The 70,175-nt window shown below is 45.1% G+C and overlaps 3 protein-coding genes and 1 pseudogene across 8 annotated transcripts in view; 2 read left to right on the top strand and 2 right to left on the bottom strand.

The window, feature by feature from the left end:
- LOC120873272 (cytochrome P450 2B4-like) overlaps positions 1-492 on the top strand; it is a 13,948-nt gene extending 13,456 nt beyond the window's left edge. Inside the window, 1 exon segment of the mRNA XM_040254085.1 lies at positions 230-492. Within this exon segment, the coding sequence (XP_040110019.1) occupies positions 230-492 (263 nt within the window).
- A 5,534-nt stretch (positions 493-6,026) lies between these two features.
- On the top strand, positions 6,027-8,596 carry ERICH4 (glutamate rich 4). The gene is made up of 2 exons (XM_040252850.1): positions 6,027-6,241; positions 7,921-8,596. The coding sequence occupies exons 1-2, from the start codon at positions 6,068-6,070 to the stop codon at positions 8,140-8,142; spliced, it is 396 nt and encodes a 131-aa protein (XP_040108784.1). The 5' UTR covers positions 6,027-6,067; the 3' UTR covers positions 8,143-8,596.
- A 10,078-nt stretch (positions 8,597-18,674) lies between these two features.
- LOC120873270 lies at positions 18,675-20,925 on the bottom strand (annotated as a pseudogene).
- A 10,497-nt stretch (positions 20,926-31,422) lies between these two features.
- LOC120872441 lies at positions 31,423-45,917 on the bottom strand. Of its 6 annotated transcripts, none has more exons than XR_005723242.1 (8): positions 39,396-41,571; positions 39,193-39,283; positions 38,586-38,670; positions 38,263-38,389; positions 37,788-37,942; positions 37,366-37,499; positions 34,917-35,266; positions 31,423-31,980 (listed from the first exon to the last, which is right to left on the bottom strand). XR_005723242.1 is itself a non-coding variant. In XM_040252813.1 (8 exons), the coding sequence occupies exons 1-6, from the start codon at positions 45,876-45,878 to the stop codon at positions 37,806-37,808; spliced, it is 714 nt and encodes a 237-aa protein (XP_040108747.1). In that variant the 5' UTR covers positions 45,879-45,917; the 3' UTR covers positions 35,159-35,266; positions 37,366-37,499; positions 37,788-37,805. The 6 variants fall into 6 exon arrangements, 2 of the variants coding, with proteins under 2 accessions (XP_040108747.1, XP_040108748.1); XR_005723243.1 differs by lacking the exon at positions 31,423-31,980 and adding an exon at positions 45,798-45,917 and having other exon boundaries at positions 35,159-35,266; positions 39,396-39,622; XM_040252813.1 differs by lacking the exons at positions 31,423-31,980; positions 38,263-38,389 and adding exons at positions 43,553-43,645; positions 45,798-45,917 and having other exon boundaries at positions 35,159-35,266; positions 39,396-39,622.
- Between the last annotated feature and the right edge of the window lie 24,258 nt (positions 45,918-70,175).

Below are 70,175 nucleotides of genomic sequence, written 5' to 3'. Positions count from 1 at the left end.
GGAAATGGCAACCCACTCCAGTACTCTTCCCTGGAAAATCCCATGGATGGAGGACTGTGGGGTTGTGAAGAGTTGGACACAACTTAGCAACTAACCATCAGCAACTTAGAATCAGAAGTACTTGGCATGTAAATCTATGTAAATGAGCATGCAAATATCCTTAGATTTTTGAGGTGGGGCAACCAAGTGCTCTGCAGGGCTCCCCTCATTGACACCCTCTCCCTTACACCTGCAGGAAAATGCCTCTGTCTAGGTGAGAGTTTGGCCCGCTCCCAGCCCTTCCTCGTCTTTACCTCCTTGCTGCAGAACTTCTCCTTGGGGTCTCACAAGGCCCCTGAGGACATTGACCTTACCCCAAGGGTGAATGGGCTGGGGAGACTGCCCCCTGTGTTCCAGGTCAGCTTCCTGCCCTGCAGGGGAGGGGGGAGGCAAGAAGAGGCTCAGATCCCCTCTGAGTCCTTGCATGCAGCCCCTCTCTCTGTCCAGAATTAACACGTGCAGGCTCCTCACTTCCGTGCTCACTCTCTCCTGTGGAAAGTCCCTTCTGTCGTCTCCCCATCATCCAGCCTGACCACAAGGGGAGCCCCGCATCTATCTTTAAAGTAGGCTCAGGGAAGGGAAAGATTGAATAGATGGTGATCTGAGATTTCAAGGTAAGGGACAGAGGCAGAATTTCAAGACTAGTGATATGTTGGCAATTTCAGTTTGGAGTTCAAGGCTACATCTCAAGGGAAAATTCGTTACGAAGTCTTGTGGATAGAATTACTCATTCATTCATTCTACAAATATTTACTGAGTCCCTACCATGTGGCAGGCACTGTTCAGAGTTGTGAGATTACCATGGAACCAAGGAATGGAATGGAGCCAACATTCCAGTCAGTGAGAGGATGGTTAAGAAACAAATGAATAAGCAAGATAACTGCAGAGAGTGTTTGATAAGAGGCAAATAAAAACAAGCCATATAATAGGGAGTGACTGAGGCACAGGGCCATCGATAAAGACCTCTGTGAAGTGGTGACTTTTAAGTGGAGGTGAGGGATGAGAGTGCTGCACTCAATATGCCAGCAAATTTGGAAAACTCAGCAGTGGCCACAGGACTGGAAAAGGTCAGTTTTCATTCCAATCCCAAAGAAAGGCAATGCCAAAGAATGCTCAAACTACCGCACAATTGCACTCATCTCACATGCTAGTAAAGTAATGCTCAAAATTCTCCAAGCCAGGCTTTAGCAGTACATAAACCATGAAGTTCCAGATGTTCAAGCTGGTTTTCGAAAAGGCAGAGGAACCAGAGATCAAATTGCCAACATCCGCTGGATCATTGAAAAAGCAAGAGAGTTCCAGAAAAACATCTATTTCTGCTTTATTGACTATGCCAAAGCCTTTGACTGTGTGGATCACAATAAACTGTGGAAAATTCTGAAAGAGATGGGACTACCAGACCACCTGACCTGCCTCTTGAGAAACCTATATTCAGGTCAGGAAGCAACAGTTCGAACTGGACATGGAACAACAGACTGGTTCCAAATAGGAAAAGGAGTCCGTCAAGGCTGTATATTGTCACCCTGCTTATTTAACTTCTATGCAGAGTACATCATGAGAAACGCTGGGCTGGAAGAAACACAAGCTGGAATCAAGATTGCCAGGAGAAATATCAATAACCTGAGATATGCAGATGACACCACCCTTATGGCAGAAAGTGAAGAGGAACTAAAAAGCCTCTTGATGAAAGTGAAAGAGGAGAGTGAAAAGATTGGCTTAAAGCTCAACATTCAGAAAACAAAGATCATGGCATCCGGTCCCATCACTTCATGAGAAATAGATGGAGAAACAGTGGAAACAGTGTCAGACTTTATTTTTTGGGGGCTCCAACATCACTGTAGATGGTGACTGCAGCCATGAAATTAAAAGACGCTTACTCCTTGGAAGAAAAGTTATGATCAAACTAGATAGCAAATTCAAAAGCAGAGACATTACTTTGCCGACAAAGGTCTTTCTAGTCAAAGCTATGGTTTTTCCAGTAGTCATGTATGGATGTGAGAGTTGGACTGCGAAGAAAGCTGAGTGCTGAAGAATTGATGCTTTTGAACTGTGGTGTTGGAGAAGACTCTTGAGAGTCCCTTGGACTGCAAGGAGATCCAACCAATCCATTCTAAAGGAGATCAGCCCTGGGATTTCTTTGGAAGAAATGATGCTAAAGCTGAAGCTCCAGTACTTTGGCCACCTCATGCAAAGAGTCAACTCTTTGGAAAAGACTCTGATGCTGGGAAGGATTGGGGGCAGGAGGAGAAGGGGACGACAGAGGATGAGATGGCTGGATGGCATCACCAACTCGATGGACGTGAGTTTGAGTGAACTCTGAGAGTTGGTGATGGACAGGGAGGCCTGGTGTGCTGGGATTCATGGGGTCGCAAAGAGTCGGACATGACTGAGTGACTGAACTGAACTGAATTGAGGGATGAGAAGGAAACAGCCATTCAAGGGCCTGGGGGACATGTTTCAGGCAGAGGTAACAGCCAGTTCAAAGGCCCAGAGCTGGGACCAGCTTGCACAGAGGTGTGGGAGACTGGGTTAGAGAAGTGGGCAAGAAATTGATTGTGCTTTATTCCATTTGCACAGGCATGCCATGGTCTGATTTATATTTTCTTTTTGAAGATTCTATTTATTTGTTCATTTATTCATGACTCTGGTGGGTCTTTGTTGCTGCACCCAGGCTTTGCTTTCTCTAGTTGTGACAAGCGAGGAGCTCCTCTGTCGTGGTGTGCAGGCTTGTTGAGGTGTCTTGTCTTGTTGTGGAGCTCAGGCTCTAGATTGTGCACGCTCAGTAGTTGTGGCACAGGGACTTAGTTGCCCCAAGGCATGTGGGATCATCCGAGACCAGGGCTCAAACCTGTGTCCTCTGCATTGGCAGGTGGACTCTTAACCACTGGACCACCTGGGAAATCCTAACAGATCTTAGATGCTGACTATGGATGGTGATTGCAGCCATGAAATTAAAAGACACTAGCTTTTTGGTAGAAAAGCTATGGAAGAGTATTGGAGTGGGGTGCCATTGCCTTTTCCTGACAAACCTAGACAGCATATTAAAAAGTAGAGACGTCACTTTGCCGACAAAGGTCTGTCTAGTCAAAGCTATTGTTTTCCCAGTAGTCATGTACGAATGTGAGAGTTGGACCATAAAGAAAGCTGAGAGCCTAAGAATTGATGCTTTTGAATTGTGGTGCTGGAGAAGACTCTTGAGAGTCCCTTGGGCAGCAAGGAGATCCAACCAGTCAATCCTAAAGGAAATCAACCCTAAACATTCATTGAAAGGACTGATGCTGAAGTTCCAATACTTTGGCCACCTGATGTGAAGAGCCAACTCATTGGAAAAGACCCTGATGCTGGGAAAGATTAAAGGTAAAAGAGAAAATCCCATGGATGGAGGAGCCTGGTGGGCTGCAGTCCATGGGGTCGCAAAGAGTCAGACATGACTGAGCGACTTCCCTTTCACTTTTCACTTTCATGCATTGGAGAAGGAAATGGCAACCGACTCCAGTGTTCTTGCCTGGAGAATCCCAGGGACAGGGGAGCCTGGTGGGCTGCTGTCTCTGGGGTCACACAGAGTCGGACACAACTGAAGTGACTTAGCAGCAGCAGCAGCAGCAGAGCATGAGATACAACTGATAAATTATGGTGGCGGTTTTGCTGTTTAGTCGATAAGTTGTGTCCAGCTCTGTTGCAACTCCATGGACTGCATGTAGCCCACCAGGCTCCTCTGTCCAAGGGATTTTCCAGGCAAGAATACTGGAGTGGGTTGCCATTCCCTGCTCCAGGGGATCCTCCCTACCCAGAGATTGAACCCACATCTCCTGCATTGCCAGGCAGATTCTTTACTGCTGAGCCACCAGGGAAGCCCCTCCAAAAAAAAAAAAAAATTGTGGTAGATCTATCCAATAGAATTCTGTGTCAATCAGGATCCCAGCAGAAAAGTAAGTCACACACAAGTAAGATAATAGAGCATCTAATAATAGCACTATTTACAAAGTGAGGGGCATCCAATGAGGGATGGTGAAACACCTGTAAACTAGCCACAGAGAGGCTCCATTACACCCTTATCCTTGAAGGGTCAAAGGGAGAGAGGAGTCCCCGGAACCCCGTGAAACCTATGGGTACAAAAGGCCAACAGGAGTCACGGCCAAAACAAGTTGCACCACCAAACTCATCAGTGGGGAAGAGGGAAACAAAATCCTCTCCTAAGGAAAGGACCAGTGGGAGGGAAGAAAATATTTTGAAAATAATACAATCTACCACAGACGAGACTTCCAGCAACTCTCCTACCACCATATGGATAATACCAGACAACAAAAGAGACAAAGAGAGCAGAGAGATTGAGAAAACCAGAGTCCCGCTCCAGTATTCTTGCCTGGAGAATCCCAAGGACAGAGGAGCCTGGCAGGCTACTGTCCATGGGATCGCAAGAGTTGGACAGGACTTAGCGACTAAACTACTACTGCTGCTAGAGACATCATCACAATAAGAAAGGCTGAGCTGAAGAATTGATACCTTCAGACTGTGATGCTGCAGAAGACTTGAGAGTCCTTTGAACAGCAGGGAGATCAAACCAGTCAAACCTAAAGGAAATCAACCCTAAATATTCATTGGAAGGACTGATGCTGAGGCTGAAGCTCCAATGCTTTGGCCACCTGATTTGAAGAACTGACTCATTGGAAAAGACTCTGATGCTGGGAAAGATTGAAGGCAGGAGGAGAAGGGGATGACAGAGGATGACATGGTTGGATGGCATCACTGACTTGATGGACATGAGTTGAGCAAACTCTGGGAGATGGTCAAGGAGAGGGAAGCCTGGCGTGCTGCAGTCCATAGGATCACAAAGAGTTGGACATGACTGAGCAGCTGACCAACAACAAAGACATCATTTAAAGCCTGAATCCAGCATGTGGCCTGCCCCAGAGCTCCGAAAAATAGATTCCCACTTCTGCCTAAATGAATTTGAGTTAATTTCCATTGCTTACAGCAGTAGAACTACATCTTTGGAGGGAAAGGCTTAGTCAAGCTCTGTTACACTCTCCCATCAGTCGTGAGCACTGACTCAACTCCCATTGGTTGAAAATCTCAACCAGTGAACTCTCCCAAAGGAATCAACAGTCTCCACTAAGAGACAGAGACCAATTGCATCATAGCTTCCTAACATTTTAATAGGACAATTTGAAAATATAAAGAAAAGTTGAAGATATGTACAGTAAGTCACTGCCTCGGTTCTGTAACTGGCATTAGGAAATGTTAGTTGCTCAGCCATGTCCACCTCTTTGTGACCCCCATGGACTTTAGCCCATCCGGCTTCTCTGTCCATGGAATTTTCCAGGCAAGAATAGTGGAGTGGGTTGCCATTCCCTTTTCCAGGGTATCTCCCCAACCCAGGGATTGATCACCAACTCAATGGATATGAGTTTCAGCAAACTCCCGGAAGTAGTAGAGGACCGAGGAGCCTGGTGTGCTGCAGTTCATGGAGAGGCCTCAATTGCTAGTGATAACGTCTGTGGACAGGTCCAGGGTTGGCAGAAGTGCTGGTCTGCCTGGGCCAGCAGCCTGAACACCAAGGAACTCCGGCTGTCAGGCACAGGTTCTGGGAAGCCCTGCAAGGGCCAGAGCGGAGAAGACGGTCAAGGATCAAACCAGGGGAAGATAGAGGCAAGTGGAGGAGAGGGCTGCAGGGGGGCGTTGGGGAGGAGAAGTGGGAGGAACCCAGGAGGGGCGGGGCAAGAAGAGGCGGGGCAGCCGCTCACCCGTGAGGGGTCCATCTGAGAAGAGGCAGGGATGGGTGGAGTTTGACCTCCGGCCAGAGGGGCTGAGGTTGGATCCCTGTGAGCAGACCTGATGTTACACTTCAATTAAAACACACACACACACACACGAAGCTGCTGATTCTCTGTGGAGAACGGACTTTGTGATGCCAGGGGGTGCTCCTCCCTCCACTGCCATTTCCCCTCCCCCCGCCCCCAGCTACCCAGGGGCTAGGTCACTCTGGACCTTGCTACTTCCTGTTACTGGCTGCCGCAGTTCAGAGGCTATGGAGCTCTGGAAGCAGCTGAGGCAGGCTGGACTGGTGCCCCCGGGGCTGGGCCCACCCCCGCGGGCCCTGAGGGGAGTCCCCCCAGTGGAGAAGGTGGGTCAGACCCTCGCGTCCCCAGGGGCTGGCGCTGGAGGTGCCAGGGAGAGTCTGCTGTGGATCTGGGAGGAGCTGGTGAGTGAGGGGTTCGGAGGAATCAGAGATGGGGGAGTGGGGAGTGGATAAATGAATGGGGATGAATGAAAATAAAAGGTGCCAGAGACTGAACGACAGAAAGTGAGAGACAGGAATAGAGAAATAGAGGCATAGACAGATACAGACAGGGTGAGATGGAGACAGACAGAGACACAGAACGACCCGAAGAGTAAGAGTAATAGAGCCAGAGACCCAGAGAGAGAGAGACAAGAGAAGGAAAGCAGAGACTGAGAACCAAAGACAGGCTCGTATTAAATCTGAAAGACAGAGATGGACAAAGTCAAAGGCAGGGGCAGAGAAATAGAGACAGACAGAAAGACAGAGAGGGAGACAGCCAAGCAGAGACAGAGAGATGGAGACGGATAACAAGAGGGGGAGACCTAATAAGAGAGACGGAGACTAAGACTCAAGGCACAGGGAGAACCAGAGAGGTGGAGAAAGCGGGGGGGCAGTGAAATGGAGAGACCAAGGCAGTGGGAGACAGGACAGAAGCAGGCTAACAGAGTCTAGGGACACAGTGAGGGGTCCACCCGCATGCTGTAGGCCAGGACTGTTAAAGAAAAAGTAATTGGAGCCCTGTAGGCTGCAGTCCATGGGATCGCTAAGAGTCAGGCATGACTGAGCGACTTCACCTTCACTCTTCACTTTCATGCATTGGAGAAGGAAATGGCAACCCACTCCAGTATTCTTGCCTGGAGAATCCCAGGGACAGAGGAGCCTAGTGGGCTGCTGTCTATGGGGTCACACAGAGTTGGACACGACTGAATCGACTTAGCAGCAGCAGCAGCAGCTAAAGATGGCAAGGCTGTAGGTATAAAGACCCGCTGTAATGGGATTTTGTAGTAGAGGAGAGAGATTGGGCTGAACCTTGAATATAGCACGGGCAATTGGGAATTGACAGCCAAGGAGCTGGGTCAGGGGATAGAACATCCCTAAGAGGCTGGGGTGTCCCTGGAGGTCTAGTAGTCAAGCCTCAGAGAGGTTCCAATGCAAGGGATTTGGGTTCGATCCCTGGTGGGGTCACTAAGATCCCACATGCCAAGTGGCACAGCCAAAAGGGGGAAAAAAAAGAAAAATTCCTAAAAGTCAACCTCAGGGGTAAGGAGAGAGTCTGGCTAAACTGATCTAGCAGGATTCTTGCTGAAGGCAGGCCAGGGTGATCAGCCATTACCTGGGGGATGGAGGAGTGGGGAGGACGAGGAATCTGATCAGATATGGAAGAGGGTGTTGTTAGTCTCTTAGTCACGTCCAACTCTTCATGACCCCATGAACTGTAGCCTGCCAGGCTCCTCTGTCTATGGAATTCTCCAGGCCAGAATACTGGAGTGGGTTGCCTTTCCCTTCTCCAGGGAATCTTCCTGACCCAGAAATTGAACTGGGGTCTCCTGCATTGCAAGCAGATTCTTTACCGTCTGAGCCACCAGGGAAGCCCAAAACATACAAGGAGGGGGATTCTTGGTAAAACTGGATTTTACTGATACAAAGAAGAATTGATGGGCCCCGGAAAATGTTCAGGACCCTGACTAAAGTTTGGTTAGGCAAAGAATCTGTGTTGGGACTTGAGCCGGGAGCTGCTCCCACCCAGGTTTCCAGGCAGAGGCACATTAACCCTTTGCTGTCTGGAGTGGCATGGCCATGACTGCCCCTTCCCACCCCAGGGGAACCTCCGCCGAGTGGATGTCCAGCTACTGGGCCAGCTGTGCAGCCTGGGACTGGAGATGGGGGCACTGCGGGAGGAACTGGTGGCCTTCCTGGAAGAGGAGGCAGAGGAGAACACCGAGGAAGAGGAGGAGGACAGAGAGCTGAAAGGGAAACTGGAGGGAGCCTACAGTCCAGTCCCCGGCCACCACCGCCCCCCTGACTTTGAGATGACTATCTGAGGCCCTGCCAGTGTGCTTCCAATGGACACGTGAATGATACGCAAATTTATGTAAGAAGACAGGGGAAGGGAGAGATTTGCAGGTCTAACTGACCTGCAGATGTCCAATTTGGTACGGTCATGTGCTCCTTGAGCAAGTCCTTTCTCTGAAAGTGTCTGAGATGAGATTGAGGGGTGGGTCCCTGAATGGTGGGTGTGTTTCTAGATGCTGTGGGAGGTTTGCAGAGAAACTCATGGTGTCTTTGCAAATATGATGGCGATGTGTACAGGTGGCTAATAAGCACTTGGAGAGTGGCTAGCTCTAACTGAGGTCTGCTGTAAGTGTAACATATACGCTAAATTTCCAAGCTAGATTTGATAAAAAGAATATTCAGTATTTCGATCATTGTAAAAGTTAATTATATTTTGAAATGATAATATTTGGGGTATGTTGGGATAAATAAAAATATGACTAAAGCTAATTTCACCTGTTTATTTGTAAATTTCTTTTACTGTGGTAACAGACCCATAACACACGTTACCCTTTTACCCATTTTTAAAGGGTCAGACACAACTTAGTGACTGAATCACCACCAAAGGGGAGGTCAGGGTGCCTTTCTCCTAGCTGTTGTTTTTGTGTTTGTATTTTTTTTTAATAATATTTATTTATTTATTTTTGGCTGGGCTGGGTCTTCCTTACCGCGTGGGCTTTTCTCTAGCTGTAGCGAGCAGGGGCTCCTCTCTAGCTGCGGTGTACAGGGTTCTCTCATGTTGAAGCACGGACTCTCACGCAGGTGCTTCGGTAGTTTCAGCGTGTGGGCTCAGTAGCTGGTGTTCCTGGGCTCTGGAACACAGGCTGAATAGTTGTGGTGAACGGGCTGAGTGACTCTGTAGCATGTGGGATCCTCCCAGATGAGGGATCGAACCCGTGTCTCCTGCTTTGGCAGGCAGATTCTTTACCACTGAGCCACCAGGGAAGCCATGTGTGTGTATTTTTTAATTGAATTGATTTTTTTTGGCTGCGCTGGGTCTTCGTGGTTGCACGGGCTTTTCTCTAGTTGCGGAGAGCAGGGGCTCCTCTCTAGCTGTGGTGCACGGACTGACTGCGGTGGCTCTCCTTGACGCAGAGCGCCGGCTTCAGGGCACACGGGCCTCAGCAGCTGGGGCTCCCAGGCTCTCGAGCACAGGCTGAGTAGCAGTGGCGCACGGGCTTAGTTGCTCCGAGGCACATGGGATCTTCCCAGACCAGGAATCCGAACCTGTGTCTCCAGCACTGGCAGGTGGATTCTTAACCGCTGAGCCACCAGGGAAGCCCCCATTTTAACCATATTTTAAAGTTTACCATTCAGTAGTGTGAAATACATTCACGTTGTGGTGTGAATGTGTTTTCATCTTGCAAAACTGAAAATGCACCCAACCACCCTTCTGCTTTGTGTCTCTATGAATTTGCCTACTCTACAAACCTCATGTAAATAGGATCACACGGTATGTATCTTTTCCTGACTGGTTTGTTCATCCATGTTGCAACATGTATCAGAGTTTCCTTTCTCTTTGAGGCTGAATAATATTTCATTGTATGAACAACCACATTTTGTTTATTTGTCAATGGGCACTTGGGTCATTTCTACCTTTTGGCGATGGTGAACAGCATTGCTCTGAACAAGGGTGTACAAATATCTGTCCAAGTCCCTGCTTTCTTTCTTTTAAAATATATACATATATATATATATATATTTAGTTAAGTGAGAAGTGCTGCGCTGTTGGTTATGCCATTTGCATCCACACGCCCATGACCACGATCCCCATCCCTGTGACCAAAGAACAGGGGCTCCAACTTTCTATCTCCGTGCCAACACTTGTTTTTTTTTTTAATATTTAATTATTCTTTTGTTATTTTATTATTTTTATTTTTTGGCTGTGCCCCGAGGCTTGTGGTACCTTAGTTCCCAATCAGGGATAAAACATATGCCCTCTGCGTTGGAAGTGCAGAGTCTTAACCACTGGAGCACCAGAGAAGTCCCTTGCCAACACTTGTTATTTTCTTTTTTTTCACGATAGCCATCCTAGTGTGTGTGAGGTGGTATCTCATTGTGGGTTTATTTTGCATTTCCCTAATGATTGGGCTTTCCTGGTGGCTCAGTCAGTAAAGACTCTGCCTGCAATGCGGGAGACCTAGGTTCTATCCCAGGAAAAGCCGCTGGAGGAGAGCATGGCAACCCACTCCAGGATTCTCGCCCGGAGGATCCCCATGGACAGAGGAGCCTGACGGGCCGCAGTCAGTCCCTAATGATTAATGATGTTGAGCATCTTTTCTTGTGCTAATTCACCCATTTCTTATTTACATTTAAAAATATGACTGCTAGAAAACTTGAAATTACATAAGTGGCTCCCACCGTATTTCTCTTGCGCCGGACTATTTCAGATGTTTGAAAATGGAGTGTGGATGTGAGCAGATGAGCCGCGAGGGTTCATCCGAGTTCCCCGACGCGATGCAAATGCGTCACAGCGCCACCTGCAGGAGATGGGCAGGTATCTGCAGATTGCTGCCGAAGAGAAGTAGGGCTGCTTCTGTTAACTCCTGCCTAAGTCCACATTCTTAGAAGAGATGCCCAGGGAGACAGCTCTCCGAAGGGGGCGATTTGGGAAGGAATGCTTACTATTCAAGAACAGCAAGGGGACTTCCCTGGTGGTCCAGTGGTTAAGAATCCGCCTTGCAACGCAGGGGACTCGAGTTCAATCCTTGGTCGGGGAACTAAGATCCCACGTGCCAAGGAGCACCTAAACCCACGCGCTGCAACTATGGAGCCTGCGTGCCACAACTAGAAAGTCTGTGCGCAGCAATGAAAGATCCTGAATGATGCAATGGAGACCCAACACAACCAAATAAAAAATCAATATTAAAAAAAAAAAAAGAACAGCATGTCCGGTAGCCCCTGATGTCTGGGTGGGAGTTGCTCTGGGCCATGTCCTGGGTCATAGAAGTAACATCTATGGGGGAGTCCCCTTCATCAAACACTCAGGGAGTTTGGGTGGGTATGGGCAGCAGCCCCTCTTCTGGTACTGGCCTCAATGCCACACTTACTGAGCTACATCCAAGTTTGCCCTTCCACGTGCTCAGCCCAGCGAGGTGTGTTAAGGGGCACACCTTAACACATAGAAATAGCCCAGAGGAGCAGGGCTGGGATGGAGGGAGGCACAGACAGAGGGGTCAGGGCCGGGATAGGGGAGCACAGACTCTCACATCTGGCAGCATCTCACTTCTCTGGGAATATCCTCTCTCCCAACTAGAAGGATAGTAACTCTCCTTGCTTTTTCACTTGATGCCAGCCCTGGATGCCTGCTGTTGTACTGTACTACTGCACTTTTCAAGGCTCTATCCTGTAAGATTAAAAATATTTTCTTCATGTTTTGTGTTTGTTTTCTATTTGTTAGTTGTGTGGAAAGTATTATAGACCTATTACAGTCCAGTGCTATTTAGCCAATTATGTTAGTTTGGTACCTGGGCTAAATTTGTTGGGATTATGAACAAATTAGATATATAAATATGCTCTTGGAATGGGACTTGTTTGCATGTAAGGAACTTACTGTACTGAAATTGATCACTTATTTATTTATTATTATTTTTTGCTGCACTGCATGGCTTGCAGGATCTTAATTCCCTCAGCAGGGATTGAACCTGGGCCCTTGGCAGAAAAAGTGCAGAGTCCTAACCACTGGACTGTCAGGGAATTCCCTGAATCAGTAATTTAAAAACTTCCAACAAACAAAAGTCTACATTTAGAGAAGAGCTAATACCTACCCTTCTGAAACTATTCCCAAAAATTGCAGCGGGAGGAATGCTTCTAAACACATTCTGTGAGGCCAGCATCATACTGATACCACAACCAGAAAGAGACATCACACACACAAAAAGATAGTTACAGGTCAATATCACTGATGCACACAGATGCAAAAATCTGCAACAAATAGTAGCAAACAGAATCCAACGATACATTCAAAGTATCTTACATCATGGTCAAGTGAGATTTATCCCAGAGATGCAACGATTTTTCAATATCTGCAAATCAGTCAATAAGAATAAAAGCCATATGATCATCTCAAGAGATGCATAAAAAGCTTTTGATAAAAATTTTCAACATAATGAAGGTTGTATTTAACTTCCCTGGTGGTACAGTGGATAACAATCTGTCTGCTGATGCAGGGGACACAGTTTTGATCCCTGGTTCGAGGAGATTCCACATGTCTCGGGCAACTAACGCATGGAAGGCATTAAGGCCACCAATTTGGGACATAATATTGTTTTCCTTCTCCTTTGGGTCCTATCCAGAGCAATTTCCTTCTGATAATTTGACTTCTGTGAAGGCTGTCTGGCTGTGGCCAGTGAGTGCAGTCTGAGAGCCTGAACTTGTGTTCAGAGGGAGGTGAGGGTCACAGAACAGGACAGGCCAGCAGGAGGTCACCTAGGGACTGTGAAGGACGTGGCTCATGCAGGCTAGCTCAGCTGCCCTTGAAATCACCTGTTTTCTTTGGGTTATAATATTGCTTTATTTTGAGATGCTGCAGGGTTTCTGTGGCATTGGGCTTTGTTTGAAAATTCAAAGAGTCCTCCAATGGCAAGCTTGACTGTGCCAAAAAATAATCAGTGAAAACCTAAGTGCTTGAGATATTCTGAAAGCAAGTCACGGATGTCCCTGGCTTGTATCATTCTCTAGCCCAGGGGTCCCCAAGCTCCGGCTCATGTAGACTGATATCTCCTACAGATCAGCAGCAGCATTAGATTAGAAATAAAGTGCACAATAAATGTAATGTGTTTGAATCATCCAGAAACCATCCCCCCAAACTCTGACCCATGGAAAAATTGTTGTTGTTCAGTTGCTCAGTGGTGTGCGACTCTGCTACCCCATGAACTGCAGCAAGCCAGGCTCCCCTGTTTAAAAATAGGAAAACCAGGAGCTATTTTTCTATTGCTCTAGAGGCGTGGCCTTGCTCCTAGGACTCTGTACTTCTTTTTTCTTATTAGGTCCTACCAGAGGCTCCATAAAGCATCTTTCAAGGAGGTACAGATGTAATAATGTACCCTCCTTCTGGAGGGTGGTCCAGCATACCTGGAGTACTGGAGACCTGAGAGATCAGAGACACGGATAGTGCCTGAGGCCATGAAACTCTCATGCTTCATTGTCTTCTTCTTTGCTTGTTTTAAAATTTTATTTATTTGGTTGCCTTGGGTCTTAGTTGCGGGATTTGGGATCTAGTTCCCTGATGCAGGATCGAACCTGGGCCACCTGCATTGGGCGCTCAGAATCTCAACCACTGGCCGACCAGGGAAGTCCCTGTTTGTTTGTTTGTTTGTTAATTTTTATTTTAAAATTTATTCTTGGCTTTGCTGGGTCTTTGTTGCTGTGCACGGGCTTTCTAATTGCAGCACGTGGGGGCTTCTCTTCACTGCAGTGCTCCGGCTTCTCACTGTTGGGGAGCACGAGCTCTAGAGGATGAGTTTCAGTGGTTGTGGCACATGGGCTTAGTTGTTCCTGGGCATGTGGGATCTTCTCAGACCAGGGATCGAACCCGTGTTTCCATGCGTTTAAAGATTCCTAATCAGTGGACAACCAGGGAAGCCCTCCACTCACATTTCTGACCCAGTTGCTACAAATTCAGAATCTCATGACTTCCTCAGATTGGGTATTTTGCTAGAATAACTCATGAACTCAGGAAAATACTCTGCTTATGATTAGTATTATTATAACAAGTTGGAAGCAGCAAAAGGGAGAGCTCTAGGTCAAAGACAGGGTAGGTTCCACATGCAAGCTCCCCCATGTCCTCTCCCCATGGAGGCAGGACATATCATCCTCAGCCATGATGAAGCAAGCTCATCGGATCATTGGTGTTCAGACTGTTCATTCGAGTTTTATCACATCAGCAAGTGTGACTGAATCACGGGCCGTGATATTGAACTCAATGTCTACCCCTACTTCCATCCCTAGATGACAGGCTGGCCCAAAGCTTCATCTCCTAACTGCAAGGTTGGTCATTGGGATGACTGGGCCCCCAAGCTGAGCCATAGTGTTGGCATGAACTCTGAAGGGGTCCAGGAACTCCTGAACACCGAGGACAGTCCTATAACTTGGGAAATTACAGGACCAGGGGCAACGACTTGACAAGTTATTTATTAGACTGCACTGTTACTGGCAGTCCCCATGTTGACCTTCACACATGCTCAGTCACTCAGCCCTGTCCAACTCTTTGAGACCCCATGGACTGTAGTCCACCAGGCTCCTCTGTCCATGGAATTTCCCAGGCCAGAATACTGGAGTGGGTTGTCCTTTCCTTCCCCATGGGTTCTTCTCGATGCAGGGATTGAACCCATGTCTCCTGCATTTCCTGCATTGGAAGGCAAATTCTTTACCATTGAGCCACCCGGGAAGTCCCCTGCCATGCTGACACACTCCCTGTGTTCAGATTTGTAGTCCATTATCACATGACTCCTTAGATCCTAGCTCAGAAGTAGGCTGCTTTTGGTCCTGGTTGTACATATTAGCCACATTCTGCATATTGAAAAGCAGAGACATTACTTTGCCAACAAAGGTCTGTCTAGTCAAGGCTATGGCTTTTCCTGTGGTCACGTATGGATATGAGAGTTGGACTGTGAAGAAGGCTGAGCGCCGAAGAATTGATGCGTTTGAACTGTGGTGTTGGAGAAGACTCTTGAGAGTCCCTTGGACTGCAAGGAGATCCAACCAGTCCATTCTGAAGGAGATCAGCCCTGGGGTTTCTTTGGAGGGAATGATGCTGAAGCTGAAACTCCAGTACTTTGGACACCTCATGCGAAGAGTTGACTCACTGGAAAAGACTCTGATGCTGGGAGGGATTGGGGGCAGGAGGAGAAGGGGACGACCGAGGATGAGATGGCTGGATGGCATCACTGACTCGATGGACGTGAGTCTGAGTGAACTCCGGGAGTTGGTGATAGACAGGGAGGCCTGGCGTGCTGTGACTCATGGGGTCACAAAGAGTCAGACACGACTGAGTGACTGAACTGAACTGAACTGATGGGTCCTTTGAAATTTATCCCCTTTTCTCCCTTTTGCCACACTAATAATTTCTATTTGGGGATTTTGAGATTTGGTGACCAAAGGAGGCTGGGGACAGTCTTGTGAGGAAGCTGTTGTCTTTTTTTAAAAAAAAATACATCTATTTTTCTGTGTATTTTGCTGAGTTGTGCAGTTTGCAGGAATTTAGTTCTGCAACCAGGGATTGAACCTGGTCCTCAGCAATGTAAGTGCTGTGTCCTGACCACTGGAACCCTAGAAATTCCTGAAACTGAGTAGAACTGAGGCAAGAGGTAGATACCCTCTCTTCCTCCACCCCAACCCCAGGGTAAAGTGACTGGAGATTTATTCCCTTTGAACCAAAGCTCCAAGATGAGAATAGCAGGACAATTAAGGGAGGAGGCGGGGCCCTTCCCAGACCACATATTTCTCATTCTCAAAGTTGGGAGACCTCCCTGACCTCACATGTACAAAAAGCCTCCTTGGAGGTCAAACGGGAGTATTGTTAACTAAGGCCAGGTTACCCACAGGTCACTTCAGTAGAATCCATCAGGGCTAAGAGATGCGTGTACACATATGGGAGGATCCTGAGATATAGCAAATATGGACTGTGAACCAGGCAAGTCAAAATGCTTGGCCAAAGAAAACTCAGAAGAAATGCCCCATGAAAGTAATTCAAACTGCCATGAGGGTACAACCCTCACACATCACACAATTGCACTCATCTTCCCTGTGGCTCAGATGGTAAAGCGTCTTCCCGCAATGCAGGAGACCCAGGTTCGGTCCCTGGGTCAGGAAGGTCCCCTGGAGAAGGAAATGGCAACCCACTCCAGTACTCTTGCCTAAAAAACTCCATCGACTGTCGCCTGAGGAGCCTGGTAGGCGACAGTCAATGGAGTCGCAAAGAGTCCGACACGGCTGAGCGACTTCACTTCACGCTAGCAAAGTAATGCTCAAAATTCTCCAAGCCAGGCTTCAGCAGTATGTGAACCGTGAACTTTTTGATGTACAAGCTGGATTTTAAAAAGGCAGAGGAACCAGAGATCAAATTGCCAACATCCGTTGGATCATTGAAAAAAACTAGAGAGTTCCAGAAAAACATCTACTTCTGTTTTGCCAAAAGCCTTTGACTGTGTGGATCACAACAAAAATTCTTCAAGAGATAGGGATACTAGACCACCTGATCTGCTTCTTGAAAAATCTATATGCAGGTCAGGAAGCAACAGTTAGAACTGGATATGGAACAACAGACTGGTTCCAAATAGGGAAAGGAGTATGTCAAGGCTGTATATTGTTATCCTGCTTATTTAACTTAGATGAAGAGTACATCATGAGAAATGCTGGGCTAGATGAAGCACAAGCTAGAATCAAGATCGCTGGGAGAAATATCAATAACCTCAGATATGCAGATGACACCACCTTTATGGCAAAAAGCAAAGAAGAACTAAAGAGCCTCTTGAAAGTGAAAGAGAAGAGTGAAAAAAGTTGGCTTAAAATGCAAGATTCAGAAAACTAAGATCATGGCATCTGGTCCCATCACTTCATGGCAAATAGATGGGGGAAACAGTGGAAACAGTGACAGACTTTATTTTTGAGGGCTCCAAAATCACTGCAAATGGTGACTGCAGCCATGAGATTAAAGGGAGTGTGCTCCTTGGAAGAAAAGCTATAGCCAACCTAGATAGCACATTACTTTGCTAACAAAGGTCCATTTTGTCAAGGCTACAGTTTTTCCAGTAGTCATGTGTGGATGTTGAGAGTTGGACTATTAAGAAAGCTGAGTGCTGAAGAATTGATGCTTCTGAACTGTGGTGTTGGAGAAGACTCTTGAGAGTCCCTTGGACTGCAAGGAGATCCAACCAGTCCATCCTAAAGGAAATGAATCCTGAATATTATTGGAAGGGCTGATGTTGAAGCTGAAACTCCAATACTTTGACCACCTTAGGTGACTAACTGACTCATTGGAAAAGACCCTAATGCTGGGAAAGATTGAAGGTGGAAGGAGAAGGGGATGACAGAGGGTGAGATGGTTGGATGGCTTCACTGACTCAATGGACACGAGTTTGAGTAAACTCTGGGAGTTGGTGATGGACAAGGAGGCCTCGCGTGCTGCAGTCCATGGGGTCCAAAAGAGTCGGACACGACTGAGCAACTGAACTGAACTGAAGTGAGGGTGCAACACAGGGACTCTCCTTCTGAGTCTGCCCATGTGTCCATCCACAAGTACTATGCTTTTTCCTCTTAATAAATACTCTACCTGCTTTACTACTTTCCGTTTTGGTGGGAATTCTTTTCTGCAGACCTGAAGGGCCAGGGCTCTTGTCACTGACCACAGGTCTAGTGGCTAGGATCTGGTGCTTTCACTGCTGTGACTTGGCCTCAGTCTCTGGGATCTCAGTCTGTTGAAGCTCCACTTCAAGCCATTGGAGGCTGAGGCCACCCGAGATCAGAACAAAGGAGGAATCAAAGAGAGCCTCATATATTCAACTCTTAGATTCTTTGAGTTGAAAAATAAGAGTCAATAGAGGAGGCACAGGCAGTGAGCCTTGTCCCAGCAAACAAAGGTACAAAGGTGGTCTTGCAAATTAAGGAGGATTGCAAATCCATTTCTTTAAAAAAAGTTCTCAACAGGGAATATATAAAATACTTAAGTTTGAAATGAAATTATAAGACGCTTGCTCTTTGGAAGAAAGGCTATGACCCTAGACAGTGTATTAAAAAGCAGAGACATCACTTTGCTGACAAAGGTCTATATAGTCAAAGCTATGGTTTTTCCAGTAGTTATGTACAGATGTGAGAGTTGGACCATAAAGAAGGTTGACTGCCAAAGAGTTGATGCTTTTGAACTGTGGTGTTGGAAAAGACTCTTGAGAATCTCTTGGAAAGCAAGGAGATCAAACCAGTCAATCCTAAAGAAAATCAGTCCTGAATATTCATTGGAAGGACTAATGCTGAACCTAAAGCTCCAATACTGTGGCCACCTGATTCAAAGAACTGACTCATTGGAAAAGACCCTGATGCTGGGAAAGACTGAAGGCGGGAGGAGGTGGGGATGACAGAGGATGAGATGGTTGGATGGCATCACTGATTCAATGGACATAAATTTGAGCCAACTCCAGGAGATAAGTGAAGGACAGAGAAGCCTGGCGTACTGCAGTCCACGAGTTCAGAAAGAGTTGGACACAACCGAACAACAAACGTTTCAAAAGCCAGAATATTTCCAAACCCTTGGTTCTTTACCTTGGATTGTCCCGAGAGAGTATTTCAAGGTAAGTTTTCAAGGATTCATCTTTTGCAAACATATCCAAATATATTCCCCATGAGCAGTCCTGTTTTGCCGATGAATAGCGAGCAATATTCTTGGATTAGAGGTCCTATTTCCACTTGAATGCAGTTTCTTCTCTTCTGGCAACAAAACCATTTGCAGAGATTTGGAAATCATGAGCTTCCTAGGAGGGAGAGGGTGTATTTTGCCAAAAGCTTTACTTTTGTTTTAGTCTTGAAGGATCTGTTAACAAGAGAAATCATTCATTACACACACACACACACACACACACACACACACACTAAACAATTTCAATATTTAATAGTGGGTTATGTGACAATTTCAATATACGGTCATTAAACAAACAAACAAACAAAAAATAATAGAGAGATGTAACCACAAGAGAGAGATTTACACCACCAAATTGGGCCAAAACCTACATCTAGACTTGAACAGCTCTGGGAAGCCCCAAATAACAGCAATTTGGAGTCCCAGTTGGGAAAAAGGTCCCAGGTGGTGCATCCACCCCACAGGTGAGCCTTCATATTGCAGCTCTGGGGGCTCCCACTTATAATCCCAGGCCACAAATTGATGTGCAAACGTGCAGCTCTGGTTTTTCTTTAACTTTTAATGCTGTTTGTTTCACCTTGTAAGTCACAAGATTCCTTAGACCCCGGGGGACTGGCCAGGTCTCCAGGGGCTTAAGACATTCCCAAGACTCACTCCCTTTCTTATCTAACTTATTGGTAACAATTGGTATGCTTGTGGCAGGCATGTAGTTCAGGCAGGGTTCAGGCAAAGGCCAGAAGCTGGTCAGAGGCTTGCTCCCCTACTTCTGAAACCTGAACAAGACTACCTCCATTTTAATTTTCCTAACAAGGTGATTCTTGTTCATTTGAAAATAGCCTTTCAGATTAGCTGGTTGATTACAGTCCCCTTTCGAGACCTGGTGTGGACTGTTGATGATGATGGGGCTGGGTTTGTGTGGGGGTCATAGCTGAGCTGAGCCAGCAGCGGGGACCTGGACCATGTCCTGGGACACATCTCCAGGGATGTGGCCTGTCCACTTGGAGAGAGAGTCCAGATCCACAGGCGTGATGACCTGGGCTGTGGATCACTCGATCTTGGACTGGGAAATGCTGCTGGGCTTGCTGACGAAGTCCTTGTCCCACAGGTCAGTACTGCTCCAGGTGGCGGCGAGGAGGTCAAGGATGAGCTAGAGGGTGCTCCAGGGTGCAGCACCACCTGCTGTTAGTACAGAGGCAGGCACTTGTCCTTGCCCACCTCCACGCACAGGGCGTACATCACCTGCATGGCCTCGCTCCACTTGGTGAGGTAGTTGTGGTAGCTGCCGAGGTTGAAGCTGGCAATGGTGATGTGGCAGGTGACCATGGAGTACGTGGTGGCCCAACTGTCCTGCCCCACCGGCAGGGAGGAGGTGCAACAGGTAGACGGAAAACTTGAGTGTGGAGGGGTATTTGTTGCAGAGGATGCTGACCGGCTTGCCGTGCTTGGCTTTCACCTCCAGGCTGAAGGCCTGCATGCCCACATCCAGCACCTCATCAGTCATGCCCACCTCGTCCACCTGTAGCTTCTCCTGGCTGGACTTGTGTTGAGGTCCTTTAATGGACTGGAACCTGGTGGTCCAGAGTCGACGATAAGAAAGAGAGAGAGAAAGAGGCTGAGATTCCTTGGTTTATGCAGAAAACCAATAAAGCTCTTGACATAGAGCTTGCACTGCTACACGTAGGCACCAGGAGACCTCTCAAGGGGGTGAAGGCACAATGTGCCTTCTCGAGAAGGTCTTAGAAGCCCAGGCAAGAAAGTGAGCTCAGCGGGCTTCTGCGCTCCAAAGAATTAGCCTGAGAGAGAGAGAAAGAGAGAGAGAAAGAAAGAAACAGGGACCCGAGCTCTGACGGAGCAAAGTTGTTTTATTCAACACAGTGTGGGTATATATACAGTCTTATAAGGTAGCTATTTTCAGCAAAGATAAAAATCAAAAGTCCAGACTTACAAATTATCACAAGGCAATCCATATCAAAGACAGAGGGTTGTAAATAATCACTTTTACCGTATGGTTCATAAAAAGGAAGAGGGTCGTAAATAGTTACTTATCACCATATGGAAAAAACTATCGAAGGAAATTCATGCATTCCTCAGTCCTGGGAGCGGTTTGCCAACTCCTCTTAATTTCTGAATATTCAGGAATTAATAAGGGACAGAGGATTCACGACAGATCCAAAACAGCACACAGGAAGCCTCCTGTAAAATGCTTCCTGACAGACTTGGACCAGGCCTGGGGCATGGCCAGCACATGGGGGGTGATGTGGGTCTCCTTGCAGCACTGCATCTTGGGGTGGGCATCCAGCATGGCACACAACAGCATGGTGTCCCTCCAGGGCAGGAATCCCAAGAAGATGAGTGACAAGGCCTTCCCATGGAGGTACTCCAGGTGGTCCATGCCCACAATCACCAGGTCCTCCAGGGCAGGCATTATTCATTGGCCAGGTGAGGGGATTTCATCTACTAAGTTCAATAGTCACCTGAGCATGACTATAGTCTTTCTTTTAAAATAAATTTCCACAGAGCCAAACAATTAGACCCTTGGAGGGGAGAAATTTGCCACAGTAACCCAAAAGTATTAGATGCAAGTAATTGGCCAGAAAATCAACAATTGGGATTGATTTCTAAAAGTAGCATAAGATCATGGATATGATAGAAAAGCATTTGATCTAAATATAAAAGTCCAAGAAGTTAAGGAAACATTAGAAATGATAAGCCAGTAAATTTTCAGATAGAAACCACAAAAATTATAACCATATTCACTCAGTCCTCTGAATATAACCAGTGCACTCGGTCCTTTTGTTAACTTTCTATGAAGCCATCAGGTTTTTCATTAGAATTTTTCAGTTTCTTACTCAGTTCAGCATTATGGTCTGAAAGTCAGAAACCTGTATTTATCCAAAAGCTCTTTTCATATACCTTCTTGAAGAAGAAGCATTTTTGCAAAGGTGTTGTAGTGAAACTGTCTATAATGAAAAAAGAAGAAGGCATGTTTAAAATCTGATTACAGTGTAATTGACAAAGTAGCTTGGTTACTACTGTGACATACAACACTTTCAGATAATAACTAGAATTCTGACTGATAACATTTTACTAGGATAGACTAGATTTTTAGGAACTCCATTCCATCACTAGAATATCTACATTATTCCTAGTAACAATTATCATACAATCTAACCTAAGATTTATTACTGTCAGGAAGCATTTAACAGGAAGCTTCCTGTGTGCTGTTTTGGATCTGTCATGAATCCTCTGTCCCTTATTAATTCCTGAATATTCAGGAATTAAGAGGAGTTGGCAAAATGCTCCCGGGGCTGAGGAATGCATGCATTTCCTTCGTTAGTTTTTCCATATGGTGATAAGTAACTATTTACGACCCTCTTCCTTTTTATGAACCATACGGTAAAAGTGATTATTTACAACCCTCTCTCTTTTATATGGATGACCTCATGTTTCCTTGATAACTTGTACGTTTTGATTTTATCTCTGCTGAAAATAGCTATCTTGTAAGACAGTATAAATACCCACACAATGTTGAATAAAACAACTTTGCTCCATTAGAGCTTTGATCCCCGTGTCTCTCTGTCTCTCTCTCTCTCAGGCTAATTCTCTGGAGCGCAGAGACCTGTCGTGCTCACTCTCCTGCCCAGGCTTCTAAGACCCTCTCGAGAAGGCGCCCTGTGCCTTCACCCCCTCGAGAGGGCGCCAGGTGCCTTCGTGAGTGACACAGCCCTGTGTCAAAGGACTTTATTGGTTTTCTGCATGAACCAAGGAATATCAGCTTCTTTCTCTCTCTCTTTTACTTTCTTATCATCGACTCCGGACCACCAGGTTCCGGTCCATTAAAGGACCTCAACAAGTGGTGCCCAGAACAGGTACCTGGTACATGTGGCAGATTCGGACGGAGTGACCCCATGGCCTATTGAGGCTGGTAAGTACTTAGACATGGGTCAAATGGCTGGAAAGCCCTATCACTTTTCCACTTTACTTCAGCACTTATTTAAAGTTCAGGGATTTTCAGTTTTGTCTCAGCAAATAGAGGCTTGCCTTCAGACAGCAGTTGAATGTAACCCTTGGTTCCCTGATGAAGGTAGTTTTGATTTAGAAATTTGGCACTAGGCCAAAGAGAATGTTGAACGTGCCACCAGACAGGGAAAAAATATCCCAATAGATTTTTGGCCTCTATGGGCTCTCACTGAAGCCGTGATTTTGGCATTTCAAGGTAATTCTAGCCCTCCTGATATTCAGCAACAGGCAGAACACTTATTACATGAATATGACTTAGATGATGAAACCTTACGAAAGGCCCAGTTAGAACAAAATAAAAATATTTCAGAATTTTCCTACAAGCCCTGCCAGTGGGCACAAATCTCAAAGTCCCTCCCTTGCTAGAACCTAATGATTCTGGCAACAACTCCCCTAAGACACCTTTTGACATTAAAACCGACAACACCTTTCTGAATAACAATAATCTACCTACTCACTCTCCTTCATGACAGAGGCTCTCTGAATTGCAATCACAGGTCTCTGAAGCAAATGGTTTCTCCGCCTTTCCAGTTTTAAGAAATCCTGACGCTCAAGGGCACATAATACCTCAATATGAGGGTATTAACTTTTCTCACATGCAACAAATTAAAAAAGCTATAACTATGTACGGTCCATGTTCACCTTTTACTAAAGTACTTCTAAATTCTATAACATCCTCTATTGGAAATTTTATTACCCATGATTAGTGAACTTTGGAGAAGGCAACGGCACCCCACTCCAGTACTCTTGCCTGGAAAATCCCATGGACGGGGGAGCCTGGTAGGCTGCAGTCCATGGGGTCGCTGAGGGTCGGACACGACTGAGCAACTTCGATTTCACTTTTCGCTTTCGTGCATTGGAGAAGGAAATGGCAACCCACTCCAGTGTTCTTGCCTGGAAAATCCCAGGGACGGGGGAGCCTGGTGGGCTGCCATCTCTTGGGGTCGCACAGAGTCGGACGCGACTTTAATAAAAGCTCTCCTTAAACCAGGAGAATATCTTCAATGGATGATGTGGGTCCCTGATATAGCCAGAGATGATGCTAGCAGAAATGCTCGAGCTGGCGCTCCCCCAGATCAAATTACTTTTGAAATGCTAACTGGTACAGGACAATTTGACGCTATAGAAGCTCAAATACAGTGCCTTCCCTTGTTACATGAACAATTAAAAACAGTGGCCCTTGAAGCTTGGGATCGAATTACTTCTCAAGGGGAGCCTACAGGTAGCTATACTAAAATATTACAGGGACTCAATGAAACGAATGCTGATTTTTTAGCTAGATTAGAAACTGCTATTTCCCGTACTGTAATTGGAGAAGAAGCCAAAAGGCAACTAGAGAAATTACTTGCTTATGAAAATGCAAATCAGGAATGTCAAAAAGCTATAGCTCCAATTCATGAGCCAGGGACTATTATTGATTATTTGAAGGCTTGTCACAATCTAGGATCAGAAACTCAAAAGATGCAAATGCTAGCTGAAACAATGGTTGCTGCCTTAAGAAAAGGAAACGAAGGATGCTTTACATGTGGAGATAAGAACCATTTAAAAAGGGACTGCCTTAAAAAAGTTAATTAAAAAAACCTCCAAAAATCTGCCCTAGAGGAATGCATTGGGCCAAAGATTGTAAATCTAAATTTGACATTGCAGGGAAAACTATTCCGGGGAAACTCCAAGCAGGGGACCCCCAGGTCCCTTTCAAGGAAAACCAGGGGCAAATTCCATCTTTTCCTCAAACCCTCAACAGCTGGCCGCGCTGCCGTCCATATACCAGCCCTAAATGCCTTTCTCCTGTACCCCCAGGCAGTCCCCTGTAGAATACCTACCGGACTTTTTGGACCCCTGCCCCAACAAACCTTTAGTCTTTTACTTGGCCAATCTAGTTTGACCTCTAAAAGAATTACTGTTCACCCTGGAGTAATTGATTCAGATTGTAAAGGAGAAATTCAAATGATGATGTCATCTCAGATTTTATGGCAATTCAAAGGGGGGATAAAATTGCTCAATTACTCCTTTTACCTTACATTTCTATTAATTCCTCTAATGATGTATGGACGGGTGGATTCGGCAGTACAAATCAAAAACAGTCCTTTTGGACATCATTAGTCTCTGAATTTGCCCGACCAGCTATAAATATCAAAATCAATGGTAAAAGATTTTTTGGTCTCCTCGACACTGGATCTGATATTACTATTATTTCCAAACATTTATAGCCCCCAATCCTGGCCTGTACAAAAACTTTCTTGCCAAATTGCAGGGATTTCTCAAACCAAAGTACAAGAGGTTTATCAGAGTACTCAAATTTATCCATGTGAGGGACCAGAAGGCCAACCTGCAACATTAAAACCTTATGTGATAGATGCACCCACCCCTTTATCTAATAGAAAGAGATTTACTTATGCAATGGCAAACTCAGATATATATTCCATATTTTTCCTTGGGGCCACTGCTCATTTAACAAACAATACAATTATTAAAATAACTTGGAAGAATGACGAGCCTATTTGGATAGAGCAGTGGCCCCTCACGAAAGAGAAATAATAGGCGGCTAAGGAACTTATACATACACAACTAGAATTAAAGCATATTGAGGAATCTTGTTCTCCTTGGAACTCTCCTATTTTTGGTATAAAAAAGAAATCTAACAAATGGCGTCTCCTAACAGACCTTAGAAAAGTTAATGTATCTATGAAACCTATGGGTGCATTACAACTAGGAATCCCATCACCTACCACTATTCCTCAAAGTTGGCATATTATTATTATTGATTTACAAGTTTGCTTTTTTAATATACCTTTACACCCTTTAGACCGAGAGAGATTCGCTTTTTCTCTCCCTTACCCTAATCATATCGGACCTCATAAACGGTACCAATGGACTGGACTGCCACAGGGGACGATGAATTCTCCCACCATGGGTCAGTGCTACGTAGCCAAAGCCCTTGAGCCTGTGAGAAAGCAATTTCCTAACTTTCTTGTTATTCACTATATGGAAGATATATTGTTTTTGGCTCCATCTATCTTAGAAACTCAACACATATTTGATATAGCTCAACTACGCTTTAAAAACTCTGGATTAATCATTGCCCCTGAAAAAATTCAAACCTCTACACCTTACCATTACTTGGGGTTTGTTGTTAATAGACAACGTACTACTCCCCAACTAACTCACATCCGTACTGAAAAATTATCAACCTTAAATGATTTTCAAAACTCTTAGGTGATATAAATTGGATTAGACCGTCTTTGCTGCTGCTGCTGCTAAGTCGCTTCAGTCGTGTCCGACTCTGTGCGACCCCATAGACCGCAGCCCATCAGGCTCCCCCGTCCCTGGGATTCTCCAGGCAAGAACACCGGAGTGGGTTGCCATTTCCTTCTCCAATGCATGAAAGCGAAAAGTGAAAGTGAAGTCGCTCAGTGGTATCCGACTCTTAGCGACCCCATGGACTGCAGCCTACCAGGCTCCCCGGTCCATGGGATTTTCCAGGCAAGAGTACTGGAGTGGGGTGCCATTGCCTTCTCCAGACCTTCTTTAGGCATTGCTAATTATCAACTGAATAACCTATGTAATACTTCAAAAAGAGATCCTAATTTAAATAGCCCTTGTTCACTTTCTCAAGAGGCATGAGAGGAACTCTATTTGGTGCAAAATAGGAAATAGCAACCCACTCCAGTATTCTTGCCTAGAGAATCCCATGGACAGAGGAGCCTGGCGGTCTACAGTCCACGGGGTCGCAAAGAGTCGGACACGACTGAGCGACTAGTAAAGTAGTAACATTACAAAAACAATTTCCTACTCGCATCAAACTAGATTTACCTCTAGAAATGTTTATACTCCTCTCTCCTCATTCTCCCACAGGACTTCTTGCCCAACAAGAACAGCCAGTAGACTGGATCTATACTCGTTTTAGGGGAATAAAGTCACTAATTGCTCTAATAAAGTCATTAGTTGCTCTAATCATTATCAATGGAAGAAATAAGACTAAAACTCTCATTGGATCTGATCCTCATAAAATTATAATACCTATCAATAAATCTCAATTTGAGAACTCATGACAAAATTCTACCGATTTCAAATAGCTTTTCTGGAATATTTTGGAGAAATTTCATTTCATTATCCTTCTGGTAAGCTGTGGAATTTCTTCAAAAATACTGAATTTATTATTTCTCACATTATCACTCACAGCTTGTACCACAGGCCGAGGCTTTTTATATAGGTGGGACTAAAAACGCCAAAGCTTCATTTTGGTCTCTTAAGGAATATAAAGTCTTTTATACTACATTTCATTCTGCTCAACAAAATGAATTATATGCTCTTATTCAAGTTATTTACCTACATCCTTACCCCATTAATATCGTCTCTGATTCTATATATTTTGTATTAAAAAATATAGACACCTCCACCATAAACTCCAATCAACCTATTATTCAACAACTCTTTTTCGAACTACAATCTGTTGTTAGAAACAGCAATTCTCCCGTTTATATTACACATATTCGAGCACATTCTTGTCTTCCTGGCCCCATGACTTACGGTAATGAGCAAGCTGATAAACTGGTTTCCTTTGAGACTCCAGAGGAACAGCATGCTCTTTTGCGTAACAATGCTAACTAGAGTGGGTTTTGCCATTTCCTTCTCCAATGCATGAAAGTGAAAAGTGAATATAACTCACTTACTAGCTTGTTTTGCTGTAATGGGATCTCCTAGTTCTATAAAAACAGACAATGGTTCTGCCTATATTTCTAGACACTTTAAACAATTTTTTTTTTGTGATAAAGTTACATTTTTACATAGCAAGGACACAGTGATTTATAATAAACAATTTTTACAATCTTTTTCTGTTAAACATATTACAGGTATTCCTTATAATCCGCAGGCACAAGGCATAGTTGAATGAGCACATCACACACTAAAGTTGCAAATAAAAAAATTTTAAAAGGGGGAATCCACAGGAACACTACTGTCTTCCTTATTTAAAGCAGACTTTACTAGATTCTGTCACGCGAGTGTATGTTCCTCGGTTCTTTGTCTCGTCACAACAAAGATTTGGAACGACGGACATTAAAGCCCTCGGCGCATCAGAGCTCTCGGGTCTTGGACAAACCGTGTTATAGCTCTTAGGCAAATCAGTGTTACAGCTCTTTTTTATTTAGAAGATAGCAGGAGATTCCATCCTCGAAGCGTGAGGGCAGGCCAACCCAAAGATTTGAAGAGAAGAGAGTGGAGGAGCGCGTGAGGGAGAGAGAGAGAGGGAGAGAGAGAGAGAAAGAGCACACACACCCGGGAGAGGAAGAGAGAGAGAAAGCGCTTTGGCTCCTGCTTTTATATGTTTTTTCCTCCACCTGGGTCTGCCTTATGCAAATTGGGCTCAGCCAGGAGTGCTGTTTGTTCTACCTGAAGTCCTCACTCCGGTCCTCGGACCTTCTTTTGTTCTATTTTCGCGGGCTTTTCCCCTCCTTGTCTTTTAGCCACCGCCATTTTGGACTCCTTTTCCCTATTCTACCTACCTAACAATTCCAACAGAAGATATTTTCTAAACCTATAAGTACTGTTAATACAGTTTTATTTGTTTTAAAATTTTTAAACTTACCACAGGGAGATATTTTAACAAGGGCAGACAAGCATTTCGAGGAATTGAAGGACACTTCTCTTCCTCTGCCTATTTGGTACCAGAACGTGTTAACGAAAAAAATGGAAATCGGGGAAAGTAATCTTACAGGGAAAAGGGTATGCTTGTATTTCCTCAGATGGATCCAACAAACTCACATGGCTTCCTCTTCGGAAGATTTGACCCAAGGGCGCCCCTGGCCTTCAAAATGGAGACGGGACAACAAGGACCCCAGGAGGAAGAAATTCCAATACAGGCCATGGCGGCTCTAAAGGTCTCCAGGAAGCTCCGCCCTCGGTGGCCTCATCCTTATGATCTCCCCACTTGGGGACAAATAAAAACCCTTACTAATCGAGCTGAAATTTTGGTCTCTCAACAGGGAATGCCTCGGAGTCCTGAATACATTCTCCTGGCAATGCTCAGTCTTTTGGCCTGTACCTCCCCCGCTCGAGCTCTGACTGAACACACTTACTGAGCTTACATATGCAACCCCCCTCTATTGCAGGTCATAGAATGGACCGGAAAAGACAGATCTTATCAACCACTGACTCCACCCATATGCCCCCTCCCTGGAATGTGAAAGGGCCCTCACACCCTGGGGAGGAGGGAAAACTAATGAACATTTCTTTAGGCTATGAAGTCCTTCCCTCATGCCTGGGCCCAGCAGAATTGTGCATAAACGTTAGCCGACAAACTTGGGCTTTCGCCCTGCCTCCCAAAAAGGATTTTCAGATGTTGCTTGGATTATTTACTGCCCTTTCTTTGTCTGTAAACCATGTTTATACTACTGAGACTTTAGGGAAAGTGTTAGGGAAAGAACAAAGAACATTATGCAAAGAGAAATGGCAATCGTGGAAAATCCCATGGACAGAGGAGCCTGGTAGGCTACAGTCCATGGGGTTACAAAGAGTCGGACAAGACTGAGCGATTTCACTTTCACTTCCTTATAAGAACTTTACATATACTCCTGTTCGTTGGGACTAATGTCAAGCCAAATCAGGAAAATTAATGTTTGTGGCTAATCATACAATTGTTGATTGGGGACCCCATGGTATGTGGTTATCTAATTGCTCAGAAGATGTTAACAGCACGGTGTGTGACTATGTTACGCAAGTGACATGGAAGGTCACTGACACTATGATGGAACATTACCATGACAAAGGACTTCTTGGGTGGCTTGACCTTGGATTAGCCCCACCTCGTCCTAGGATCGTGCTTGAGAAACAGAGGGGCCTGAACAATGGGACATTTGCACATTTGCTTCGAGCACCGAAGAACTTGGAACTTGGACCGGACAATTCACAGGGACCAGTTGTGGTCATAGTAACTATTTCTTTCGCTATAATTAGTCACAGTCTATACAGGCCTTTGTCCCACTTCCTTTGGTTATAGCCATAGCAAATTTACAATTTAATAGGACTTTATGTTCTGTTACTTGTATTAATTGCAAAGTATATACTTGTCTTAACTCCTCTATCTCTTTAAGAAATGATTCCCTTTTGATTCTTCGATCTCGACGTAATTTGTGGTTACCAGTAAATCTCCAACGACTTTGGGGAGAAAGTCCCATGGCTGGACTTGCCTCCAGATTACTTCAATTTTGTGTTACTCCTGTTCATTTTAATCATAGTGCCTCCAACCGGGAACAAACCAAATTCAGTTTACAAATACAATAAAATAGGGGGAATTGTCAGGAAGCATTTAACAGGAGGCTTCCTGTGTGCTGTTTTGGATCTGTCATGAATCCTCTGTCCCTTCAGGAATTAAGTGAGTAGCAAACTACTCCGGGGCGGGGGCGGGGGGGTGGGGTGGGGGGTGCTTAGGAATGCATGCATTTCCTTCGTTGTGATAAGTAACTGTTTATGACCTCTTCCTTTTTTATGAACCATACGGTAAAAGTGATTATTTATAACCCTCTCTCTTTCATATGGATGACCTCATGTTTCCTTGATAACCTGTAAGTTTTGATTTTATCTCTGCTGAAAATAGCTATCTTGTAAGACAGTATAAATACCCACACAATGTTGAGTAAAACACCTTTGCTCCATCAGAGCTTTGGTCCCCGTGTCTTTCTTTCTTTCTGTCTGTCTCTCTCTCTCTCAGGCTAACTCTCTGGAGCACAGAGACCTGTCTTGCTCACTTTCCTGCCCGGGCTTCTAAGAGCCTCTTGAGAAGGCACCCTGTGCCTTCACCCCCTCGAGAGGGCGCCAGGTGCCTTCGTGAGCAACGCAAGCCCTGTGTCAAAGCACTTTATTGGTTTTCTGCTTAAACCAAGGAATATCAGCCTCTTTCTCTCTTTCACTTTCTTATCGTCGACTCCGGACCACCAGGTTCCAGTCCATTAAAGTGTTATACCCAAGTCAGGAAATCTCCCAGTGACCACCAGGGAGCCGACATCCGATGCAAAAAACGAGAGTTTTTATTACCAAGCTCGAGCTGGGGCTCCCACCGGATACTGACACAATGGCTATAGGGAGGAGCCCTGGGTTTTGGGTTACATTGCTTATATAGGGAGTGTTCAGGGGAAAAAAAGAATTTCTAGGTAGGGGGACGTCTGATTGGTCACTTTCTTTCGAAGGATTGTGTGTTGGTTTTTGATTGGTCCCTATTACCTAGGTAGACCACGAGTTCCTGAACGTTAAGTCAGGAGATTCGGTCTGCGGTCCAATTGGCTCGTGGGTGGTGGGGTGAGGTCAGGGGATTTCCAAAGGCTCTTTTCCGGGAAGCTTACAAAATGGAGTTTTTCTGTTAACAAAATGGAGTAGCTTAGATTCTTCAAAAGGACCTCAACATATTACTCATTTGATAATACTGCCCGTGTAATTTAACCTACCAAATGAACCTAATTAGCTTAATATCTCTCTTTGTCCTCTTTCAGGGGCCCTTTGAAGCATCCCAGAGTTAGCTAGGGGTCAAGAAGACTTCATTAGAATTTGATTTAGGAAGTTTTGTTGAAAATATCAAAAGGGGTTAAAACACTAAATCAGATAGAATCATAGATCAGTGTGAAACAATGGTTATTCACTTTGCCGACGGTGGTGGATGGTCACTTAGCTTGCTGATATGTTACAGTGAGCATATACTGAGGCTCAGGGTCTAGTGGAAGCCGACTCTGCCATCTTGGCTTTAGTTGGGTCTATCAGGCGAGTGTATGCTCCTCGGTTCTGTCTCGTCACAACAAAGATTTGGAGTGACGGACATTAAAGCCCCCTCGGCGTGTCACAGCTCTCGGGTCTTGGACAGACCATGTTATAGCTCTCAGGTCTCGAACGGACCGTGTTATAGCTCTTAGACAAATCAGTGTTACAGCTCTATTTTATTTAGAAGATAGCAGGAAAATCCATCTTTGAGGCGTGAGGGCACGTTGAGGATCCAAAGACGAAGCGATGAGCACCCCAGCGCGCGGGAGAGAGAGAGAGCTAGCTTTGGCTCCTCTTTTTATATGTTTTTTTCCTGGGCCTGTCCTATGTAAATTGGGCCAGTCAGGAGTGTTGTTTGTTTTACCTGAGGTCCTCACTCTGGTCCTCAGACCTTCTTTTGTTCTATTTTCGCGGGCTTTTCTGTTCCTCCTCTTTTAGCCACCGCCATTCCGGACTCTTTTCCCTATTCTAACTACCTAACATTACCCCCTCAAGAGATGGCAGGCCCAATTCTTTGGGATTAGGGGCGTCGAGGTCTTTCTGGCTACTTCCTGCTGAACTGGGACGGCGAGGGGTATTGGGCCTCCCCCTCTTGCTAGTCTCAGGCCTCAGAGTCCTTATAGCGGTGTCCACCTAAGCGTGAGGGGTATTTTCCATGGTTGGCTGTAGTTTTACATCGTTGTTGAACTGGCACCGTATGTTGTAGCTTGTTGACCTGGGAAGAGACAAAATAGGTTAGACAATTGACAGTACATGGAATAATCATAAGCGTCATCAATATGGCATAACAAGGACTAGTAGGGACATTCGTCAGTTTTAAATTCACTTTGCCAGGATGGCTCAAGTCCCTCCTTGTTCAGGGATCAGAAGATCTATCTCCTGTCTGCTTTGGAGTACAGTCTCTACCAAGCTGTGTTGGCTCTTTAGAGCTATCTTGAGAAATCTTATCCCCAGAAACCAGATTTTGGGTGTGTTCATTGGAATGGCACTCATCTGTGGTTCTGAATAGCTATCTGAGATCTCCCAGGGGCTCACAGGTGTATTGAGTGTCTTCTTCTGTTTTCTCCCATGGCTTGACTTGTGAGTAGTGAGTCCAAGAGTCATGTCCTGGCACCTTGACTGCAGTGGGGATAGAAAGTATTACAGGGTAGGGGCCCTTCCATGTGGGCTGGAGTGGAGCCTTTGGCAACCCATCTTTCCAGGCTTTGATTAGGACTTGCGTCTCTGGAGCATATAGCGGTGACTCCTTAGAATCTTTTGGGTCCTGGTTCATACCCCACAAGTGTATATCCTGTTGGAATTGCCCAGTGGCCATGGTATAAGACTGGAGGGTCTGAACCTCTGGATCTAGGAAGAGGTCATTGACGTAAACAAAAGGTCTCCCATATAGCATCTCATAAAGACTAAGACTAACCTGTTTCTTAGGGGCAATATGGGTGCGGAAGAGAGCTCTTGGTAAAGCCTCCTTCCATCCCAGGGAGGTCTCCTGGGTTATCTTTTTTATTTCTGATTTTAAGAATTGATTGGCTCTTTCTACTTTTCCTGAACATTGAGGCCTCCAGGCACAATGGAGATAATAAGTAATGCCCAGTGCTTTCGAGACCCTTTGGGTGGCCTTAGAAGTAAATGATGTCCCATTGTGACTTTGTAATGACCCGGGAAGACCAAACCTTGGAATGATTTCATGAAACAGCTCTTTTTTACCACCTCCTCAGCCTTCTCAGTCTGGGTGGGAAAGCCTTCAATCCATCTTGTGAATGTATCTATCATGACTAACAGGTATTTATCCCCTTGAGAAACTGGCATCTGGGTGAAGTCCATCTGCCAGTCTTCTCCTGGGTAGGCCCCACGTCCTTGGACAGGCTGGGCCAGCTGGGGTCTTCGAGCTCCTTGGGGGTTGTTTAATTGGCAAGTGGGACAAGAGGAGACCACTTGTTTTATAGTTGTTTGGAGGCCTGTTTTTCTGAAGGACCTTTCTAGTAAACTTTTGGAGGGCCTCTTTTAGCCTTTCACTGGGCCAAAGAGTGTCCAAACCGTGACAAGTCTCCTAAAACGGCTGCCAAAAATGCCATCAACTGGGACAGTGGGCGGCACTCTGCCCTCGGGACCCAAGAGCCTCAAGGTCAAGCACCAAGCCTACCCTCACGAAGGTTCAAGAGGACCGAAGCGGCCTGCTCCAGCCAGCCCGCCTGTCACAGATAACCATCACGGGGGCTGGAGCCAAGGGTGCAACTGGATGTGGCAGGTAGGTCCGAGAATATCTTGCTTGACACAGGGGCTACCTACTCTATCTAGATCTCCTACTCCAGAGCCTTCTCCTCCCAAACCTGTACCATTTGGGGTGCTACAGGAAAAGCAACTACTAAAAGATTCACCCGAGCAGTTCTTTGTTGCTGGGATGGACGGTATTTTCCCACCAGTTTCTGGTGGTCCCTGAGTGTCCTACTCCCTTAATGGGAAGAGACATACTCACGAAACTGGGGACCACCCTTGTGATGGGAAGCTTTTCAGAGCCCTACAGCTCCTGGTTACTACTGAAGAACCCATTACACCTCCAATTGAGAGGGACCAAAAACTATGGGAAGACAAAATTAACCCCCAGGTGTGGGACCAGGGGATTCCTGGACGAGCCCACCAAGCTGAACCAGTCGTCACTGTCCTCCGAGATCCCACTCAGTTTCCTAACAAGAAACAATATCCCTTCAAAAGAGAGGCTCGGGAGGGACTACAGCCTTTAGTAAATAAATTCCTTGCTTGTGGGCTATTGGTCCCCAACAATTGGCCATGTAACACCCCAATCCTCTCAGTAAAGAAAAAGGATGGAGCCTGGGGAATGGTTCAAGATCTCCAGACCATAAATGAGGCTGTAGTCCCCCTCCATCCCATGGTACCCAATCCCTATGTAATCTTGGGAGAAATCCCACCCAGTGCCAAGCGGTTTACAGTCTTGGATCTCAAAGATGCATTTTTTTTGCATACCACTGGCTAAAGAATCCCAATATCTTTTTGCCTTTGAGTGGGAGGTCCCAAGAGAAAAACACCAACAGATGACTGGGACAGTATTACCTCAGGGGTTCAGAGATAGCCCCTACCTGTTTGGACAGGCCCTCAGCCGGGATCTCCTAGATCTGGACCTGGGCCCTACAGTTCTAACCAGGTTTCATCATATCCTATGGCTACATCATTCTTTTAAAGGTTGTGTTCTGCTCCCTTTCCTCCTATTTCATTCCTCCCTCAGAGATGTTATTCCCATACTCTTTTGTGAAGCAGAGGGGCAATGGTCCATCTTCTGTAACTGCTTCAAGGCTGAGTAGGGACATCGACCCTGCCTGTCAGGGAGTAAAAATCTCTGGATTCCTGATCTAGGGGCCCCAGGGGCAGGACAGCTCCTTGTTTTTATCTGCATGGGCCAGAATCCCTGCCCAGTCACCATCCAGCGTGTGCAACTATTGTAACTGCTTCCACAGTCTTTCTATGAATCTCCTTGATGATGAAACATTAAGGGTACAAAATATGCTTGATAGCATCAGGGTACAAAAGTATCTACAGATACTTCAGAGGAATAGTGAAACATCTGATTACAGTGTAATCAATAAAGAAACTTGGTTACAGTAACCAGAATTACAAATGATTACATTTAACTTAACATACCAAATTTGTTGTTTTTCAGTCACTAAGTTGTGTCTGACTCTGCAACCCCATGGACTGTAGCACACCAGGCTCCTCTGTCTTCCACTTTCTCCCAGAGTCTGTTCAAATTCATGTCCATTGAGTCAGTGATGCTCTCGAACCATGTCGTCCTCTGCTGCCCCTTTCTCCTTTTGCCTTCAATGTTTCCCAGCATCAGACTCTTTTCCAATGAGTCGGCTCTTTGAATCAGGCGGCCAAAGTAGTGGAGCTTCAGCTTCAGCAACCAATCCTTCCAATGAATATTCAGGGTTGACTCCTAAATATTTTTCTTTAAGATACCTTGGGGAAGCTCTCAAGTATCTCAAGGTTAGCTGGAAATCAAAAGAACTTTAATTAAAACTTGATATTTGGAGAACTTGTCAAAATGTTTGGAAATACTTGGTCAAATAAGATCTTCAGTCACTATGAGACAATATTTATTCCTCAACCAAAGTAACAAGAGATCTCAAAAGCAAATGCAAATCATTTAAAGGCAAAGAAACACACAGTCTGTTGTCAAAAGTAGCATTTCAAGAATACTTTGGAAGGATAAAACAAATCCAGTCTTGTTCTAGCCCATTTCTAACAAAATCCATTTACCCACTAAATTCATTTCAATCTTAGAAAATCCTGATCATGCATAACTCTTTTCAGTACTTCTTCATTTTTCACACCTTCTCTTACAGAAAACACAGAGCTTACTTTCCTTAAAAAGTTTTTTCCACACTGAGTTACTTTTCTTGTTGAAAATTTTGTAACAGATAGAATAAGATCTTATTTGATCTCTAGTAAACCTAGTGAAGTGAAGTCACTCAGTCGTATCCGACTCTTTGCGACCCCGTGGACTGTAGCCTATCAGGCTCCTCTGTCTATGGGATTTTCCAGGCAAGAGTGCTGGAGAGGACTACCATTTCCTTCTCCAGGGGCTCTTCCTGACTCAGGAATTGAACCCGGGTCTCCTGCATTGCGGGCAGATGCTTTACCGTCTGAGGCACAGGGAAGCCCTAAGCAGAACAGAAATATTACACTTCACATTGATGACTCTGAAGACATGTCTATACTAATGAGATCAACTAATAAACATTAATACTATGTATTAATTTAATACAGAATATTTCCTAGTTCACACGAACTTGAAATTCATTTAGCTTAATTTCCTAGTGGCTCAGCTGGTAAAGAATCTGCCTGCAACGCGGGGGACCTGAGTTCGATCCGTGGGTTGGGAAGATCCCCTGGAGAAGGGCCGGCTACCCACTCCAGTATTCTGGCCTGGAGAATCCCACGGACTGTATGGTCCATGGGGTCACCAAGAGTCGAACACGTCTGAGCGACTTTCACTTCAATTTCTCTTGTATTTAGAATTATTTGATTAGTAAGCACTTACTTTTCTTTAAGCCAATTAAATTTAGCTCATTTATGAATTAATCTCTGCAATATTATCCAAAGAAAAAGACACATACTGAGACATACGTATATCCAGACAGACAGAATGAGAGATCTAGCTTCATTTTCTAAACTTAGTCATGAAAATCAGGTATCATAAAATTCACTAGTTTATAAATACCAGTTCGAATAGGTAAAAATTTTAAAGGCTTCTTCCTATTTTTCTCTGTCTCAGGAATCAGAGATGGTCTGGTCTAAGTAAGTGTCTCTGAGAGCCCTAGTCTCAAGGCACAGGGAGGGAAAAATCAAGTTCTCTAAGTAGGACTTGTTCCCTCAGAGTCAGAATGCTCAAAAGATGTTTGATTAAACTTGCTTTTACTAACTGTATATGCAAAAAGAACCAGTTTTGGAATGAGTTTTTTAAGAGTTTTGCCTAAATCAACTTTCTCTGGAATCTGAACAATACAGTGACCACACAATGTTATCCCAGTTCACAAGGCAGAATGGCCATCACAAATCACAAAGTATAAAACACACACAGGCCCAGCCGTCCTAATCAGACCCTCCCTTAAACACAAGATTGAAGTCCCTCAGAAAACCTCCTACTGAGACACAGAACTTCAGATCTGAGTGCTGACAGAGGAAATGGAAATATCTCAGGCCTTCTAAGAGTTCCAAGGGAGGAAAGGAGGCCAGGTTGAAAGAAGGGAAGAAGGGGAGACAAAAGGGGTGGCCTTACAGATGTTTCTAGACACCTGCAAATGCCCAGGGGTTACAGGACTTTTCCCTCGGCTTCTAAGAAGGGAGGATGGGAGCTTGGCCCTACCAGAGACCAGATACCAGGCCAGAACCAGAACTCAAGTTCTCTGCCCACCAGAGGTGATCAGGCTCCCACACTCAGATCAAGTGAGGCCCTTCAAACCGACTCCTGCATCCAGGACCAGGACAGAAGGAAAAAAGGGTAGGATAAGAGAGGTTGAAAAGAGGAAAGAAAGAGGGAAGGGGAAAGAAAGAGGGAAGGGAAAGAAGTCATTTTCTTTTTCCTTACCTGGTCAGGGCACTCTGGCCAGTTGTCTGCGTCAGGAGGAGATCAGGGACAAAAGGTTCCAGTTATGGCCACTGGATCTGGTTCACTGGTGGGCGAGCTGGTCACCGAGTAGCCCCAAGTGGTTAGGATGTTAGCTGTAGTGAAGAAGAGGTCCCACAAGTTGACATTTGATGCAGGAAAGGGACCCGTCCCAGGGCCAGAGAGTGGGCTCTTGTCTAACCCTCAGAAATGAATCGTGTGAGGAGACGCACATGCTGAGAAAGCAAGAGTCCTTCTTGGGAAGGGGCGCCCAGGGGCAGAGCAGCGGGGAAAGGGAGCCCAGGAGAACTGTTCTGCCATGTGGCCCGAGTTCTCCAGTTTTATGGTAATAGGATAAGTTTCTGGGTTGTCTCTGGCCAGTCATTCTGACTTAGGGTCCTTACTGGTGGTGCAAACATCGCTCAGCCAAGATGGATTCCAGTGAGGAGGATTCTGGGAGGCCGGTAGGACATATGAACCGGTGTCTCTCCTTTTGGCCTTTCCTGAATTCTTCCAGTTGATAGTAGCTTGTTAGTTTCACATTTCTGACCAGGACTTCCTGTTTTGAAATACATATGCAAAGAGTTACTATGGTGCCTGGCCAGGGTAGGCAGTTTCAGTTTCTGTTTCCCCTAACACTTCAAGGACATGACAAAGCTTAACTTCAAGTTTCTCCTAAGAATATTAGAATGTTTCTGTTCTCTCAGGGTCAGTGTTCTTTATATATATATATATATATAGGTATTTTATCAAGCCAGCTTTCTCTAACTGCACATGCAAAAAGAGCCAGTTTTGGAATTTCAAGTTTCATCCCAATCAGTTCTCTCCAGCATCTAAAGAATATCGTGACCACACGATGTTAAAATATCTTTTCCTTACCTACAGGTCGACCAGTCAGCCAAAATTTTTCTTATGAGGCTGTCTGATGGAATCAAAGAAGCACTTTGCAATTCTGATCAGAAATGAGTAAACCAAATGCAAACCAGACCTCACCAGCTAATGAAACCTATAGCAGGGGGAGAAAAACAGAAAGCATAAAGCTCAGAGTGGCTGCTTCCAATTCCTGCTCAGCCTGTGATTTCTGTCCAAGTGGTACCTTACAGGTGGAATTTCCAAAATGAAATACCCAGATGGAAGCTGAATGTTCCCCAGATGGAATCAAAAGTTCCTCAGATGAGCATGTTGAAGGTGAAGCTGCTTACCGCAGGTTGGGACTTGAACCCATGCACTGGAACTCGAACCTTGAACCCAGCCAAAACCCACAGTCTTCCAGCTGAGATCACAGACCTGGTTTCAAGACATAAGGAAGCTCAGCTTCTTGATGTCTCATCACAGAAAGAATCTAGTGAGAGACAAAGTAATAGGTAAGAAGTGGATTTATTCATAGAGAAACACTCCCCACAGACAGAGTGTGAGCCACTACAGAGGGCGAGTGCAACGGCCTGGAAATGTGGTGTGGTTAGTTTGTATGGGCTGGGTAATTTCATAGACTCATAAGTGGGAGGATTATCCCAACAGTTTTGAGGAAGGGGAGGGGAATTCCAGGAGTTGGACCGCGGCCCACTTTTTGGTCTTTGATGTTTGACCTCGGAACTGTCCTGGCACCTTGCATGTGCCATTTAGCTTGCTGATGTGTTACAGTGAGTTTATCCCAAGGATCAAGGTCTCGTCAAGTTGACTTGTCGGCCATCTTGGACCCGTTTGATTTTAATTAGTTTATGTTGTGCCCTTGGGATATGTCAAGGGTTGTGCCCTGCCCTTTCCCCTCCTGTTTCAAAGGAGCCTCAGAATATTCACCTGGGGACTTACCCAGATGCTGGCCAAGGTGTCTCCACGTCCCCGATGCTTTCTCCGTCCTCCAAATGATTCTTTGGAGCAGAAAAATTCAGGCTGGCATAGGCTGGAGAAAGAAAAAAACTTCTTTAAGGCGAAGGTGGCCTCCCCAGCTTCTAGGGTGGTCCTCCTTCACCCACCACTTCTGACTCAGAGCCCCCACTGCCTGGATGCAGTACCTGGTATGACTGGAGCTCAGCCTTCTTGACAAGGGTCCCAGGCAACTTTGCCTCTGAAGGAATCTTCCAACCCTCTGCCTTCTCAAAAGAGCCTGGCGTGGAGGAATGACCTTGGAGAGTCTGATCAAGCCAGGGGACCCCCGTGGGGCTGCCCCTAAGTCAACCGCACACCGAACGCCCAATTTGTTGCCAAAATCCGGCCTCTGTACAGTGGTGCGGGATGAAACCTTTAAGGAAGAGTTGGGTGAAGTAGAAAGAAATTAGCTTTACTGTTTGGCCAGGCAAAGAGGGCCACAGCAGGCAATACCTTAAGACCGTGTGTCCCGGCCTGGTGGTGGTAGTGAGGCGTCTCACAATGTTTACCAAGCCGCGGTCAGTGGTGAGGTAATGAAGAGGCAGCGTCATCAACCTGCTGGTTCCAAGTGGTCTGGGGTTGACTTGCTTGTGGGCAACATACAGTTAACTTCCGCCACCTGGTAGGGGTTTGAGTAGCTAAAAAGTTCACATATAAGGCAGAGAACAATATCTACAGACCTTGAGGAAGAACTAAATAAAGGCCCTTGACTTTGTCTAATGGCTGAAGTATTATTATTTTGGCTTGTTTGACTGTTTTCCTTTTCTTTCTGCAGTTTCTCACTTCTCTGATTAAATTTATTCTTTAAATTTTTTTTTCACTTTTTATTTTCTGGCCGCGTCGCACGGCAAGTAGGATTCTTGTTCCCCAGCCAAAGAACAAACCTGCATTCCTTGCAGGGGAAGTTCAGAGTCTTCACCCACTGGACCCCCAAGGAAGTCCCCAAGTTTATTCTTTGATGAAAGGTTTTCTACAGACAAAAGGCAGGTGGAAGACTAGGCTGGGTCCTAGGGTCCTGCCCGGTCACCATCTGGCCCTTCCCTTGCTCTGCGCCCCGTTGGAGTCTCGGTCAGCATAGAACCAGGCAGAAGACCACAAGACAGTTTGGTAAGCCTTTATCTCCAGGGTTAAGTCTATGCATTGCCAGGAAGGCACAGTTGGTATCTTGCTTAGAACAGCAAAAGTTCTATTTCCAAATATTTGCCAGTGTTGAAGGAAATCACAGTTTAACGGCCACCACAGGAAGCCAAGCTGGTAATCTGTGCCTCCTGAAACCTGTTATCATGTTAGTGATGTCTCCCCAGTTTTAAATCAGTCCTCTGTCTTAGACAGAGGAGTCGGTATTTATAATTAATAAGGATATCCAAATCTCTACTGTTAACTTCCCTCAATGATGCGGCTTCTTTAGCAATAATATACGATGTCGTCTTCTAAGATTTCGCAAAGATCGCATAGATTCCGAACAGATATATAAAAAGAAATTAAATCATAACGGCTTCTGCTAGTTGGTGACTAAACATCTTTGTAAAGATGTATATGATATTGTTTTATGAACAATTCACGTTTAACTGGTTGCTGTCTTGTGTAGTACAAATATCAGCATCCCTTGGACTGGGCAACCCAACAGTTCAAGGGTTTCAGGGCTTGTTTCATTCCATATATCATTAATTTATCTATGAGAAACCCATGGAAAATATATATTATGCATACAAACATAATACATATATCTACTATATGTTATATTGTGTATATTACATACTATGATATACATCTACTATATATTATATTATTATGTATTATATGATATATGTCACGTATGTTATATACATCTGTGTGTGTGCGCTCAGTCACGTCCGACTGGGACCCCATATACTATATAGCCCATTAGGTTCCATGGAATTTTCGAGGCAAGAATACTGGAGTGGGTTGCCATTTCCTTCTCCAAAGGATCTTCGTGATCCAGAGATTCAACCTGCATCTCTGGCATCTCCTGTGTTGGCAGGCGGATTCTTTACTACTGTGTCACCGGGGAAGCTCCCAAGGTATATAATAGTGTACATATTATTATAATATATATCAGACACTGGTATGTACCTGGTACATGCATATTGCTTTCACTTTCATCTTCCTTTCCATTAAGAGTTTTGCTCTTTTACTTCCTTAAAAAATTTTTTTTCTAGGGGTATAGTTGATTTATTGTAAGGCCGGACCCCGGGGGCCATGATGGGCCGCCCCTTCTCCCTCTCCTGCCGGCGGGGGAGGTCCCTAACGGAAGGAGCCTCCCAGATGCCGGGGACGATGACAGCACACTTCGCCAGCTAAAGCCGCCCCACCCCAGCCACGTAGAAAGACCTGTCAGCCCGCGACGCTTCGGCCTGGCGACCTATCCGAACCCCTGTGCCCCGTCCTTCTAGCCTGACCATCCCTCGCAACGAACCTATAAAAGCCACCCCCAACACGTCTGGGCGCGGACTTCCTCGACCTGCCTCATTCGGGTCTGGGAACCCCGCCCGGGAGCGCTTCGCCCTTAAAGAACCTGTTAGACACTTTTTTGGTGTCCTGGTCTTTTACCTAACATTTACAATGTTGTGTTAGTTTCAGTTATACAGCAAAGTGAGTCAGTTATACATATATCCACTCTTTTCTAGATTCTTTTTCCATATCGGTCATGACAGGGTACTGAGTAGAGTTCCCTGTGCTATACAGAAGGTCGTTATTCCTCATCTATTTTATATATAGTACTGTGTACATGTCAACCTCAGTCTTCCAATTTATCCCTCCCCTCCTTACCCCAGGTAACCAGATTACTTTCTACATCTATAATTTTATTTGTTTTGTAGATCAGTTCATTTGTACCCCTTTCTCATTTCTCAGTTGGTGCGTTTTAGATACTTCTGGTTAGATAAAATAAAAGAGTAAACATAATCTATTAAGAGGGAGAAAACAGTGGCAAATACTATATGATATCACTTACATGAGGAATCTAACAAAATACGGCAAACTAGTATATGTAAGAAAAACGGGAATGTCCATCTCTGGGCTTCAAATGTCCTTCCGCTGAGCTTCCAAGATGCTTAGATGTGTGAGAAAGTGAAACTGACGCCACAGTGGAGGCTGGAGAGGAGCCAGACCAAGGGAGGGGAGGGGAGCGCGGGCAGAAGAATCTAGAACACGAGGGCACAGGATGAGTAAGAATGAGGAAGACTGTGGTAGGCAGAGCCCAGAAGGATCTAGAAAGCCGGGAAGCGGGATGAGTTTCGGGGGCAGAGAATGAAGAGCGGGTCACTGCCCTGGAGGAAGGGAAGGGAAAGTGGGCGCGAGGGCGGGGCTGCTTGTGCAGTTTCAGTTCTTGAGGCAAAAGGAGGCCTCAGTGACATCTCCCGCTGTTGGAACTGCCAGCCTCCAGGCCCCCCTCGGGAAGCACAGAGCTTGATGGGGCCCACACCGTCCACACTTCCCCTCCCAGAACGGTCCTTACACTTTGAGGGCTCCTCGGTGGCCTGGAGCTTCTCCTTCCCTCTGTTCTCACCCAATTCCCTCCCTTGCTGGCCCCACGCATCCCTGACTCCCCTCAAGGCCCCAGGGTTCCTCGCCCTCCCCTCAGGTCTAGATCAGCCCGCCCCAAACTCCCAAGTCGGCACCCACAGGGCAGATGCCCATTAAAGGTTCCCTCTGGTCAACCCCCTCTGTTGACCAGATCCCCAGATAGCGTGGGCAACTTCCTGGCCAGCCAGGTGCCCTTCCCCGGCAGACTGGGTGACCCTGCTCCCCAAGAGCATCCAGTCCAGGACATCAGGGAAAAACCAGTCCTCCAGGGAGAGGTCTTCTGGCTACATGGGGCCATCTGCATTCAGCCTTGAGGGGGAGGGCAGAGGAAACACACTACTCCTCTGGGAGTATCTACTCCAGCCTGGGAGGAAGCCCAGAAGCCCTTTGGTAACCTCTGCCCAGCAGTAACCTAATAAAGCCTGTGTTTCTCAAAGAGGCAGAAGAAATGAAAAGGCCCCCTCCACCCACAAAAACCTCAAACATAGTTCACAAAGATAGTATAGATCCCAAATGCATATATAAATAGAAATCAAGCCACAATCACTTCTGTTGGTTGGTTACCCATCTTTTCAAATCTATATACGCTCTTATTTTTAAAAAATTTCTCGACCACCCAGTTGCATGCCACCGAAGCTATCTTGTGTAGTACAAATGTCAGTATCCCTCTGAATGGGTATGGGATCAACCAGTAAAAGGGTTTCAGGGCTTGCTCCATTCCACATGTTGTTAAAATAGCTTCTATACATTTTGTTACCTTCTGCGTGAGAAATTCAGCCCCCACCCGCTCTGGGACTTCCAAGACCTTGTCCATGATCAGCGAAACAAGTGAATCCTTTCTGGCTTCTTCCTGCGGGACAGGAGGAGTCAGTAGTTATAATTAATAAGGATATCCAAATCTCTACTGTTCACTTCCTTCAATGATGAGGCTTCTTTGACAATAATATATGATATCGTCTTCTAAGATTTCGCAAAGATAGCATAGATTCCAAAAAGATATATAGAAAGAAACTAAACCATAACGGCTTTTGCTAGTTGGCGACCAAACATCTTTTTAAAGATGTATATGATATTGTTTTATGAACAATTCACGTTTAACTGGTTGCTGTCTTGTGTAGTACAAATTTCAGCATCCCTTGGACTGAGAAACCCAACAGTTCAAGGGTTTCAGGGCTTGTTTCGTTCCATATATCATTAAATCTATGAGAAACCCACGGAAAATATATACTATGCATACAAACGTAATATATACATCTACTATATATTGTATTATGTATTATATATTATATGATATATAGCTACTACATATTGTATTCTGTATTATATATTATATAATATGATATACATTATGTATGTTATATACGTGTGTGCATGTGTGTGTGTGTGTGTGTGTGCTCAGTCATGTCCGACTGTGACCCCATAGACTATACAGCCTCTGTCCATGGAATTTTCCAGGCAAGGATACTGGAGTGGGTTGTCATTTCCTACTCCAGGGGATCTTCGTGACCCAGAGATTCAACCTGCACCTCTTGCACCTCCTGTGTTGGCAGGTGGATTCTTTACTATTGTGTCACCTGGGATGCTCCATATTATATATTATATATATACATTTTTTAGTATACATATTATTATAATATATACCAGACACTGGTATGTATCTGGTACATGTATATTGCTTTGACTTTCATTTTCTTTTCCATTCGGAGTTTTGTTCTTTTCCTTCCTTAAAAAAATCTTTTTGTAGGGGTATACTTGATTTACAATGTTGTGTTAGTTTCAGTTATACAGCAAAGTGAGTCAGCTATACATATATCCACTCTTTTCTAGATTCTTTTTCCATATCGGTCATGACAGGGTACTGAGTAGAGTTCCCTGTGCTATACAGAAGGTCGTTATTCCTCATCTATTTTATGTATAGTAGTGTGTACATGTCAACCTCAGTCTTCCAATTCATCCCTCCCCTCCTTACCCCAGGTAACCATCAGATTACTTTCTACATCTATAATTTTATTTGTTTTATAGATAAGTTCATTTGTACCCCTTTCTCATTTCTCAGTTGGTGCGTTTTAGATACCTCTGGTTAGATAAAAGAGTAAACATAATCTATTAAGAGGGAGAAAACAGTGGCAAATGCTATACGATATCACTTACATGAGGAATCTAACAAAATAAGGCAAACTAGTATATGTAAGAAAAAAGGGAATGTCCATCTCTGGGCTTCAAATGTCCTTCCACTGAGCTTCCAAGATGCTGAGATGTGTGAGGAAGTGAAACTGATGCCACAGTGGAGGCTGGAGAGGAGCCAGAGCCAAGGGAGGGGAGGGGAGCGCGGGCAGAAGAATCTAGAACACGAGGGCACAGGATGAGTAAGAATGAGGAAGACTGTGGTAGGCAGAGCCCAGAAGGATCTAGAAAGCCGGGAAGCGGGATGAGTTTCGGGGGCAGAGAATGAAGAGCGGGTCACTGCCCTGGAGGAAGGGAAGGGAAAGCGGGCAGGGAAAGCGGGCGCGAGGGCGGGGCTGCTTGTGCAGTTTCAGTTCTTGAGGCAAAAGGAGGCCTCAGTGACATCTCCCGCTGTTGGAACTGCCAGCCTCCAGGCCCCCCTCGGGAAGCACAGAGCTTGATGGGGCCCACACCGTCCACACTTCCCCTTCCAGAACGGTCCTTACACTTTGAGGGCTCCTCGGTGGCCTGGAGCTTCTCCTTCCCTCTGTTCTCACCCAATTCCCTCCCTTGCCCGGCCTGCGCATCCCTGACTCCCCTCAAGGCCCCAGGGTTCCTCGCCCTCCCCTCAGGTCTGGATCAGCCCGCCCCAAACTCCCAAGTCGGCACCCACAGGGCAGATGCCCATTAAAGGTTCCCTCTGGTCAACCCCCTCTGCTGACCAGATCCCCAGATAGCCTGGGCAACTTCCTGGCCAGCCAGGTGCCCTTCCCCGGCAGACTGGGTGACCCTGCTCCCCAAGAGCATCCAGTCCAGGACATCACGGAAAATTCTGTTACCTTCTGTGTGAGAAATGCAGCCAGCACCCGGTCCCGGACTTCCAAGACCTTATCCATGATCCGCAAAACAAGTGAAGACATAGAGAAAGCTTGAGTTGTGACCGCTCCTTTCAGAACACACCCGGACTCTGCTTCCTCCGGGGGATGTTGGGGGAGGTGCCTGTTTCAAAGGGGAAGCCCAGGGGGCGGGGTTTTCAGAGAAGCCTCGGTGTAGTACTTCAATCAATCAAGGCCTTGGTGTGGGAGATCTGTGGGTTGAGTGGGTGTTTGTGTGTGAATATGTATCCATATATGTCTATTTGTGTGTATGTATGTAGGTATGTGCGTACATACGTGTGTGTACAAGGGTGTGTGTGTATGTCTGTGTATTTGTGTGTTTATATCTATTTGTATGTGTGTGTGTATGTTTCTATGTGTTTTGCATCTGAAGGGACTTAGCGACACGCAGGCACAAATCTCCGGGCACACAGGAGTCCCAGGGAAGAGAAGCAGGTGGAGAAAGGGTCCAGGAAACCAGGTGGAGGAGATTGGAATCCTTTGGGGCTAGAAAGGCAGAGTTTGAGCAGGAGTAGGGGATGTCAGGGAGAAGGCAATGGCACCCCACTCCAGTGCTCTTGCCTGGTAAATCCCATGGACGGAGGAGCCTGGTGGGCTGCAGTCCATGGGGTCGCTAGGAGTCGGACACGACTGAGCGACTTCACTTTCACTTTTCACTTTCATTCGCTGGAGAAGGAAATGGCAACCCACTCCAGTGTTCTTGCCTGGAGAATCCCAGGGACGGGGGAGCCTGGTGGGCTGCAGTCCATGGGGTCGCACAGAGTCGGACACGACTGAAACGACTCAGCAGCAGCAGCAGCAGCAGCCGCAGGGGATGTCAGGACCCCGGAGGAGACAGAAGTCCTGAGCTGAGGGCGCAGACAATTCAAAAAATCAAGGACAGGAGGAGTGGGGATGGGGGCCAGAATAGGGTTCCTGGGCTCCAAGCCTGGGGAAGTGAGAGAACGGCTGGGGGTAGGGCCTAGAATGTAGGACAAGAGGGCAGGGTTTCCAGGTTCCAGCTGGAACCAGGCTGAGAAGGGCAGGGTTGCTCTCAGAGAGGGTCTGGTTGGGGCCACCAGCGTCTGGGGAAGCCCTGCAGGAAAATGAATGTCCGCGTGGGGGCGCCAGTCGTTCTTCCATGGAGTTTGCGAGATGGTGAAATGTGTGAGTAGGTGAAACCAACTGAGGCCACATGGAGGCTGAAAAGGATCCAGGACCCAGGGAGCGGAGGGTATAGTGGGCAGAAGAATCTAGAATACAAGAAGTGGGAAGGGGAGGGAATGGAGGATGGGCAGGCCTAGGAGTGTGCAGAGCCCAGAATGGCCTAGAAGAGCGGGGGAAGGGGAACGAGTTTAGGGGGCAGGGAATGAAGAGAACGCTGCTGTCCTGGGGGACGGGAGGGGGAAGTCGGGTGAGGAATGACTCTGCAGAGATGGGATTACCTGTGTAATTTCTGTTTTTCAGGCAAAAAGGGGCCTCAGGCGCATCCTGCCCTTTGGAACCGCCAGCCTCCCTTGGGAAGCTCAGAGCTTGTTGGAGTCCACACCATCCGCATGCTTCCCTTGTGGGTTCCTCTGTGGTACAGAGCTTCTCCTTCCCTCTGTTCTGACCTTATTCTATCTCTTGAAGACTGGCCCCCGGTCCTGTGCACCCCACACTCCTCTCAAGGCCTCCCTGGCGCCTCTGGGCCCTCTGCTCATATGGGGAGCCTGCCTCCCAAGCTCCCAAGTCTACACTGTTCAAGCAGTCTGAACGCGGGTTGGAAAAGGATTTCCAGACATAGGGCATTTCAGAAGGGAGTGAGTTTATTAAAAACAAAGAGCAGAGAGAGAGTGGGCCCTGCGAGCGCAGCTGGCTGACAAAGGCTGACAGACCAGGGAGAGTCGACTGTGTTTATGAGTTAATAGCCAACTTTTGTAGCCTTAAAACAAAGAAAGTTCCTGCTGAAAGGTTGGCATTAGGTGATTGGTTTCATGCTATAGGGTGTTTACTGGAGTGGGCATCTTTGCCTAACTGGGAGTCAGGCAGCTTTCTAGTTACTATGAGGGGGTTTTGGGCAACAGTTATAAAGTGGGACAGTCAGCTTTCGAGGTGACCTTGGTTCTGGGCTCCGCTTCTGTGGCTTGGTGCAAGACCTCACACCTGTGCCCTGGGGCGGGATTCAGTGTTCCCCTGTCTTATTAATGGGCCAGATCTTTGGCCCCTTTACACCCCGCTCATGTCTAACTACCTGCCTATCCTCTCTTGCAACGTGGGGACCCAAGTCATTGGGGAAAGGGGCCGAAACTGCTGTGGCTTCTTCCTGCTGGACAGGAGGGTCGTGGGGTCCCGGGTCCCAATGCCCACACTCTGTCAGGGTGCATTTTTGGAGGGAGATGAGAGTCTATGGAATGAGAAACCCGCTTGTTCTAGCGTAGTCCGTGTGTCAACCAGCTGGTATCCTTGTTGCATCAGCATCTGGAGATTTTATTTGTATTCTAGAAGAAACAAACTCAACAAGAAGGTTAGAGATACATGGCCTGAAGATTAATAGAAGTAGGAAAACTGCCAAGGGGCCTAAAAGAGGGGCTAGTCAGGAGAACCAAGGCCAGACATTGGTCTGTGATGTTGGGGCTTCTCTAGGTATGAGAAGATGCAAGAATTGGGGTTCATGAAAATCTTTGCTTGGAAATGTCTAACTATCGGAAGGCCTGTCCTGCCAGTTTTTCTTAGAGCACACAACCTCATTCGTGATTTCGACCCTGAATTCCTTTCTGTGGGTGTAGAAGGTCGGCAGCTGTAGTGGCTCCTGATTTCATCTTTGTAGAGGCAGATGGCAAGTGCCAGTTTCCAGCCACAGACTCCCTTCATGGCCACAGATTTGACCATGGTTTTGGGGGCATATTGTGATCATTTTGTCCCATGATGTTAGCAATACTCGTTCCCAGGTCTAGCGAAGATATATTAGGAATGCTCGTTCCCGGGTCTAGCGAAGATGTTTTGATTGTCCATTCAATGCACAGTTACTGGACTAGGCTACGAAAGTAGCAAAAGTCCTGGATCGTATCTGCCTTACTAGTAGTCTCTTATAGTCCATGAAAATATTCCGTCTTTTTGCTTCTTCTCATATCTAGAGTTACATTATTATAGTCATTGATCTCATATGGAACTGTATATCATCCTCAGTCACACAATTGGTAATGTAGGAGACAACAATTCTGTAAAACAGGCAATATAGAAAGCGATGTATCTAGCAGTAATAGTAACGTCACAAGTAAGAATTTAAGAACTCTTACTAGGTGTAGCCCATTTACCTTGTCGTCTGACTTAGTTTGTTGAATGACTATAATCTGGTGTTAATCTTCTGGTTGTAGACCATGGAGCATCTGATCTTTATCCAAAGATTGATTATGAAGTTAGTCTTCAGTAACAAACTTAGAATGTCCTCTTACTAACTTAATTAAATTTTATAACAACAAATAATTATCTCAGAAGTGAATCTTAGTAAACACTAACCTTAATTAACAAAACTAGGATTTAATATTCAGTGAGACAAATTTCTTTCTACCGTTACCCTAATTTTTATTAAACACAGCCAAGACTAATTTGTTTTTAATATGTTTGGTCCATTGACTGTAGCGGTCATAGGTCTGGCATCAGTTTTTGTTGAGGTGAATTTTTTCTTCTAGATGTCCCCACTATAGTTTGAGATTTCTTTGAGACAGTCTTTTTATTTACCTGATAAGGTTGTTCCGGATGTCTGGCTCTAGGTGAGTGATCACACCATCATGGTTATCTGAGTCATGAAGAACTTTTTTGTACAGTTCTTCTGTGTATTCTTGCCACCTCTTCTTAATATCTTCTGCATCTGTTAGCTCCTTACCATTTCTGTCCTTTATCGAGCCCATCTTTGCATAACATGTTCCCTTGGTATCTCTAATTATCTTGAAGAGGTCTCTAGTCTTTCCCATTCTATTGTTTTCCTCTATTTCTTTGCATTGATCACTGAGGAAGGCTTACTCATCTCACCTTGCTATTCTTCAGTACTCTGCATTCAAATGGGTATATCTTCATGACCCCGATAACCATGATGGTGATCACTCACCTAGAGCCATCTTGAAATGCAAAGTCAAGTGGGCCTTAGGAAGCATCACTACAAACAAAGCCAGTGGAGGTGATAGAATTCCAGTTAAGCTATTTCAAGTCCTAAAAGATGATGCTGTGAAAGTGCTCTCCTCAATATGCCAGCAAATTTAGAAAACCCAGCAGTAACCACAGGAAAAGGTCAATTTTCATTCCAACTCCCAAGAAAGGCAATGCCAAAGAATGTTCAAACTAGCGCACCATTGCACTCATCTCAATCGCTAGCAAAGTCATCATCAAAATTCTCCAAGCCAGGATTCAACAGTACGTGAACCCAGAACTTCCATAGTTAGAAGCTGGATTTAGAAAAGGCAGTGGAACCAGAGATCAAATTGCCAGCATCCACTGAATCATTGAAAAAGCAAGAGAGTTCCAGAAAAACATCTGCTGCTGCTGCTGCTGCCAAGTCGCCCCAGTCGAGTCCAACTCTGTGCGACCCCATAGACGGCAGCCCACCAGGCTCCCCGGTCCCTGGGATTCTCCAGGCAAGAACACTGGAGCTGGAGTGGGTTGCCATTTCCTTCTCCAATGCATGAAAGTGAAAAGTGAAAGTGAAGTCGCTCAGTCGTGTCCGACTCTGAGCGACCCCATGGACTGCAGCCTGCCAGGCTCCTCCATTCATGGGATTTTCCAGGCAAGAGCACTGGAGTGGGATGCCATTGCCTTCTCCGGCAGGCACCCTAGTGGCTTTTAAATGCCTGACCCGTGCCAACACAATATTGATTTGCCTAGCCCTCGGTTGGAAAGGAGGAAAAAAGAGACCCTCACCCACTTGGGCAGCAACTGCTGGGGCCCAGCGAGCAGTGGGGCCTTCGGGACACACCAGAGGGTAACGCTGGCCAGAGTTCCTCAGCTGCTCCCACAGCCACTTGCCTGTTCGCAGAGGGCCCGAGGAAGAAGGAAGGAGGAAAGGAGACTGGGGCAGGGTCCCCTGAGAGCAATCCCCATGGCCACCAGATGTTGAGGCAGTGTGAGCATGGACTGGAAAAGAATTTCCAGACCCAGAGCACTTCAGAAGGGAGTGAGTCTATTACGAACAAAGCACTGAGGCTACTGCGAACACGGCTGGCTGTCAACTCCTGACAGACCAGGAGAGGTGACAGTGTTCATGAGTTAACAGCCAACTTTTATATCAAGACAAAGAACATTCCTGCTGGAAGGTTGGCGATAGGTGATTGGTTGGGATGCTATAGGGTGTTTACGGGAGTGGGCCTCTTTGCTTAATTGGGAGTCAGGAGGGTTAGTGATTATCAGGGGCTTTTGACAAGGCTACAAAGGGGCTCAGTCAGCTTTGGTGGTGAACTTGGTTCTGGGCTCTGCTTCTGTGGCCTTGGTGCAAGACCTCACTCCTGTGGCCTGGGGCAGGACTCAACAAGTTCCTCTTTTTAAAATATTTATTTATGCATTTGGCTGTGGTGGGTCTTCGTTGTGGCACTCAGGCTCTAAAGCTCGCAGGCTCAGTAGTTGCAGCATGCAAGCTTTGTTGCTCCAGCGTGTGAGGTCTTAGTTTCTCGACCAGGGATTGAACCTACGTCCCCTGCATTGCCAGACGGATTCTCAACCACTGGACCACCAAGGAAGGCCCACAAAGGAAGTTCTTGATGCACTTCAGAGTGTCCTGTTAATGCCTAATCTCAATGTTGATTCTGAATCACGTCTTACCACAGAGAAGGCTCAGAATGTTTTCTGCCTGCTGCTCCACTCCCCACTGGAATCATCTGGACAACTGCCAGCAGTTGTCCTTAGTCAGGGGCTTCCAGGTGGTGCAGTGGTAAAGAATCCCCCTGCCAGTGGAAGGAAACTCAGGAGATGTGGGTTCAATCCCTGGGTCGAGAAGATCCCCTAGAGGAGGAAATGGCCAACCACTCCAGTTTTCTTGCCTGGGAAATCCCATGGACAGAGAAGCCTGACGGGCTACAGTCCATGGGGTCACTCAGACAGAGGAGCCTGGCAGGCTACTTTGTGTCAGACACACACACACACCCTCTGCCTCTCTGTCTCTCTGTCTTTCTGTGTGTCTCTCACTGTATCTCTCTGTGTGTCTGTCTCTGCCTCACTCTGTCTCTCTTTCTCTCTCTCCCTCTGTCTTTCTCTTCTGATCTGAGGAGGAGGAGGACTGTGCCCAGGCAAACTTTCGCTTCTCATTGGAGACGCAGCGGATGCTCCATGCAGACGCTGCTGCTGTCTCTGATCTGCTGCTGGTGTGGTGATGGCATCTCTGTGGGCAGAGCGGGTCTTAGGACCCAGTCCCTGTAACTACAGAGTCAGGAGCCCCTGGCCCATCCTGAGTAACTCTTACCTGCACAGAACTCTGGAGCAAAGAGCAAGAGTCAGGGGAGTGCTTCTTTATGCTCCACCTCTGAGCAAAAAACAGAGGGGGTCTCCAACAGGAGAGAACCTTGGAGCTGTGTTTGTGCACTGATGTTGGGCAGGACGTGTGCTGACCCTGCCCCGCTGACCACACCCCGGCTCCGGCTGGATGGAGGGATGATTGGGGAGCAGAGAGTGGGGTTTCCAGTGGGGCTTTACTGAGCAAAAATTCAAGTGAGGTGGTTTTTTTTGCCAACATAAAAGGTTTTATGGGATTTATTGAAGGTACTATATAAAACCTAGCTTCCTGGAGTCCCTGGGAATTTGCAGGTAATTATAATTCAGAGGAGAGCTCAGAACGAATGAATGTCTGTATTTCCTCTGTCTGTCGTGGGAGATGCTGGGGAAGAGAAGGAGGGGAGGCCCCCTGTGTGCAGACACGGAGGCAAAGCATCTGTGAGTGGGTAAGGAGAGCAGTGCTCGTCCTAACACGGCTCTCAGTGTATTAGGAAGACAGAGGACAAAGGAGTAAAAAGCAAAGCAAAGTATGCACTTTGTTTTGAGACTAACAGAGTGACTCGGTCGTGCTGATTGAGGGTGACCAGCTGGTGTGCCTGGCAGGTGAGGCCCGCTGGGCGGGAGTGGCAGGAGCAAGGAGAGCGGAGTGGTGGGAGGGGGGTTCCAGGAGGAGGGAGAATGTGAATCGCTGGGATGAAACCAAAACGTGTTTCTTGCTTTCTCGAGGGAAATTAATTCAGCCGGATCTAGAGAGGAACGGAAGACAGGATGGAAGAGAGCTGCTGAAAGTCTTAGGTGCCTGATGGAAGGTTGCCCTCCCCCATGCCCCTACCAGTGGCAAGTAATGAAACTCTTTCTTTTGAAAGAGAAAAAAAAAAACTCTTGGTTTCACTGATCCGTTTTATTCTTTCTCTGGTCTTTATTTCATTTACTTCTGCTCTGTTTTAGTATTCCTTTCCTTCTGTTAACTTTAGGCTCATTTCTTCTCTTTTTATAGTTCCTTGAAGAATCAAGTTAGCTTGTTAAGTATAAAGTTAATTTGTTACCAAGTTAGCTTGTTAATTTTCCTTTACAGAAAATGTTATTTATTTTAAATTTTAGGGGGAAAACCTCCAAACGTCTCATTGTCAGTAAATAGAGACAAAGCATGTAACAGAGGGCTAAAATAATACCCACAGAACCTTAATTTGTCTAGAAATAAGCAACAGTAAAGTGCTATTTTCTTTCTGGACTTTTCCCCCAAAAAACCTAATTAGTTCACCTTGAAAAATGTTTTGTACTCTAATTTGTATTTATGTTGGAACTCTATATAAGAAAGATTTTGCTGTTTTTGAAAAATAAAAGAACAAGTTTAATATGTAGTCAGTTTTTACTGCAGTGATCAGTTCTGTTAGATATATTCTTATTTTATGCTATAGAGCAGCAGTCTCCAACATTTTGGGGACTGGTTTTGTGGAAGGCAATTTTTCCAGGGACTGGGAGGGGGATGATTTCTGGATGACTCAAGTGCATTCATAACAACTGGAAAAACTGTGCTGATGGGCAGTTAGTATTCAACAAGTCATAGTCACTTAATTTTTACCATGCTGAGGGTTTTCTATTTCTTTTTTTTTTTTCCTGTTTATGGCTCCCCTTGCTGAGCAAATGCTTTTAAAGTCAATGAGGTCCCATTTGTTTAGTTTAGTTTTGTTTTCCATTACTCTAAGATGTAGACCAAAAAAAGTTGTGATTTATGTCAAAGCATATTATACCTATATTTTCCTCAGGAGATTTAGATTACTGGCCCTCTCTTCAGCTCTTTAATCTTCTTCTCTCTGGAGTGTCCTAATTTCATTCGCTTTTTACTTGAGAAACCTCCCCGCTGTTCTGCGTGCTGGCTGTGAACAGTCGACATTGCCAGCACCACTGTAGGAGGCTTCCCTTCTCTCCACAACCTGCCCAGCATTTATTGGTTTTAGACCTTTTGCCGATGTCCATTCTAACCTGTGTGAGGTCATACCTCATTGTAGTTTTGATTTGCATTTCTCTAAGATTTCACAATGTTGAAATACGTCCATGTGATTTTTTAGAAAACAGTGAGAGTCAGACTGACCTCCCGAGACCGTCCTCTTGACAGTCCGCTCTGTTTTGAATTCTTTCTCCGTTACCAACCCAAGGACATTTGTTGAGGGCTGGTGTATTTTACTGACAGCCCCACAGACCTGGTGAAAAGTGCCCACGAGAACAGGTTTTTCAGTTGTTGTTACCAAAAGTGGCCACAAGGCGGCAGCACTTCTTAATACTCCACTGTTTTTCTTTTGTAATTTAGCGTTTATTTTCTATTGGAGGAGAGCTGATTTCCAATGTTGTGTTTGTTATATGTATACAGGAACTTGGTTTAGTTATACATGAAACTTTGTCTGTTTTTTTTTCAGATTCTTTGCTCATATCAGTTCCTTCCATGTGTTCAGTAGACTTCTGGGTGCTATTCACTAGGTCCTTTTGGATTATCTATTTGATAAGTACTATGTGTATGTTAATCCCAGCCTCTTAAGGTCTCCCTTCCCCAACCTTTTTAAAAAATAAAAAATAATCATAAGTGGGTTTTCTCGGTCTGTTTGTTTCTGTTTATAAATTAGTTCATTTGAATGAAATTACAGATTCCACCGGTAAGTGACAAGACATTTCTCTTTCCCTCTCTGACAGACTTCACCCAATATGATAAATCTCTTGGTCCATCCATGCTGCGGCCAATGGCATATTTTCGATCTTTTTGATGGCTGAGTGTATTCCAGTGTATAGAGGACTAGTTACTCTTCATTTCTCTATGGATTGTGGTTGATGCTCTTGGATAGTCAATAGTGCTGCCCTGAAAAGAGGGATGCACGTGTCATATAAAATTAATCTTCCTTCCAGATCTAAGGCAAGGAGTGGGCTTTCCAGATCATGTGGTAACTCTATAGTTAATGTTTTAAGGAACCTCCATACTGTTTTACTTCATTCCACCCATTTACTTCCCCACCCACAGTGTAGGATTCCCTGTTCCCCTCGCCTTCAGCAACATTTAATCTTTGTAGATCTTTGAGAAGATGGACATTCTGAGGGGTGTGAGGTGATACCTTGATGCCATTTTGATTTGCATTTCTGCAGTAATTAGTGATGCTGAGCATCTTTTTTGGTGCTTTATGGCTATCTGGATGCCTTCTTTGGACAAACGTCCATTTAGATCTTTGGCCCATTTTTCTACTGGGTTGATTTTTTTTTTTTTTTATTAAGCTGCATGAGCTGTTTGCATGTTTTGGAGATAAATTCCTTGTTTCTAAATTTAGTTGCAAACATTCCCCCCCCCCCGCCCCCCGCGCCAATTCCAAGGTTTTTATAAGTTTGGTTTACGGTTTCCCTTGCAATGCAAAAGCTTTTGAAGTTAGAGGCTCTTTTGCTGAGTTTTGTTTAATTTTTCATTATTTTAAAAGTGATCTGTTAGGAGAAGCACACTGACTGAAACCACCCACCCTGGCCAGGTTACCATAGTATTTGCATGAATTGTTTTACGACAGGAGGTCCTGGTAAGGATCACGGAACTTTTATAAGCCACCACCAACCAGAAGAAATCGAGAAAGGTCAAAAGGAGACACCACATATCTGACCACCTCCCGGAACCCTTCTTGCTGGCATCCATCTTGGCTGAACAAGGCGTGCACCACTAGGAAGGACTCTGAGTCAGAATGATTAGCTAAAGACAACCTGGAAACTAATCCGATCACCATAAAACCTGAGACTGCAAGCCATGTGACAGAGCTGTTCTCCTGGGTTCCCTTACCCTCCTGCTCTCCACCCGGGTGCCCTTTCCCAAGAAAATCTCTTGCTTTGTCAGCACACGTGTCTCCTCAGACAATTCATTTCCGAGTGTTAGACAAGAGCCCAGTTTTGGGCCCTGGGAAGAGTCCCCCTTCCTGCAACAGATCCAAAAGGGCTTGCTGCCATTTATGTCAAAGTGTGTTTTCCCTATACATCCCTCAAGAGGTTTAGAGTAATTGTCCCTCAGTTTAGCTCTTTAATCGGTTTGGAGTTATTTTTTTCTGTAGGGGGATAGGGAGTGTCATAATTTCATTCACTGTTCTCTTGTTTAAGGAGGTTCCACCCTCTCCTCTGTATGGACTCTTAACAATTTATATTGACAGTATCAGTGCAGGAGAATTTCCTTTTCTCCAAAACCTACCAGCATTTATTGTTTGTGGACTTTTTGACAAAGGTCATCTTGACCAGTCTGAGGTGATTCCTCATTGTAGTTTTGATTTGCATTTCTATAAGGTTTTAGTGTGTGGAGGCTTTTCATAGGATTGAAAAAAAAATAACAAAACAGTGTAAAACTGACCAGTGGAGATTGCCCTCTTGTCGTCTGCGCCCTTTTGAATTATTTTTCCAGGACCTGCTTGAGGACATTTGTTGAGGACAGGTGTTGTTTCCCTTACACTCTCGCAGGCCTGGTGAGTACAAGTGTCCAAGTGAAAGTGAAAGTCGCTCAGTTGTGTCTGACTCTTTGCGACCCCACGGACTATACAGTCCACGGAATTCTCCAAGCCAGAATACTGGAGTGGATAGCTATCCCCTTCTTAAGGGGTCTTCCCACCCCAGGGATCGAACGCAGGTCTCCCACGTAGCAGGTGGATAAGGGTCCAAGAGCAGAGGTTTTTCAGTACTCCTGTCCCAATTTGGAACCAGTCTGTCATTCCATGTACAGTTTTAACTGTTGCTTCTTGACCTGCATATGGATTTCTCAAGAGGCAGATCAGGTGGTCTGGTATTCCCACAAGGGGCAGCATTTCTCCCTGCTCCAGCTGTGGTTTTTGTTTTGGTTTAGCGTTTATTTTCTATTGAAGTAGAGTTGATTTCCGATGTTGTGTTTGTTTTAGGTACAGGAACTTGGTTTTGTTATACATGAACATGTATCTATTTTGGGGTAGGAGGTCTTTTCCCATATAGGTTCTTTCAGTGTATTCAATCAGTTCAGTTCAGTCGCTAAGTCGTGTCCGTCTCTTTGCAACACCATGGACTGCAGCACGCCAGGCTTTCCTGTCCATTACCAACTCCCGGAGCTTGCTCACATTCATGTCCATGGATGCCATCCAACCATCTTGTCCTCTGTTGTCCCCTTCTCCTCCTGCCTTCAATCTTGCCCAGCATCAGGGTCTTTTCAAATGAGTCAGTTCTTCACATCAGATGGCCAAAGTATTGGAGTTTCGGCATTACCATCAGTCCTTCCGATGAATATTCAGGACTGATTTCCTTAAAGATGGACTGGTTGGATCTCCTTGCAGTCCAAGGGAATCTCAACAGTCTTCTCCAATACCACAGTTCAAAGCATCAATTATTCTGCGCTCAGCTTTTTTTATGGTCCAGCTCTCACATCTATACATGACTACTGGAAAAACCATTCCTTTGACAAGATGGACCTTTGTTGGCAAAGTAATGTCTCTGCTTTTTAATATGCTGTCTTGGTTGGTCATAGCTTTTCTTCCGAGGAGCAAGTGTCTTTTAATTTCATGGCTGCAGTCATCATCTGCAGTGATTTTGGAGCCCACGAAAATGAAGTATGTCACCGTTTCCAATGTTTCTCCATCTATTTGCCTTGAAGTGATGGGACCAGATGCCATGATCTTAGTTTTCTGAATGTTGAGTTTTAAGCCAACTTTTTTCACTCTCCTTTTTCACTTTCATCAAAAGGGTCTTTAGTTCTTCTTTGCTTTCTGCCATAAGGGTGGTGTCCTCTGCATATCTGAGGTTATTGATATTTTTCCTGAAAATCTTGATTCCAGCTTGATTCCAGCTTGTGCTTCATCCAGCCCAGCATTTCTCATGATGTACTCTGCATCTAAGTTAAATAAGCATGGTGACAATATACAGCCTTGATGTACTCCTGTCCCAATTTGGAACCAGTCTTTCATTCCATGTACAGTTTTAACTGTTGCTTCTTGACCTGCATATGGATTTCTCAAGAGGCAGATCAGGTGGTCTGGTATTCCCATCTCTTAAAGAATTTTCCACAGTTTGTTGTGATCCACACAGTCAAAGGCTTTGGCATAGTCAATAAAGCAGAAGTCGATGTTTTTCTGGAACTCTGTTGCTTTTTCCATGATCCAGCGGATGTTGGCAATTTGAACTCTGATTCCTCTGCCTTTTCTAAATCCACCTTGAACATCTGGAAGTTCAGGGTTCGTGTACTGTTGAAGCCTGGCTTGGAGAATTTTGATCATGACTTTGCTAGCGTGTGAGATGAGTGCAATTGTGGAGTAGTTTGAACATTCTTTGGCATTGCCTTTCCTTAGGATTGGAATGAAAACTGACCTTTTCCAGTCCTGTGGCCACTGCTGAGTTTTCCAAATTTGCTGGCATATTGAGTGCAGCACTTTCATAGCATCATCTTTTAGGATTTGAAATAGCTCAACTGAAATTCCATCACCTCCACTAGCTTTGTTTGTAGTGATGCTTCCTAAGGCCCACTTGACTTCCCACTCCAGGATGTCTGGCTGTAGGTGAGTGATCACACCATCGTGATTATTTGGGTCATGAAGATCTTTTTTATATAGCTCTTCTATGTATTCTTGCCACTTCTTCTTAATGTCTTCTGCTTCTGTTAGGTCCATAGGGAAACCCTAAAGGAAAACAAAGATAATCCTCAGGGGAAAAAAAAAATGTCTGCAACCAAGGAAAAAGTAAGGAATGCATTCCCCAGACATGCAAACAACTCATGCTGTTCAATTAAAAAAATTTAAAAATGGGCCAAAGATCTAAATGAACATTTCTCCCAAATAGGCATCCAGATGGCCATAAAGTACATGAAAAGATGCTCACATCACTAATTATTAGAGAAATGCCAATCAAAACTAGAACTGGGTGTCTTCTCAAGCCTGTCAGAATGGCCTTTGTCAAAAAGTCTACAGACAATAAATAGCGGAGAAGTTTTGGAGGAAAGGACACTATCCGATCCTGGGAACGGAAACTGCTAACAGCCAGCTCAAAGGAGAGAATGAAGGTTCCTTAAACAAGTGAAAAGCAAATGAAATTACAACACTCCCTAACCCCATCCGGGAAAAGGAACTCCAAATCGATTAAAGAGCTAGAAGCAGGGAAGATTACTCTAACAGCTCTCCAGGAAAATAAAGGCAGAACACACTGTGACAGAAACGGCAGCAAGTTGGTTTTGGATCCACTCTTAGAATAATGAAAAATAAGACCTAATTCAGCAAAAGAGACCTCAGTAACCTGAAAAGCTATTGCCCCACAAGGAAAACCCTAAAAAAAGAAAGGCAACACGAAGCATAGGAAAAAAGCAGTTTGCAACCAAAAATAAAAACTCAGAATTTATCTAGAAAACAGGCAGGCAGCTCATAAAGGTCAATGAAAAGAGTAAAGAAAAAAAAACCCCAACCTAACAGAAAATGATGCCGAAGATGTAAATGAACATTTCCCTAAAGAAGGCATCCAGAGGGCATAACGCACATAAGAGATGCTCAGCGTCACGGTCAGATGAGTGCCAATCAAAGCTGCAAGCGCCAGCCCCCTCACACAGGGCAGAATGGCCATCCTCCAAAAGAGAAGCAAAGAGTAAATGCTGCTGAGAAGAGGGGATTCTTCTACACTGGGGGCAGGGGTGTCAGCGGGCAGGGCAGGTCACGAAGGAAAGCAGTATGGAGATTCTTAAACCACTAAATGCAGAGTTACCACTCACTCTGGCAAGCCCACCCCTTGCCTCAGATCCGGAGAAAATCATAATTTGAGATGATACTTATTCCCCTATATTCAGGGCAGCACTACTGACAATATTCAAGACAGCAAAAGTGAAAGTGTTAGTTGCTCAGTCGCGTCTGACTCTTTGCAACCCCTGTGGACTGTGGCCCGCCAGGCTCCTCTGTCCATGGGATTCTCCAGGCAAGAATACTGGAGTGCGTTGTCATGCCCTCCTCCAGGGGATGCTGCCAACCCAGGAATCAAACCTGAGTCTCCCGCACTGCAGGTGGATGCTTTACCACTGAGCCACCATAACATCCGAAGCAGAGCATCAATCAATAGAGAAATGAAGAGTAACTAGTCCATCTAGACACTGGAATACACTCAGTCATCAGGAAGAGCGAAGAAACGCCTTGGAAGCAGCTCAGATGGACTGAGAGACTCATCATACACAGTGAAGTCAATCAGAGAGGGGCAGAAATATTATCACTTACCGGTGGAGTCTATAAATTCATTAAAATGAACTTCATAAAGAGAATGGACTTTATGGTTTATAAAGAGAAACTCACAGACTTAGAAAACCAACTTACGATTATCTTTAAAAAATACACAGGGGATGTGGGACATTAAGAGGTTGGGATTAACATTTTAACACACTACTTATTATCAGATAGCTAATCCAAAAGGGGCTACTGAATAGCACGGAATACACTGAAAGAACCTATTTGGGAAAAGCTCCCTTAAAAGCAAAGAATCGATATATGTCTATGTATAGCTGAATCAAGTTCCTGTAAACTTTAAACAGATAAACAACAGTAAGCAACTCTACACCGATTAAAGTTGTTAACCATGATCCCCCAGCAAAAGCGTGGCGCATAAAGAAATGCTGCCGCCTTGTGGCCACGTTTGGTAACAACAACAGAAAAATCTGTGCCCACTTCCCTGGTGGCTCAGACGGTAAAGCGTCTGTCTACAATGAGGGAGGCCTAGGTTCGATCCCTGCGTCGGGAAGATTCCCTGGAGAAGGAAACGGCAACCCACTCCAGTACTCTTGCCTAGAAAATCCCATGGATGGAGGAGCTTGGTGCAGGCTATTGTCCATGGGGTCGCAAAGAGTTGGGCACGACTGAGCGACTTCACTTCACACGAGCACTTACTCTTCCCAGGCCTGCGGGAATGCAAGGAAAAGACACCCGTCCTCAACAAATGTCCTGGAAAAGAATTCAGAACAGAGCAGACTGTCAAAAAGCCAAACTGGGGAGTTCAGTTTTACTCTTATTGGTTTTTTTTTTTTTTTTGAAAGGATTTCAACATCATGAAATCTTGCAGAAATGAAAATCAAAACTACAATCACATATCAGCTAACACCAGTAAGAATGGCCTTTGTCAAAAAGTCTACAAACAATAAACGGTGGAGAGGTTGTGGAGAAAAGGGAACCCTCCTGTACTGATGCTGGCATTGTTAAATGGTTAACGGTCAGTAGGGAGGATAGCGTGGAAGTTCCTTAAATAGTGAAAAGAGAATGACATCACCACACTGCCTAACCTTATAGAGAAAAAGGAATTCCAGATTGATTGACCATCTCGTTGGAGGGGTGATTACTCTCTACCTCTTGAGAAAAATACATACAGAACGCACTTTGACATAAATAACAGCCAGTTACTGTTGGATCCACCTTTGAGAGGAATGAAAAATAAAATGGAAGTGACCAGAAGGGACCTCATCGACCTTAAGGGTTTGCACAGCAAGGGAAATCCTAAACGACAGAAAAAGTCCATCTTCAGATTGGGAAAAGAAAAGGTTTCCAAATGAGGATACCCACAATGAATTCATCTCCAACACATGCAAACAGCTCATGTAGCTCAATATCAAAAAACCCTAACAACCCAATAGAAAAATGGGCCAATGGTCTAAATGGACACTCCTTAAAGAAAGCATCCAGCTGGCCGGAGAGCACATGAGAAGGGGCTCAGGATCCCTGTTAAAGAAATGCCGACCAAAACTGCACCGAGGTATCTTCTCAAACCTGTCAGACGGGCCCTTTTCAAAAGTCTACAAACAACAGTGGAGAGGTTCTGAAGAAAAGCTAACTCTTCGATACAAATGCTGGGAATGTAAATTGTTAGCCAGAATGGAGAACAGGGAGAAGATTTCTTAAATAAGAGAAAAGTGAGTGAAATTACAACACTCTCAGACCCTATGCAGAAAAAGAAACTCCAAATTGATTAAAGAGCTAAATGGAGGGATGATTACCCTAGACCTCTTGAGGAAAATACAGGCAGAACATGCCTTGACATAAATTGCAGCAAGTTCTTTTTGCATCAATTCTTAGACTAATGGAAAAAAATTTTTAAACTCAACAAAAGGGACCTCATTAACCTCAAAACCTTTGGCACAGCAAGGAAAATACTAAACAAAGGGCGGAAAAAAACCCCTCAAAATGGGGGGAAAAAAAGTTTGCAACTGAGTTTAAAAATGGAATTCACCTCCAAAACATGCAAACAGCAGCTCAATATCAAGAAAACAATCAATTCAATAAAAAAAACAGGCCAAAGTTCTAAATGAATATTTGTTCAAAGAAGGTATCCAGATTGCCATAAAGCACCTGAAAAGATGCCCAGGATCATTGTTAGAAAAATGCCAATCAAAACTGTGGTTAGGTATCAGCTCACACGGCTCAGGATGCCATCTTCCAAAAGATCTACAAAGAATTAAATGCTGCCGAGGGCGAGGGGAACAGAGCATCCTCCTAGCCTGTGGGGGGTGGGGTGTACATGGGTGGGTGCAGCCATGAAGGAAAACCACAGAGATTCCTTAAAACACTAAATACAGATGTAACACATTATAAGGCAAGCCCACCCATTGCCTTAGATCTGGAGAAAATCATCAAATGATTTTTAAATCATTTAAAATGATTTGTGCACCCCAGTTTTCAAGGCAGCACTGTTGACGCTATCCAAGACAGAGCATCAACCAGAGTGTCCATCAGTAGAGAAGTGAAGAGATGCTGGAATACCCTCAGCTGTCCCAAAGAATGGAAAAGTGTGATTGTCGGGAGCATGGAGGGACTGAGGTTTATCATACTGAGTGAAGTCAGTCCGAGAGGAAAAGAAATACATCACTGATGGGTACAATCTATAAATTCACACAAATGAATTAATTTATAAACAGAAAGAGACTCACAGACTTAGAAAACAAACTTATGGTTATTTTTTTTTAAAGGTAGGGGAAGGGGAATATTGAAAGTGTAGGACTGACATATACACACTGCTTACTATCAGATATAATCCTAAAGGACCTACTGTTAGCACAAGGAAGTCTGCGGAGCACGCTGGAAGAACCTATTTGGGAAAAGCCCCCTTAGTAGAATCGATATATGTCTGTGTATGACTGAATCAAGCTCCTGTAAACCTAAAACAACACAACAACAGAAATCAACTCGACTCCAACAGAAAGTAGAAACTGAAAGTGTTAGTTGTTCAGCCGTGTCTGACTCTGCGATCCCATGGACTGTCGCCCGCCAGGCTCCTCTGTCCATGGAATTCTCCAGGCAAGGATTCTGGAGTGGGTTGCCATTCTCCTCTCCAGGGATCTTCCTGACCCAGGGATTGAACTCGGGTCTCCTGCATTGCAGGCAGATTCATTACTTTCTGAGCCACCAAGGAAGCCCAACAGAAAATTAAATTAGCCAGAGGGAAAAAAAAACAAAACAAAACAAAAAAAACCCCCAAAGTGTGGAGCATGAAGAAATGCTGCCGCCTTGTGGCCACTTTTGGTAACAACAATGGCAACCTCTGTGCTAATGGGTACTTAAAAGTCAGTCACCAAGCCTGAGGGGATGTGGGAAAAAAAAACACCTATCCTTAACAATTGTCCTTGGGTAGGTTCTGGAAAAATATTTCAGATGAGGGCAGATGGTCAAGAAGACAATCTCGAGAGATCATTTTTGCTCACAATGTTGTTTCTTTTAAATCACACGAAAAACTTTCAACATCACGAATCTTATTAAAATGCAAATCAAACTAAAATGAGGTATCAGCTCATACCTGTCAGAACGACCTTTGTCAAAAAGTCTACAAACAATAAATTCTGCAGAGGTTGTGGAGAAAAGGGAACACTCCTACACTGATGCTGCCAGTGTATGTTGTTAACAGCCAGGATGGAGGAGAGAGTGGAGGTTCCTTAAACAGAGAAAAGTGAAAGAATCTACATCTCTCCCTAACCGCTTGTGGAAAAAGAAACTCCAAATCAATTAAAGAGCTAAATGGAGGGATGACTACGCTAAACCTCTCGAGGAAAATATACGCAGAACATGCTTTGACATAAATCGCAGCAAGTTCTTTTTGGACCAACTCTTACAAGAGGGAAAATTAGAGAAAAACTCAACAAAAGGGACCTCATTAACCTCAAAAGCTTTTCAACAGCATGGAAAACCCTAAAGGAAAGAAGAAGACAAACCTCAAAATGGGGGAAAAAATGTTTGCCACCAAATTTAAAAACAAGCAGTTCATCTCCAAAACATGCAAACAGTTCATACAGCTCAATACATATATATATATAATATTATATACATACATATATATATATATATATATATATATAACAATCAACCAATAGAATATGGGCCAAAGATCGAAATGGACATTTGTCCAAAGAAAGCATCCAGATGGACATAAAGCACATGAAAAGATGCTCAGGATCACTGTTAGTGAAATGCCACTCCAAACTGCAATGAGGTGTCAACTTACCCCTCTCAGAATGACCATCTTCGAAAAGTGAAAGTGTTAATCACTCAGTCGTGTTTGACTCTTTGCAACCCCATAGACTGTAGCCTGCCAGGCTCCTCTGTCCATGGGAATTCTCTAGGCAAGAATACTAGAATGGGTTCCTGCCTTGCAAGCAAATGCTTTACCATCTTAGCCACCAGGGATGCCCTTAGTCTTCAAAAGATCTATAAAAGATTCAGTGCAGCTGAGGGCACGGGGGATAGGGGATCCTCCTACACTGTTTCAGAGAGGTATATGGGTGGGTGCAGTCACGAAGGAGAACGGTGTGGAGATTCCCTAAAACACCAAATACAGAGTGACCACCTGATCTGGCAAGCCCACTCCTTGTCTTAAATCCAGAGAAAATAATGATTTAAAATGACACCTGCACCTCTATTTTCAAGACAGCACTATTGACAACCTCCAAGACAGACCATCCACCAAAATATCCATCAATAGAGAAATAAAGGGTAACCGGTCCATCTATATACTGGAATACACTCAGCCATCAAAAAACCGAAGGAAATAATGCCATTGGCAGCAGCATAAATGGACCCACAGATGATCATAAGTAAGGAAAGACAAATATCCTAAGATATCACTTCTAGATGGAATCTAAACATGGATACAATAAACTTCTTTAAAAAACAGAAACAGCCTCCCAGACTTAGAAACAGTACTTACGGTTACCAAAAAATGAAAATTTGAGGGCAGGGAGAAATTAGTAACATGAGAATAACAGATACACTAGTGTTTATAAAATAATCCACAAGGACTCAGTGCAAAGCACAGGGAACCCTACTCAACATTCTGTAATGACCTACATGGGGAACGAAGCTGAAAAAGAACATAGAAGTCATGTGTAAATTATTCAAGCTGCTGTACACCTAAAAAAAACAAAACAAAACCCACCACAGTGTAAATTATCTATATATTCCAATTCAAAAGAAGTGGCAAAAATAGAAAGACCCCCCCCCCAAAAAAAGACTCTGTTCTCCTCAGGACTTGGGACCTGGGCTGATGTCACATCCCTGGAGCCTGAGTAGACTTGGGTCCCCAGACTGGACTTTTATGGGGCTGAGGGTCTGGGGAGGGTATGCCAGGCAATGAGCCCCCCACCGCAATAGACATGAACTTCCTTTTCCCCTCTGTAGGAGCCCTCAGTCTCCAGATCCAGGCGGGTCCTCCTGCAGCAGAACCAACCATAGTGCCCCCAAAGGATGGTGGAGCCTCTGGATTGGAAGAACTTTGCAAAGTCCCCTGGGCTCTGCTTCTCCTGATGGTGGGGTTGGGGTTCCCATCTCCAGCTTCCTTCCTTAGCGTCACCCCACCTGTGGATGGTGTTGCAACTGGGATCTGTCCTGGGGATGGAGGGTAAGGGGGAGGAAGAAAGGAGACACAAGTCTTAAGCATAGCCACTCTCACTGACAACCCAGAAATAGGACGTGCCCTAAGGCTCTGGTTGCGCAGGTACCCAGAGTTGGGCATGAAGAAATGCTGCCACCTTGTGGCCATTTCCCACAACAACCGCTTGAAAGCCGAGGCTGATGGGTATTCACAAGCTTGCCCTTAAGAAATGCCCGGGGTAAATCACCCGAAAAGAATTCAAAACAGGGCAGACCTTCAAAAAGCTAATTGCAAGAGGTAAGTTGTACTCACAGTGTAGAAGATAAACAGGGACCTGGAAAGATACTCAACATCACAAATTATAAAGAACTGCAAATCAGAACTAGAATACAGTTTCACCCTACACTGATCAGAATGACCATCATCAAAAAGTCTATTCTCCCAGTGTTTATTGCAGCACATGGAAGCAACCTAGATGTCCACGGACAAAGAAGTTGTGGTACGTATATACAATGGAATAATCATTTCAGTTCAGTCGCTCACTCGTGTCCGACTCTTTGCGACCCCATGAATCGCAGCACGCCAGGCCTCCCTGTCTATCACCAACTCCCCGAGTTCACTCAGACTCGCGTCCATCGAGTCAGTGATGCCATCCAGCCATCCCATCCTCTGTCGTCCCCTTCTCCTCCTGCCCCCAATCCCTCCCAGCATCAGAGTCTTTTCCAATGAGTCAACTCTTCACATGAGGTGGCCAAAGTACTGGAGTTTCAGCTTTAGCATCATTCCTTCCAAAGAAATCCTAGGGCTAATCTCCTTCAGAATGGACTGGTTGGATCTCCTTGCAGTCCAAGGGACTCTCAAGAGTCTTCTCCAACACCACAGTTGAAAAGCATCCATTCTTCGGTGCTCAGCCAACTTCACAGTCCAACTTTCACATCCATACATGACCACAGGAAAAACTATAGCCTTGACTAGACGGATCTTAGTCGGCAAAGTAATGTCTCTGCTTTTGAATATATTATCTAGGTTGCTCATAACCTTTCTTCCAAGAAGTAAGCGTCTTTTAATTTCATGGCTGCAATCACCATCTGCAGTGATTTTGGAGCCCCCCAAAATAAAGTCTGACACTGTTTCCACTGTTTCACCCTACATGGGGAACGAAGCTGAAAAAGAACATATAAGTCATGTGTAAATTATTCAAGCTGCTGTACACCTAAAAAAAACAAAACAAAACAAAACCCACCACAGTGTAAATTATCTATATATTTCCCCATCTATTTCCCATGAAGTGATGGGACAGGATGCCATGATCTTCGTTTTCTGAATGTTGGGCTTTAAGCCAACTTTTTCACTCTCCTCTTTCACTTTCATCAAGAGGCTTTTTAGTTCCTCTTCACTTTCTGCCATAAGGGTGGTGTCATCTGCATATCTGAGGTTATTGATATTTCTCCCGGCAATCTTGATTCCAGCTTGTGTTTCTTCCAGTCCAGCGTTTCTCATGATATACTCTGCATATAAGTTAAATAAGCAGGGTGACAATATACAGCCTTGACGGACTCCTTTTCCTATTTGGAACCAGTCTGTTGTTCCATGTCCAGTTCTAACTGTTGCTTCCTGGCCTGCATACAGATTTCTCAAGAGGCAGGTCAGGTGGTCTGCTATTCCCATCTCTTTCAGAATTTTCCACAGTTTATTGTGATCCACACAGTCAAAGGCTTTGGCATAGTCAAGAAAGCAGAAATAGGTGTTTTTCTGGAACTCTCTTGCTTTTTCGATGATCCAGCGGATGTTGGCAATTTGATCTCTGGTTCCTCTGCCTTTTCTAAAACCAGCTTGAACATCAGGGAGTTCACGGTTCACGTATTGCTGAAGCCTGGCTTGGAGAATTTTGAGCATTACTTTACTAGCGTGTGAGATGAGTCCAATTGTGCGGTAGTGTGAGCATTCTTTGGCATTGCTTTTCTTTGAAATTGGAATGAAACCTGACCTTTTCCAGTCCTGTGGCCACTGCTGAGTTTTCCAAATTTGTTGGCATATTGAGTGCAGCACTTTCACAGCATCATCTTTCAGGATTTGAAACAGCTCAACTGGAATTCCATCACCTCCATTAGCTTTGTTCATAGTGATGCTTTCTAAGGCCCACTTGACTTCACATTCCAGGATGTCTGCTCTAGATGAGTGATCACACCATCGTGATTATCCGGGTCGTGAAGATCTTTTTTGTACAGTTCTTCTGTGTATTCTTGCCATCTCTTCTTAATATCTTCTGCTTCTGTTAGGTCCAGACCATTTCTGTCCTTTATTGAGCCCATCTTTGTATGAAATGTTCCCTTGGTATCTCTAATTTTCTTGAAGAGATCTCTAGTCTTTCCCATTCTGTTGTTTTCCTCTATTTCTTTGCATTGATCGCTGACAGACTGTGGTCCACTGGAGAAGGGAATGGCAAGCCACTTCAGTATTCTTGCCTTGAGAACCCCATGAACAGTAGGAAAAGGCAAAATGATAGGATACCAAAAGAGGAACTCCCTAGGTCATTAGGTGCCCAATACGCTACTGGAGATCAGTGGAGAAATAACTCCAGAAAGAATGTAGGGATGGAGCCAAAGCAAAAACAATACCCAGTTGTGGATGTGACTGGTGATAGAAGCAAGGTCCGATGCTGTAAAGAACTATGTTGCATAGGAACCTGGAATGTCAGGTCCATGAATCAAGGCAAATTGGAAGTAGTCAAACAAGAGATGGCAAGAGTGAACGTCGACATTCTAGGAATCAGCGAACTAAAATGGACTGGAATGGGTGAATTTACCTCAGATGACCATTATATCTACTACTGCGGGCAGGAATCCCTCAGAAGAAATGGAGTAGCCATCATGGTCAACAAAAGAGTTCGAAATGCAGTACTTGGATGCAATCTGAAAAACGACAGAATGATCTCTGTTCATCTCCAAGGCAAACCATTCAATATCACAGTTATCCAAGTCTATGCCCCAACCAGTAATGCTGAAGAAGCTGAAGTTGAACAGTTTTATGAAGACCTACAAGATCTTTTAGAACTAACACCCAAAAAAGATGTCCTTCTCATTATAGGGGACTGGAATGCAAAAGTAGGAAGTCAAGAAACACCTGGAGTAACATGCAAATATGGCCTTGGAATGTGGAATGAAGCAGGGCAAAGACTAATAGAATTTTGCCAAGAAAATGCACTAGTCATAGCAAATACCCTCTTCCAACAACACAAGAGAAGACTCTACACATGGACATCACTAGATGGTCAACACTGAAATCAGATTGATTATATTCTTTGCAGCCAAAGATGGAGAAGCTCTATACAGTCAACAAAAACAAGACCAGGAGCTGACTGTGGCTCAGATCATGAACTCCTTATTACCAAATTCAGACTAAAATTGAAGAAAATAGGGAAAACAGCTAGACCATTCAGGTATGACCTAAATCAAATCCCTTATTATTATACAATGGAAGTGAGAAATAGATTTAAGGTCCTAGATCTGATAGATAGAGTGCCTGATAAACTATGGAATGAGGTTCCTGACATTGTACAGGAGACAGGGATCAAGACCATCCCCATGGAAAAGAAATGCAAAAAAGCAAAATGGCTGTCTGGGGAGGCCTTACAAATAGCTGTGAAAAAAAGTAAGTCAGACAGCAACAAATATTGTATATTAACGATATACATGGAATCTAGAAAACCGGTATTGGTGAGCCTGTTCTCAGGGAAGGAAAGGAGACACAGATATAGAGACGGGACTGGTGGACAGGGAAGGAAAGAGTGGGGCAGATGGAGGAAGTCCCATCGACAGAGATACACAGCCGTGTCTCAACAGATAGCCTGAGACGTTGCTAGCTGGTGCAGGGGACCCGCCTGGCTCTCTGTGATGGGATGGAGGAGGGAGATTCTCAAGGGATGGGATATACGGATATAAATATAATTACCACTGATTCACGTTGTTGTATGGCAGAAACCAACATGATATTGTTAAACAATTTTCCTCCAATTAAAAAATAAAAAAATTTTTTTAAAGATTGATATGCTAAGTTGCTAAGTCGTGT

Source organism: Oryx dammah, unplaced genomic scaffold (assembly GCF_014754425.2).
Source record: "Oryx dammah isolate SB20612 unplaced genomic scaffold, SCBI_Odam_1.1 HiC_scaffold_13, whole genome shotgun sequence".
NCBI lineage: Eukaryota > Metazoa > Chordata > Mammalia > Artiodactyla > Bovidae > Oryx > Oryx dammah.
The sequence above is the reverse complement of the archived record's forward strand: the minus strand, read 5'-3'. Positions and strand labels throughout refer to the sequence as shown.

Coding starts and splice junctions, on each gene's coding strand:
- ERICH4 (XM_040252850.1), top strand. CDS start 6,068: ATGGAGCTCTGGAAGCAGCTGAGGCAGGCTGGACTGGTGCCCCCGGGG. Junction 6,242..7,920: donor TGTGGATCTGGGAGGAGCTG/GTGAGTGAGGGG, acceptor TTCCCACCCCAG/GGGAACCTCCGCCGAGTGGA.
- LOC120872441 (XM_040252813.1), bottom strand. CDS start 45,878: ATGTCTTCACTTGTTTTGCGGATCATGGATAAGGTCTTGGAAGTCCGG. Junction 43,646..45,797: donor CTGCATTTCTCACACAGAAG/GTAACAGAATTT, acceptor CCTGTCCCGCAG/GAAGAAGCCAGAAAGGATTC. Junction 39,623..43,552: donor CTGAATTTCTCACGCAGAAG/GTAACAAAATGT, acceptor TCTTCCTTAAAG/GTTTCATCCCGCACCACTGT.